The 72,089-nt window shown below is 42.8% G+C and overlaps 1 protein-coding gene across 1 annotated transcript; it reads left to right on the top strand.

Moving 5' to 3' along the window:
* The first annotated feature begins 23,735 nt into the window (after nucleotides 1–23,735).
* Nucleotides 23,736–33,729, top strand: VMA21 (vacuolar ATPase assembly factor VMA21). The gene is made up of 3 exons (XM_030209340.1): nucleotides 23,736–23,867; nucleotides 31,036–31,145; nucleotides 31,678–33,729. The coding sequence occupies exons 1-3, from the start codon at nucleotides 23,809–23,811 to the stop codon at nucleotides 31,818–31,820; spliced, it is 312 nt and encodes a 103-aa protein (XP_030065200.1). The 5' UTR covers nucleotides 23,736–23,808; the 3' UTR covers nucleotides 31,821–33,729.
* Nucleotides 33,730–72,089: the final 38,360 nt, after the last annotated feature.

Here is a 72,089-nt window from a genome sequence, read left to right as displayed (position 1 = left end):
CTCTCATCTCTCCCTACACTCCTCCCCGGGAACTCCGCTCACTGGGTAAATCTCTCTTATCTGCACCCTTCTCCTCCACCGCTAACTCCAGACTCCGTTCCTTTTATCTTGCTGCACCATATGCCTGGAATAGACTTCCTGAGCTGGTATGTCAAGCTCCATCTCTGGCCATCTTCAAATCTAAGCTAAAAGCCCACCTTTTTGATGCTGCTTTTAACTCCTAACCCTTATTCACTTGTTCAGAACCCTTACTTTATCATCCTCACTTTAATATTCCCTTATCTCTTGTTTGTCCTGTTTGTCCTAATTAGATTGTAAGCTCTGTCGAGCAGGGACTGTCTCTTCATGTTCAAGTGTACAGTGCTGCGTACATCAAGTAGTGCTATAGAAATGATAAGTAGTAGTAGTAGTAGTAGTCATTCCTAGGAATTACACTCCCTGCCTTCCCAAGCATTTGAAATCACTAAAAAGCCAGGCATGATTCCCCTCCCCCTCCTCAGTTCAGAAACCTCCTCTCAGAGGAGTACCCCACCGCCAAGCTCTCTCCATGACTTGAGATGCCCTATGTGGCCCTTCTAAATAATAGCAAGGTATCCCCAGTGCATTTTTCCGACCGCTTCTGATTGCAGACTCTGACCTCTGGTCTTTAGAACAGCTATTAAAGTGACTGCTTGCGGTAATTAGTAACTTGTAATCTGAACACTTTTCTAAGTAATAGCTCACAGCAGGGAACTGTTCTTGAGGAAAGTAATCATATTAATTTTAATGCCACAAGTAGTATGGGCTGCTGTTACTTATTCTTCCCTATTGTTCAGCATCATTTTGATGTAACTCAAAGGCACGTTGCTGGGTTCTCTACTTCCAATTGAATGTTAGGTATTAAAAGGAATGGAAAATAAAAACGAGGATGTTATAATGCCTTTGTATCGCTCCATGGTGCGATTGCACCTTGATTACTGTGTGCAATTCTGGTCACTGCATCTCAAAAAAGATATAGTGGAATTAGAAAAGGTGCAGAGAAGGGCGACAAAAATGATAAAGGGGATGGGACGACTTCCCTATGAGGAAAGATATGATAGGGGCATATAAAATACTGAGTGGAATGGAACGGGTAGACTTGAATTGCTTGTTTACTCTTTCCAAAAATACTAGGACTAGGGGACATGCAATGAAGCTACAAAGAAGTAAATTTAAGTGAATCAGAGAAAATATTTCTTCACTCAAAGTGTAATTAAACTCTGGAATTCGCTGACAGAGAATGTGGTAAAAGCAGTTAGCTTAGCGGGATTTAAAAATGGTTTGGATCGCTTCCTAAAAGAAAAGTCCATCAGCCATTATTAAAATGGGGAAACTCCACTGGTAATTTCTAGGATAAGCAGCATAAAATGTATTGTACTGTTTGGGATCTTGCCAGGTACTTGTGACCTGGATTGGCCACTGTTGGAAACAGGATACTGGATTTGATGGACCTTCAGTCTGTCCCAGTATGGCAATTTGTTTAAACAGCAAAAATCTGAGATGGTTTTCTGTTTCCTTCAGGAAGTTTTAACACTCTTTGAGGCAGATGCAGCAACCAAACGTAAAAAAATCTAAATCGTTAAAGTCCCTAACGATTTTAAAATAACGAAAAATGCACCAAAAAAAAAAGTCACACATGCTGGAATCGGTATTGAAACGTAGAATGTCATTGTTATTTTTAAAAGTATGTCTCTGTTGATCACCCTCCCCTCACCTGTCCACACCCACCCTGTTAGAATACCAAAGATATACTTTGATGTCCCCATGCATACTTCCTACCCACCCCCATCCTCCCACCCTGTCAGACTGTCATAGCAATGCTTGAATGTTTTTCACTTATATACACTGTCAGCTAGCACATTTGCTTATTTCCGATCTGACGAAGAAGGGCAACCTTCGAAAGCTAATCAAGAAATGTATTAAGTTATGTCCAATAAAAAAGGTATCATCTTATTTTCTTTTCCATGTTTTATTTTGTTTGATTTCTATTGATAACCTTAAAAGCAGTCAGAATCAGACTTCATGCTAAAATTCCTATTAATAACCATAATGAGAGAAACAAAACCACGGGGCGATCCAGGGGTGGCAGGAAACACAGCAAAATGTGTATGTTTAAAAAAATTCAACTGTAGCCACCCAGAAAGGAGAAAGAAGAAAATGTTAAGTGATTGGCCATATCATTCTATATTTTATTGGACGCTACGCCTTTGGCTTCTAGCTGTCTGCAGATATTTCAGGAGTGATCGTTAATAAACTTCAGTCTCCCATCGGTCACATCGCCGCAGTTGTAGTTTTGCTCCTAACACCTGACAGGAACTGTTCTCGCCCAGACATCACCCAAAAGCTGCGTTTGAATAACCACAAGGTGGCGAGGTTGGACTGCATTTGTTTCCCGGCCTGGCCTCGGCTTGTCCCGTACCAGCTAGCCCTATGCAGCGCAGTAGATGTGGAGCCATCTAGAGGACGCTGGGAGTATTGACGCTCGTTAGTTGTAGGATTTGCAGGTAATACATAGAAATAAATCAAAACAGAGAAAAGAAAATAAGATTGAAGAAGGGTTTCCTTCGAAAGCTATTCAAAAATTAATTGTTAGACCAATAAAAAAGGTATCATCTTATTTGCTTTTCTATGTTTTGATTTATTTCTATGTATTACCTTTAAAAGTGGACTAACACGGCTACCACACCACTTTACTTAGGATTTGCAGGGAATTTTCTCCGAAATAGGACACTGGTATAAAAAGGAGCAGTAATTTTTCAAAGGTCGAAAGGGAACAGAAGAGCTTAACTCCAGTACTGAAAGGCACAACTGGACTTTCAAACAGGCTAAAGTTGATATTTGCATCAGACCAGCTGTCACACACCGACCACCTTCCTCTTCACCCAGGAAATCCAGGGACTCGAATTTGCTCTGTAATTGCCCTGTGCTTGGGCTGCAAGGTATTTCCAATCCGCTAAGGGATACTGCCAAAACTGATGGAACCGCACTAGCAGGGGAAACCCACATAACCAGGGGAACGGAACCGAGCTGCCCCCGTCCAGTCACCCACAGCTCTCCGTCTTCCTGACCCGCTGAACCGTGATCGGTTCCGGAAAGGAGCAATCTTGACGGCGAGAACCGGACTGGAGCCTTTCACCGCCTGCAGAGCTTCCAAGTTGACGGGGATTTTTACAATCGCTCTCTGCTGCCGGTTCCGATCAGCTTCTCTCTGCTCGGGTGAGGGGGTGGGGGAGAGAGCAAAGAACAGGAGACAGCAATACTGGAGGATGGGTGAAATTGGGGGGGGGGGGGGGGGGGGGGGGGAGGGGATGGATAAGGGAGGGAGCAGCGGCAGGAACGGGACAACGATTCAGGGTTGTGCCCTGCGGGAGAGCTTGGGTTCTGCAGATCGGCAGCCTGGGCAGCGCTATGCAGGGCAAGAGCAAATATCCTCACCTGGAATCACCAGTGTATTGGCACAGTTATGCTTATCTTCACCATCGTGGTAGATACTCTGGGAAACCTGCTGGTGATCCTCTCTGTGCTCAGGAACAAGAAGCTTCAAAACCCTGGTGGTGAGTGCCAAACTCTCCAGGTGAAAAGTGAAACTGTAACAGTCGCCAAAGTGTATAGAAGAAGAAAGGTGAAAACTTAGTGAAAGAGTAACAGCGGCCAAAATGTATAGGAAAAAGGTGAAAACATGGAGGTGAAAGCGTGCAGAACCAAGAGAAACACAATGCATGCAGAGGAAATGTGAAAACTTTAACAGTGGTGAAAGTGTGAATCAGTCACATCAATGAAAGTATGCAGAGGAAAGTGAAGCAGTCGCAGTGGTGAACGTGAGTGGAGAGAAGGTGAAGACAGTGGTGGATGTGCTCAGAGAAGAGTGAAATAGTCACAGCACGGAAAGGTGAAAACATTGATGCACGTGTGCAGATGAAAGGTGAAAATGCAGGTAAATGTGTTCAGATGAAAGTGAAACAGTCACAACAGAGAAAGTATGGCAAGGACAGGTGAAAACATGGATGAATGTGTGAAAAATTAATAGTAGTGAGTATGTGCAGAAGAAAGTGAAACATTCACAGGAGCCAAAGTATGAAGAGGGAAGATGAAGACGGTGATGAATGAATATAGAGGAAAGGTGATGGCCCAGTAGTCAAAGACTTTACGCTCCTAACTTTGGGGGCCCTGGCGTGGTAGGGTTACCACACTGGTAATGCTTGTGAAACTGGTACTACCACTGGGGTAGCGCAGGAGCCTGGCAGTCGTTCAGAAGCTGGCGTGCGCAGTCTCCTGGGCTGGGAAATAATTTTCTATTTTCTACCATGGGGGTAATCAGTAGCGCAGCCACGTTGCCGTGTGCTGCCCGATTACTGTGGGGTTAGTGCGTGAGCCCTTACCGTCAAGTCAATAGGCGGTAAGGGCTGACACGGTAAACGGCCAGGCGCTAATTTTGAACTTAGTGCCTGGCTGTTATTGCTGAAAATAGAAATTTGGCTTTTTGGCAGACGTGCTAAGAGGTGGCCTAAGTGTGCGGGGAAAATCACCCGCTAAAAGTAGCACAGGCCACTTTTTTTTTAACATGCCTTTGTAAAAGGGCCCCTATGATTTTCCTGAATTGGCCTCTTTGAAAATAGTAGGGCTGAGTGCCTACATGTAGACTCAAAATTTCACTGAACTCCTAAATTAAAGGGCATAAAAAGCTGCTGGTGATGGGGACAGATTTATTTATTTTTTTGTTACATTTGTACCCCACACTTTCCCACTCATGGCAGGCTCAATGCAGCTATGGAGGGTTAAGTGACTTGCCCAGAGTCACAAGGAGCTGCCTGTGCCTGAAGTGGGAATCGAACTCGGTTCCTCAGGAACAACATCCACCACCCTAACCACTAGGCCACTCCTCCACTGTTGCTACTATTCCACTAGCAACATTCCATGTAGAGGTCGGCCCTTGCAGATCACCAATGTGGCCGCGCAGGCTTCTGCTTCTGTGAGTCTGACGTCCTGCACGTATGTGCAGGACGTCAGACTCACAGAAACAGAAGCCTGCGCAGCCTTCTACATGGAATGTTGCTAGTGGAATAGCAACATTCCATGTAGAATCTCCAATAGTAGCAACATTCCATGTAGAATCTCCAATAGTATCTATTTTATTTTTGTTACATTTGTAACCTGCACGTTCCCACTCATGGCAGGCTCAATGCAGCTTACATGGGGCAATGGAGGGTTAAGTGACTTGCCCAGAGTCACAAGGAGCTGCCTGTGCCTGAAGTGGGAATTGAACTCAGTTCCTCAGGACCAATGTCCACCACCCTAACCACTAGGCCACTCCAGGTGGTAGGAAGTAACTTAGATGCTTAGTACTTATTTTCAGCCCCAAATTCTGGACTAACCTTCCTCCTCACATTTGTTCTGAAATCTCCTTTACTATGGGGGCCTTTTACTTATCGGGGGCTGTTTTCCCCAGGCACTAGGGCCCTTTTTACTGTAGTGGGTAAAAGGTCCCTTAAAAAAATGACCGTGCGGTAAGATGGTCATGCAGCAGGGAGCACTTAATGGCTCCTGCGGTAACCTGGCAGTAACCGGGCAGTGCGCGGTGATGCTCGATTACATTTCAGGTTAGCACCGTGGTATTAAAAGAATTTTTTTAATGGTGCACCACTTGAAGCGGAACTAATACCTGCGGCTGCGTTGGGCTGGTGGTAGTTCCGAATTAGCATGCGGTAAACCTGCATTGAGCTTACTGACGCTTTGTAAAAGGGCCACTCAATAATGTTCTTATGTTCTAAATTTAAAGTCTTGCTAAAAACCCATTTTTTTTTCAACATGCTTTCGGTACGTTATTAGGTACTCAATAGAAATAGAATAAAATAAAACAGAGAAAACAAAATAAGATGATACCTTTTTTATTGGACTAACGTAATACATTTTTTTGATTAGCTTTCGAAGGTGGCCCTTCTTCGTCAGATCAGAAATAATCAAAGACGAAGAAGGGCCACCTTCGAAAGCTAATCAAAAAATGTATGCCAGTTTTTGCTATGCTCAGCACGTGGTAGCAGTTACTGCAGCTTAGTAAAAGGACCCCAAAGTTTTAAAAAGGTAATGCATAACACACATATCCTTCTCTGGCCACTAGATGTCGGTAGCAATACTGAGAAAGAAAGAGACAGATAGAAGAAAGGAAGGAATAAGGGAATGGGATTTGATATATTGCCTTTCTGTAATTACAATCAAAGTGGTTTACATATTATATACAGGTACTTATTTTTTTTCCTGGGGCCAGTGGCGACCCTACCATTAGGCCAACTGAGGTGGGGGCCTCAGGCAGCACTCTTGATGGAGAAGCATCTTCAAAAAAAGGGGCGTGTCAAAATGGCGGTCGGTACTCGATACTAGACCGGACAGCTAAGTTGCTTTTGCTTCAAAATATATTTCCACGATGCCTCATACAAAGAGGAAAGGCTTGGTGAGAGTACAACTGCCGAAAACTCTCACCTCTACGCCTGTGCAACTTACCCTGGACCGGTTTGTTATGAGTCGAACACAAGAATCAGGTGTAGTGGACCCAGTGAAGGACGCTGGCGGAGGAGCGCTGACGCCCTCAGGGTTGGAAACATCTCTTTCCTCGCCTGAGCTCTATCCACCACCTTGTCCAGCTCTCGTGAGAAGTCAGCCAGAGGACCCGAAAGCATCGGAAGGCGGTGCTACAGGTTCCTCACTCGGCGGTGGCGTATCTCAGTTAGCTGAGAGCTCCAACATGGAACAAGCGGTTCCCGAGGTGGTGACATTAAATCTGATTTGGCAAGCTATCAAAGAGCTGACCAAGGTAACAGAGAAAACGGCTCAAGAATCAACTGCCATAGTAAGTAAGCTTGAATTTTTAAGCTTAGCTTTTGATAAACTGAAAAATGAATCGTCGAACCAAATGACTCAAGTACAAACAGACATTTCGAATTTAAAGGCTACATCGGTTGCATTGGTCAAAGATAGCTTAATAACTGCTCAGAAAATTGAACTGATGCAGAATTATAACAGGAGGCTGAATTTACGAGTTCTAAACTTCCCAGTAGTTACAGCAATCTCACCTATGGAATTATTTAAGAAATACTTGATCGAAGTTCTTCATTACTCACCCACTTTGATTCCTCCTATAAATAAAATTTACTATTTACCGATTGCCTCAAAAAAACAGGATGTAATAGAAGGAGTTGGAACTCAAATACAACCACAAGTGGATGATAATGTAACTCTGGATGTTTCTGCACTCCTGGATCAATCTTTTAGTGATATAAAAACTCGAGCTACATTACTAGTGTCATTTATATTTGAGCAAGATGTTAATTCTTTAATGAAAATGTATTTTAAGAATACTTTGACTCTTTTTTTGTGGGGCCAGGATTTGGATATATCTGGATGTTGCTAAAACTACCCAAGAAAGAAGAAAACTATTCCTGGCCCTAAGAGAGGACACTAAATCTATCGGAGCTAAGTTTCTTCTTCAATATCCATGCAAATGTATAATTTACTATCTTAATAACAAGTATGTTTTCTTTGACCCTGCGCAGCTCAAAACTTTTTTGGAACAAAAGACAATGAGGCTCATTTTCAAAGCACTTAGCCTCCCAAAGTTCCATAGAAACCTATGGAACTTAGCCTCCCAAAGTGCTTTGAAAATATGCCTCTTCAGCTCCCTAAATTAGATTAATGTATATGAGTAATGTGATAATTTGTGTTCATTAGACCAGGCCATAATGCCTCTTTAATTCTTTTTCTGCTTTATTATCTCCTATACTTTGTTCGCCCCCCTTAGCTCTTTTGTGGTCTGAGGTAGAGGGCCTATTTCTATAAGAGTTTAAATGCTTGGGAAATAATTCTATGTTAATTTTCTTATTATTATTAGTGATTATATATAAGCCTAAGCATAAAAGGTTTTGAAGATATCTTAGCTCTATATTTCTGTATACAAGATGGAAATGCTTGTAAAATTAATAATTTTCGAGAAGCATCTTCTCCTTTCCACCCTCTACACCGACCACGGTCTGGCTTCTCCCCCCCTTCCTTTCTCAACCCCCTTCCCCGAGTGTACCTTTTTCTTTGGTTTTCCAAACGTTTGTGGCGGTGGTGTTGATTTCCCGTACGCTGCCCTGGCACTGGCTTTTTTCTCTGTATTGTGGCCTGTCTCTGAAGAAAAAGGAAGTTATGTCAGTGAGGCAGTCTGCAGTACAAAATCTGATACTGGCAGCAGGGCAGCATATGGGAATCGCTGTTGATGCTGCATTTTGGAAAACCAAAAAAGGAAGGTACACTCAGGGAAGGGGGTTGAGAAAGGAAGGGGGGAGATGCCAGACTACAGCCGGGAGAGGGGGAGGGAGTTGGGGGGGGGAGAGAGAGAGTGTGTGTGAAGGGAGAGATGTTGGGCGGGGGGGGGGGGGGGAGGGCTGCGGTTCTGGGAGTTCCATCTGATCATTGCCTCAGGTGGCAGATTGCTTTGAGTCGCCCCTACCTGGGACATTGGTGGGTTAAGTGACAGGCCCAGAGTCTCAAGGAAAATTAGGACAGCTGTTTTGCTCTAGTGTTCAACTACAATATATGATGGTTAAGGAAAGCAAATACAAAAAAAAAAACAGAAGAAACCAGTCTTCGCAGAAAACAGACAAAGAACAAAACAGCGAAGACGACTAAAATTACAAATAAAAAGGACGACCTTACAGAAATTAATTAAAAATGTTTATTGATTATAAAAATAAAAAGGGAAAGGTGATCGGGACTTTTTAGTTTCTCAGACGTGAGACGCTGACTGGAGCTCAATTCATTGACACAGCTTTCGCTGTACTTAGAACGGGATATGTTTTTATGAGAGATCCAAAGAATAGACCGAGCAGAAGCTTCGGCCCGAGTTTGTCAATACAACTATTCGTGAAAACAAGACTTTCTGTATGGTGAAGAGACTCCTGATGCAGGCCTGATAGGCCGAAACAGCTGTGTCGAGTCCCGATCACCTTTCCCTTTTTATAATCATAGTAACATAGTAACATAGTAGATGACGGCAGAAAAAGACCTGCATGGTCCATCCAGTCTGCCCAACAAGATAAACTCATATGTGTATACCTTACCTTGATTTGTACCTGCCTTTTTCAGGGCACAGACCGTACAAGTCTGCCCAGCAGTATTTCCCACCTCCCAACCACCAGTCCCGCCTCCCATCTCCGGCTCTGGCACAGACCGTATAATTCTGCCCTCCACTATCCTTGCCTCCCAACTACCAACCTCTCTTCCCCCACCTGCTCCACCACCCAATTTTGGCTAAGCTTCTGTACGGTCGTCCTTTTTATTTTTAATTTTAGTCGTCTTCGCTGTTTTGTTTTGTTCTCTTTCTCTTTAAGGAAAGCAAAACCATTCTGAGGCCCCGATGCTCAGAACTCCCGCGGTAAGCCAACAGCACAGAACCTATACCTACAGAACAGCACAGAAAATTAGTTCATCAACGCTCAAAGGAAATGGTATGCAAATCATATGCATGTGATTAGAGCAAAAGCAAAGAGAGAGGATGTGCTTGGCGTATGCACAGAGTTTTGCGGTAAGCCCAGTTCCTGTGTGCAGGTGCCAGGCAAACCCAAATGTGAAGCTCACATTGGTGTCTGTTTTCTGCACCTTTAAATATAAGAGTCTCAATTTTTTATTTTTTGACTTGGAAGGCTTATATTTAAATGCAGGAAACAGACACCAATGTGTGCTTTCATTCTTGGGTTTGCTCGGACTCGTGCACGTTAGGGGCTTGCACGGGCTTCCTCCTGTTTGAAAATTAAAGAAAAAAACAGCACATTTTAAAGAGAGAATCGTGAGAAACCCTCTCTTCATACACCTTAATGCCTGCTCACCCAACGCATAATTAAACTCTGGAATTCGTTGCTGGAGAACATGGTGAAGGCGATTAGCTTGGCAGAGTTTAAAAAGGGGTTAGACGGTTTCCTAAAGGACAAGTCCATAAACCACTACTAAATGGACTTGGGAAAAATCCACAATTCCAGGAATCACATGTATAGAATGTTCGTACGTTTGGGAAGCTCGCCAGGTGCCCTTGGCCTGGATTGGCCGCTGTCGTGGACAGGATGCTGGGCTCGATGGACCCTTGGTCTTTTCCCAGTGTGGCATTACTTATGTATTTAGATTGTAAGCTCTTTTGAGCAGGGACTGTCTTTTCTTCATGTTAAATTGTGAAGAGCTGCGTATGACTGGTAGCGCTATAGAAATGATTTATAGTAGTAGTAGTAGTACTTATGCTCTGAGCTGGCATTATTTTTTCAGCGGTAAGGGTGGCTTTGTTTTGTGCGCTGTTCTCTGGACATTGGGAGAGAATAGGAAATGATCTCATTAACATTCATTTTACTACATTAGCATTCTATTTGTGCCAACCTTTGTTGTGCTCGTTTCGCGCGCTAAAGACTCTGAGCATTCTGCGCTCACTAATGTGGGCGCTACTGGCGCTTATGGCCTCTAGCGCCCGCATTTCCTTCTGAGCATCAGGGCATGAGAGTAGAAGGGATGAATGCATGTGAATAATTATTGTGAGCACCAGGGTGTCTCTAACACAATCAGCAGAGTCATCTCATTTGTAGCAAGAAATAATGAGATAATGGCTCACAACTATAGTTAGCTGAAAGAGGTTATTAAAGGCAGGTTAAGGGCAATTAAAGTGTTTTGAAATCTATAAAGCAAGGAAATTAGCACTATTTCAGGTTCATAACGAAATGATATTCTGCCTTTGCTGATAAATGTTTTGCAGGAGAGAAAATGTGCTCTGCAGTGAAATTCTGAGTGGCCTAGGGGTGGGCCCAGAATGCACAGGGAAATGTCACATTGTCCTAACAACAAATGACTAGGCCTGAGAACAACAGTGTCTGGGCAAGACGGAGGACTGACATTATCTTGTTTTGTGTTTGGATAATGATCTATTTATCCTCATTATATACATATTATTTATATATATTCTGTTGATTTTGACTTCACTGATAACCATCATATTTCAGACTTAGGTTAGTCTATGAAAGTTCCCATTGATTGTGATGAATACAGTGTGATAGACACAGGGCCGGCTCTGAATTAAGAAGTGTTTTGTGCAAAAGCTTATTGGTAGGAAGGGTTAGGAGGAGGATAATGTAGGGATGATCCCAGAAATGGGAGTAGATCACAGAAGAGGCCGTGATACTGCACCCTTCACCATTCTACTTCAGCCTTGCACTTCTCCCTACCCAGCAACCACTTTCCTCCCTCACCCATCAACATTTTCTACCCTTGTCACTTCCTCATCCAGTATTCTCCTCTTTCTTTTTTTTTTTTTTAAATCATTTATTTATAATTTTTCATTTTACAGGGGTCACTTGCAAACAGTAATACAGAGATGACTGCACATTAATACAAGATAAGAAGAAAACAATCCCAACTAGATGTAAGGATTATATACAATCTTTCTCTTTCTTAGACCACAAAGTGAAGAAAAATAGGGAGAGTGAAATAAGACGAGATCAATTAAAGAGAAAAAAGAAAACATGGTATTAACCTGATTATCCCCAGATATTACTCATCTAATTCATTATTCCACATTGGTCATCTGATTGGCTTCTTCAAGACCAAATACGGTGTATAGTCAATTCATTTCATTGAGAACATACTTATTGTCCAGATTTTAGTTAGAAATAATACATCTGATTACATTCTCTCTCTTTTAAAAACCAGAAATTATTTAACAATACAGTGGGGGAAATAAGTATTTGATCCCTTGCTGATTTTGTAAGTTTGCCCACTGACAAAGACATGAGCAGCCCATAATTGAAGGGTAGGTTATTGGTAACAGTGAGAGATAGCACATCACAAATTAAATCCGGAAAATCACATTGTGGAAAGTATATGAATTTATTTGCATTCTGCAGAGGGAAATAAGTATTTGATCCCTCTGGCAAACAAGACCTAATACTTGGTGGCAAAACCCTTGTTGGCAAGCACAGCGGTCAGACGTCTTCTGTAGTTGATGATGAGGTTTGCACACATGTCAGGAGGAATTTTGGTCCACTCCTCTTTGCAGATCATTTCTAAATCATTAAGAGTTCTGGGCTGTCGCTTGGCAACTCGCAGCTTCAGCTCCCTCCATAAGTTTTCAATGGGATTAAGGTCTGGTGACTGGCTAGGCCACTCCATGACCCTAATGTGCTTCTTCCTGAGCCACTCCTTTGTTGCCTTGGCTGTATGTTTTGGGTCATTGTCGTGCTGGAAGACCCAGCCACGACCCATTTTTAAGGCCCTGGCGGAGGGAAGGAGGTTGTCACTCAGAATTGTACAGTACATGGCCCCATCCATTCTCCCATTGATGCGGTGAAGTAGTCCTGTGCCCTTAGCAGAGAAACACCCCCAAAACATAACATTTCCACCTCCATGCTTGACAGTGGGGACGGTGTTCTTTGGGTCATAGGCAGCATTTCTCTTCCTCCAAACACGGCGAGTTGAGTTCATGCCAAAGAGCTCAATTTTTGTCTCATCTGACCACAGCACCTTCTCCCAATCACTCTCGGCATCATCCAGGTGTTCACTGGCAAACTTCAGACGGGCCGTCACATGTGCCTTCCGGAGCAGGGGGACCTTGCGGGCACTGCAGGATTGCAATCCATTATGTCGTAATGTGTTACCAATGGTTTCGTGGTGACAGTGGTCCCAGCTGCCTTGAGATCATTGACAAGTTCCCCCCTTGTAGTTGTAGGCTGATTTCTAACCTTCCTCATGATCAAGGATACCCCACGAGGTGAGATTTTGCGTGGAGCCCCAGATCTTTGTCGATTGACAGTCATTTTGTACTTCTTCCATTTTCTTACTATGGCACCAACAGTTGTCTCCTTCTCGCCCAGCGTCTTACTGATGGTTTTGTAGCCCATTCCAGCCTTGTGCAGGTGTATGATCTTGTCCCTGACATCCTTAGACAGCTCCTTGCTCTTGGCCATTTTGTAGAGGTTAGAGTCTGACTGATTCACTGAGTCTGTGGACAGGTGTCTTTCATACAGGTGACCATTGCCGACAGCTGTCTGTCATGCAGGTAACAAGTTGATTTGGAGCATCTACCTGGTCTGTAGGGGCCAGATCTCTTACTGGTTGGTGGGGGATCAAATACTTATTTCCCTCTGCAGAATGCAAATAAATTCATATACTTTCCACAATGTGATTTTCCGGATTTAATTTGTGATGTGCTATCTCTCACTGTTACCAATAACCTACCCTTCAATTATGGGCTGCTCATGTCTTTGTCAGTGGGCAAACTTACAAAATCAGCAAGGGATCAAATACTTATTTCCCCCACTGTACATATACTTAAGTCTCTAATTCAAATCCCACTGATTAAAGCAATCCCAGTTTTCACAGGCTTCACTCCTTTCGAAGTAATAATTAAGGGAATATTTCTGAGGAAAACTTTAGGAGTCATACCTGGAACTCTGGGAAAAACAATAATCTCGACATTAATCATCCACAATAACATTCACCTTATCATTCAAAGTTTCTGGTCCATTATCATTTTCAGGATCATAACCACTTCTAATTTGTGTAGAACTTCATTTATTATATCAATTTTTCACTCTCAAAGGGTTCAGTCAAATTGTCCATGTAACTCTCCAATAAGATTATATCTGAAACAAAGTTATCTACTACCGCCGTAAGGTCCCGAAGCGCCTTCCACATGGCATTCAATGTAACCTCCACGGAAGCCAAAAACTCCAAGTTGATTTCTCATAGGTGTTTAGGAGTGGTTCCGCCGATTCGGGTTCTGCTGTAAACGTCCTCCGTTTCAGCATATGCCTCTAACTCCTCCACTCCTTTGAACATGGTGGTTGAATAATTTGGGAGCGATGGAGTTGTTTTTCCAGGTCCAAGAGTGTCGACGCTCCTTCGCCGGCGCTAATCAAAGGACTCGCCAACCCTTTCATCTGTGGGCAGTTCTACGCGCAGCGGTCCCGCCCTTGCTGCTCAGGGGACAAAACGCTGGCCATCAGCGGCTGACCGCCGGTTGTTCCCTTCCTCTCAGTTAAGGAAAGTGCAATTGCAGAGAGGGAATTTACATAAAGAAGACAATACTTCAGAGGGCAGCTGGGCCGCTGGGCATACGAACTTCAGGTCACCATCTTACCACTCTCCCAGTTTGGGACACTCTTTGTCTGGTTTCTCCTCAGAGGCCTGTCTGATACGAGTAACCCTTCCGCATAGCCCTCTGAGTCATTGAAACACAGAAGCCCCTCCACCACTACAAGGTGGTGTCCCTTTGGAGGGGTATTCTCCTCTTTCTATTTACGCCCCCATCTCACCAATAATATCTATCACTCTCTCCCTCTCCAACCTCCTAATGGCAGCAGCTCCAGCTCCAACAAAGTCATCACTTCTCATCCCTCCTTTCTCAGCACCTCAGGGACTCCTGAAGAACTCCGGCTCCTGCACCCTGCAGCTGATGGAACCAGTGGCAAAAGCAATAATCAGTTAGAGCCTGGTGTATTGCTTTTCTCTCTCCCCCCCTCCAACCTCTGCCCAGCATCAGCATCCCTCTTCTTTCCATCCTGACAGATTACAAAGGCCACTGCCTTGCATTTCTTCCCCCTCTCTCTGCAACTTAACTGCCAGCCACCCAGCATCCTCTTCTCTCTGTCCCCCTTCTCAACATGAGCCCCATCTCTCCCCACCCTCTGCCCAACACCAGCAACCCATATTTCCCGTACCTTCTTGCCAATCTACAGATACCCAATATACCTGAATGTAACTCACCTTGAGCTACTAATGAAAAAAGTGTGAGCAAAATCCAACCCCTCCCCCCAAATAAAAAATACTAACCTCCAGTGCTCGGCATTCCTCCTATCTTAACCCCCTGGCCACCCAGAATCTTCCTCTCTTGCCCTCCCTTTCCCAATTCAGTACCAGCATCTCCTCATCTCTGCCTACCATCCCAGAATTCCCGGCATCCATTCTACTGACTCCAGGTCACTCAGCATGTAGGGGGCGAAACTTGCACTGAACTTGCAAGACTTGCACTGTTTACTTTATTTGGACTTTTGTGGACTTTTGCACTAGCAGGATTTTCTATTTGGACTTTGCATTCACACTTGCACCTTTGCTTTGTACCAAAACCTCAGCTTTTCTATGATGAGCCTAACCTAAAACCTAAAACTGTGCAGTTTGGACTTTTACTAGTAACATCTATTTGTTAACCAGCAGCTAGATAACAAGTTGTAGTAGTCAGCAATTTAGGATTGTAAGGGAGACAGCTGGCTCTGCCTGTGCAGTCTCGTGATCCATGTATAGAGGCTGTATTATGTGAATGTGCTGAAACACTGCAATAAGTTACATTTCTTGCAAAGTAATTTCTATGAAAGCTATGAAACTGATGTATCTTTTCTCTGTGAGAACTACAGAACTACTAATGTATTGCGCATGTGCTTGTACTGCGCATGTCCTTGTGTGACGTATGGCATGTGTTATGCGCATGATCACTAATGATGTATAAGAACGGGTGTCAGATGACGCTCGGGGCGCAGCATCCTGAGTCTGAACTTAGTACTGTGTCAGCTAGCTAATAAAAGTTGCCTTGCTTTGGAAGTCAGTGTCTCGGCCTCCTGATTTACTTGCTGATCAGTCCGGTTACAAGCATCCTCATCTGTCTGCCTGTCTCTCCCTCTCTCTCTCTCTCAATCATTATTGCCCAGCAGTGTCTTGCTTTCTCTCTCTCTCTCTCCTCAGCATCAGCATCTTCTCTTTCCACCTGCCTTCCCATGGTGCTTTTAAGAAACGGGTTGGTTAAAACAAATTCATGATGTCCCCCCCCCCCCCAGGTTTAACAGTCACATATAGATGAGTGATATATAGACAAACACAGGGGTCCTTTTCCAAAGGCATGCTAGCGTTTTTAGCACATACTAAAAATAAGTGTATGCTAAAAATTAGAGATGCCCAGGGCTTTTTTTGAGGGGGTACTTGGGGGTACTGAGTACCGGCACCTTTTCCACTGTGCTAAAATTAACCCATGGACTCCCAAGTTTTAATGAAAGAGCTAAGGCTCTACACACCAATTCTGCCTTGTCACAGTTTCTGTGACTGGTTGCAGGGGGCCTGGCTATTGTGGGGTGGATCCCTCAGTGATCACCTCACCCCTGAAAGATGGACTAGCATTTGAGTACCGGCACCTATTTTGCTAGAAAAAACGCATTGAAGATGCCCATATATTCCTATGGGTGTCTCTAATGTTTATTTATTTATTTGTAGCATTTGTATCCCACATTTTCCCACCAATTTGCAGGCTCAATGTGGCTTACATTTGCCATAATGGCGGTTGCCATTTCCAGGTAGCAGAGTTACAAATGGTATTGCGTTAAGGTGCATACATACATAGCATATTTGGAACAAATCATGGTATATATATATATATATATATATATATATATATATATATATATATATATATATATATATACCATGTGCATACATACATGGTAAAGAAGAATAAATTATGGTATTGCATGAAGGTTCCTGAGTAATAAATTGAATAGTAACATATATTAGGTCAACAACTATAGAGAGACCCTATTCAACATAAGGTTAAAGTGGTAGTGCTTGATCATTAATATCAAAGAGGTTAATCAGTCATGTGGTAGGAGTTCGGTTCTGTATAGATCGTGTATAGTGTTATTATTTAGTATTTAAGATGGATGTTTATGATATGTCTTCTTGAACAGATCTGTTTTCAGTAGTCTTCGGAAGATGGTTAGGTCTTGCGTTGTTTTTATGGCCTTCGGTAGTGCGTTCCATAGCTGTGTGCAGATGTATGAGAAACTGGTCGCGTATGTGGATTTATATTTTAGCCCTTTACAGTTAGGATAATGGAAATTGAGGAATGTGTGTGATGATCTTTTTGCATTGCTAATAGGCAGGTCTGTAAGGTCTGACATATAGGTTGGGACTTCCCCATGAACGATTTTGTGGACCAGGGTGCAGACTTTGAACGCAATTCGGCGCTTTCGTATTTCGCTTTCCCAAATATGAGTCTGGCTGCTGTGTTTTGAGCTGTCTGAAGCTTCTTAATGATTTGTTCTTTGCATCCGGCATAGATGGCATTGCAGTAGTCTAGATGACTTAGCACCATTTGCACATGCTAAAAACGCTAGCGCGCCTTTGTAAAAGCCCCCCACAGAGAAGTTGTGCCCAATTGCAAATAAAAACATAAAATACAAACAGCATAAGACAAAAATACTGTATTAAACAGTCATCAAATAAAAGAAACAGTAAAAAGAAACATAAAAGTATACTTTAATAAACACATAAATGATGTTTGATAGAGCGGTACAGAAGTTTTTAAATAAATAAATAAGCAATCCAACAAAAAGCAGGCTTGTTTGCAGGATTTCTACAATTATCATTATTCTGGTGTATTTATGAGATACCTGTGCATCTATTTGATCCAAAAGCCATGAGAACCTGGCATTATTTGAGTGTGCTCTTTGCAGCTCTCATGCTCCAGAATTTGGTATTCCTGTCTTTTTCCAAAACCTTTCTGATTATCACCTATGAATTGTTAATATTTTTCATTACTCTGACAAATAACAGTTCACAGCAAGAACAACTGTTTCAGTTGAAACAAACATTAAATTATATTTCTATACTGCCTTCCTTAGGGGGTTGTTTACTAAAGCTTAGCTCGAGTTATCTGCAGCAGGGCCCAGAGGAATAACATTGGCCCTGCTGCAGATAACTCGAGCTAAGCTTTAGTAAACAGGATTCAGTCCAACACAAAGCGCGTTAAAAATACAATAAAAAACAAACAAAAAACCCCACAGGGGTCCTTTTACTAAGCTATGGTAATAAGGGTCCTGCGGGGGTCATTTTTACCGCACCCTAGGGCCCTTTTTACCACAGCGGGTAAAAAAGGCTGAAAATAGCCACGGCCATGTGGTAAGATTGCTCTTACCGCATGGCCATACGAGGGGAAGCACTTACCATTGAGGGGGCGATAAGGGATCCTGCGCTAACCCAGCGGTAATCAGGTAGCATGCAGCACTGCCCAATTACCACTGGGTAACCATCACGCAAAAGAAATTGAGCCCTATTTTCCCCAGTGAAGGAAATGGCACATGCTGGGGCTGGATCTACCTCCAGTGCCCGCGTTGGGTTGGCGGTAGCTCCAAATTGGCGTGCGGTAAGCCCACGTTGGACTTACTGCCACTTTGTAAAAGGGCCCCACATTGAATAGCAATACACATACCTGCTGAATCTGGTGACTGAGGTAACCCTGAGCTACCCTAGGTTACTGATCATGGGAGACTTGAAATTCCAGACACCACCATTGCTGCCTTCCTTGATACGATGGCAGCTCTAGGATTCATTCAGGTGATCAAATCTCCAACCCATGAAAAGGGCCATATTATTCTTCAGTTGGTCAAATAGCATTGTTAAAACTTTAGACCAAGTTGCATCTTTACCCACTACATACGTTTATAGACCTGACTCTAATCCTTGATTTTCCAAGAAGCTAAAGGTAATGAAGAGAAAATGTTGCCAACGTGAGAGGGTCTGGCGTAGAACTGGTGGTCTAGTGTTAAAAGACCAATGGAGTAAATTACACTTGCAATATAATTACGACATTAATTACCTCTTTGACTAAGCCACACTAGCGATTCCTGGTGTGGCAAATGAGAGGAGGCCCATTCAATTCCTATTGGCTTCCTCTCATTTGCCGCGCAGAAATTGCTAGCGCAGCTTAGTAAAAGAAGCCTTAATTGGCTAAGAGAACTTATTATTCTAAATTAATTGGTAAGGAGAAACCTGACAGAATTTTTTAAGCTTATAAAGCAATTGACTACTTTTACAGCAATAAACACTTTGATTCAGCCTTCGGCAGATGGTTTAGCCCAGTACTTCTCTAGGAAGATTGACTTAATCTAGTCCTCTATTTTGAATAGTCCTAGTATGCATTCTTGGTAGGATACTAATTCCACCTCAATTGGTATTTCTTTAGATAGACTCTGGCTGTCCTTTAGACCTGTCACAAATAAGGAAATATTGTCTGTGATAAAATGTTTCTCAGTAAACTATTGCCGTTTAGATAAATGCTCTTCCTATTTATTTCTAGATGCCCCTACAGAAATTATAGATTGATTAGCTTATTTTATTAATGTTACTTTAAACTTGGGCTGGTTTTCACCTTTAACTCCTATTCCCAAAGTGGAAGGTTTAGATTTAACAAAAACTGCCAACTTTAGGCCTATTGCCAACATTCTAGTCAAGTTTCTAGTCATGGTAAGGGGAGTTCATTTGGTGATGCTTTGTTGTAATTGTTGTGTATTTTGCTATGCTTTTTGTGTCTTTTATTGTATACTAGTAAACGAGGCCCGTTTCTGAGCAAATGAAACCCCTCCCCTCCCTGGCCAACCCCTTCGTTGTTCTGCCATTGCTCTGCCCTCAACGTCATGACATTTGACGCGAGGGCGGGGCCCGGAGCGATTTCGCAACCCCCCGCCTCCCTCCCTGTGAACCCCTTCGTTGTTCTGCCATCAAGGTTTTCGTCGTCAACACCCCCCCTGCCTCCTTCCTTCCCTGCCTGCCAACCCCTTCGTTGTTCTGGCATTGCTCCGCCCTCAACGTCATGACGTTTGACGCAAGGGCGGGGCCCAGAGCGATTTCACACCCCCCGCCTCCCTGCCTCCCTCCCTGCCAACCCCTTCGTTGTTCTGCCATTGCTCTGCCCTCGAGGGCGGGGCCCGGAGAGATTTTGGTGGCTTCACCACCACGAACCTTTGAACCTTTTTGAAGGAAGTCAGGGCTTGGCTTCACTGACGTCACTGTCTTCAGAACGTTGAGGGTGAGTTTTATATATATAGATGTTCCTGATGTACCCTGCCTAATACTAATGGATAGTGTGGTTTAAAAATGTTTCAAATAAATACATAAGCAATCCTTTCTTGGCCAAGTTATTTGAAGTTTTAGTTGACACTCAACTGTCAGTATATTGATCACCATAATTTACTATTGAATTCACAATATGGTTTCAGATGCTTTCACAGCACAGAAACCTTGCTAATGTCAACATCAACGGTCAGGAATATGTTGTGTGTGGGTGTGTGTGTGTGTGGGGGGGGCGGGGGGGAATAAAATGATTCTACTCCAGTTCTGCAGCATTTGATACACTAGACCACAACCTCCTGTTGGCCAGGCTGGTCTTGTTCTTGACTGGGTCATAGGTTTTTTTGAAGACCAGGCAATATCAGATACTTAAAGAAGGCTCAGCCTCCAAATTTTAGAGCTCCCTCCTTGTGGTGTCCCTCGGGGGGGGGGGGGGGGGGGTCACCTATTTTGCCACTGTTAAGTAATCTTTTTATGACCTCTCTGTCTAATGTTCTTCTGGATTTCAAGGAAGTACTATATTCATATGCCAATGATATTTTTCTGTTAGTACCAATTGATTTGACACTAGCTTGTCCTTATACTCCAATAATTCATGGAATTAATAAGATCAAGAAGTGGGTATTGACACAACATCTAAAGCTGAATACTGACAAAACCAAACAGCTATGGTTTGGTTTAAAGCAAGACCTGATGCCTAACTCCTTGTTTTTTTGATGATCATCTTTCTTTAAAGGTAGATAGGATTTCTAGGATACTAGGAATAATTCTAGATCCTTCACTGAGTATGGAACCTCATATTAAAATGTTAATTAAGATTGTTTTTAAAACTCAAGCAGCTACGTTTGGTCTGCCCTTGTTTTCATACAGACCACTTTAGAGTTTTGGTTCAGTTATTGACCCTTTCCCATCTGGATTACTGCAACTCCTTATATTTGGGCATTTCTTCTAAACGGACTTTGAAGTAGCAATTGATCTAGAACACTGCTGCTAAATTAATCTTTGGTAAGGCTAAGTTTGATCACGTGACACCTTTATTGCTCCAGTTATATTGACTGCCTGACAATGCTAGAATTGCTTTTAAAGTTTGCTGTTTGGTTTACAACATTTCAGCAGGAATCTTTCCAGAGTCCCGCTCTAATTTAGTTCAATTGATTGGTGCAACCAGGTATGGTCATAATAAAGACCGTTTAATTTTGGCCTTCTCATCTGTGAAAGATATTCTACTAAAGTCATTGTTTGATAAATCATTTTATTTTCTTTTGGGAAAATCTTGGAATTCTTTGCCATATTTGGCACATTTAAATGATGATTATGTTTTTGGAAAATTATTAAAGCTTATTGTTTTGCTGAACTTTTAAACTTGTGACTGTTATTTTAATTGTAATTTCTTGAAACTATGTTTTGGTTTTTGATTTGTTACCCGCATTGAACCTTTGTAGGGATTAGGCAGGATATAAGTGCATATATAGCATAGCATAACATAACATATACTAGACTTGGTGTTCTACAAAGTGGTCGACATCTTTGAATGCAAGGAGAGACAGACAGTCGGGAAAATGATCATGAACTCAAGATAACACCCCCATCATGGACAGATCATTTGCTAGTCACATTTTCTATAAAGGTCTACCTAAAGCAGATGGGCCCAACCAAAGTTTGGAAGGAAATCCAAAACATGAGAAATCTGACTGCTGATAACTTCCTAGAAGCCTTGTCCTACCCCTATATGGATGGAAAGATGACAACAGTGTCAAAAGAGGTTGATATCTGGAATGTATGCTTAGCGATTGCATTAGAAAAAACAGCCCTTCTAAAGAAGGCCTATGCTCAATGCACAAACATTCCTCATGGTTCTCTCCAGAGCTATGGATCCTTAAGCGTCAAGGATATCAACTTGAAAGAAAATGGGCAAACTTTCACCTAGATGAAGACAGGCTGAACTGTAAGAAACGCATGGCAATGTACCACCAAGCCTTAACAACAGCCAAAAAAGAATATTTCTCTCAACACATTGAACAAGCTGCAAATTCAAAAAGCACCTATTTAAACTGCAAACCCCACCACAGAACTAGCCTTTCCAATCACAACTAACCAGCATGCCACATACCTTCCCACAAAATTAAAGATATCCATCAGGACCTAAAATCCCTTTGAAGCTCTCACCAGCTAATGAGGAGAACACTCCCTCTCCCCCACCATGCATAGCCATCTGGGATTCAGTCAACCATGTCACAGAGGAAGCTCTTGAAAAAATCCTGAAAGGTCTATGGATGACAACCTGCCCTCTTGACCACTGCCCAACAAAGATAGTACAGCGAGTGAGCATAGGCCTCATTGAAAGGGTCAATAAAATTGTTAACTCCTCCCTTGTGGATTGGCAGCTGCCAACAACATTAAAAAGAGCTGTGGTGTGCCCCCTACTGAAAAAGCACTCCCTGGACCAATACAACCCCAAAAACTACTGACCAGTATCTAACCTTCCTTTCCTGGCAAACTTATAGAATAGACACTTTGCATTCAACTCTCAACAATTGGCTCAGTGGCGTTCCTAGGGGGGCTGACACCCAGGGCGGATTGCCGATGCGCCCCGCCCCTGGGTGCAGCGCGGACCCCCCCCCCCCCCCGGCGAAAGGACACCCCCAGCGAAGGAACCCCCCCGGTCAGAGAAGAAGCATGGAACAAACGGAGGACAGGCACGTGGCACCCCCCCAGCGGCGTGCACCCGGGGCGGACCGCACCCACCGCCCTCCCCCTAGGAACGCCACTGAATTGGCTAAATGAAAGTAACTTGCTAGTTCCATGTCCTCCACATTTAAGGCACTGCCTATCCAACTGGAACAGCTTTAGACTTGTTACAGATGGACCAGTGTGAGAAAGGTATAAATATATTGCTTTCCATTTACATAACTGGTAGAAAGGAACTCTTTAGGGATGAAAGTATAACTATACTTCTGTAGGCCCTCTCTAACAGAAATCACCATATTATAGCTTTGTAAAATCATTAACAAAAGGAACTCTGTTAGTTTAAAGCAATGTGTGCAAAGTGATAAAAGTGCTGAGACAGGAAGAGAGAGAGAAGAAAGGGGGATAAGAAGACCAAAGAGCTGAAATAACAATGTATCTAAGCATGAGATCATGAAGCTGTAAAACTATGGACAAAGGGGGAGGTGAAACATGCCATGGGCTAAACTATGCAAAGCTCTCACATAAAGATTTGAAGAAACAAAAATGCAAACCAAGCAGAACTAACAATGGATAGAGGCTCAGCTGTTTGGCAGATGGAAAATTTTCAGAGGACTGTCATATGATAATTAGCAATGATGTATGATGAGGGTTGGTAAATGTGATCAATATCCAATGAGAAACTTAGGGGCAGATACTTAATGTAACCAAAAACAAAGGGTATATAACCTGTAAACATTAAGGAAGGGTGTGCCTGTTGCTTCTAGAGGCACCCATTCTCTTGCAAGTGTGTATTTTGAAATAATAAATTAATTAAGACTTGTTTCACCAAATCTGGTTTCATAAGTTCTTTTTGTATAAGTTCTCAGGTTAGCTGGGGGCTATTTATAACACCTGGCATAGGCAGTACTGTACCAGTTATGTTTAATAATCTTTTACTGTTGTTTTCAATATCGTTTGCTTGCTATTGTTTTGGGTGTACTAAAACGGCGTCAAGCTCCGCCTACCGGCTTCAGCTCATACAATGGACCAGATAGGAACACCCCGTCTCCAGTTTTCTTCAACCTCCTTGATTATTTACACCCGCAATGTAATCCAGATCGAGGCTCGGAACGCATGGGGGGGCTGATTACGCTCTGCGAAATCGTTTGAGGCGGTCACATGACCAGCGACAGCAGCTGAGCTGAGCCTGAGAGGGGAAAGGAAAGGTATCCTGTCATGGAGGGACTGGGCAAAGAGACCCTAAACGCTGCTTTACCGGCACAGGACTTCCGAGCGTAAGAGTTTCTGTCCTACGATGCATCCCCTCCCCCGGATATTTCTGTCCTTGCACCCATTGAACGGCTGATCCTTCTCCCCTTTGCTCTCTCTGTCATTCTCGACCTCTTTACTTGAAGTCGAGGCCTGCAGAGTCTGGAAGGATCCGTGATTTTGGGGGTTGTCTTGTAGCCCATCAGCCCGCGTCATGGTGCTCGCAGAGCAGCAGAACGGTGTTTGTTGCTAGTTGTGGGGCATGAAAGGTGCGAGGGACGGCTGGGAAGGTCAAAGAGAGCTTACCCTTAGGAGGTTAACAGTGTGGGTGGGCTGAAACCATGTGTTCTGGCTCTCTGCAGTGTAGTTATTAAATTGAATAAATAATAAAGCCTGTTTCTGCTTGACTGTCTGCATTTATCGCCCCCCCCCCTCAAAAATACATTTTAATTTTGTTTTGCTATGGTTGAGTTGGGTGCCAAAGCGACTCAGGGTCAATGTGAATAATTCTCGGGCCTAGAAATTCAGATAATGAAATATAGTCGATTGTGACTGGGTTAATGCAATAGTGGGCGTCGTTTTAAAGAGCCTGCAAGTTCAGAATACTCAAATAAGTCAGGAGACAATTCTGTTCTGTAAGGCCTTCTTGGACTTCACAAACTGAAGTGCTTTTATGCTGTCTGGGGTTGGATGCACAAGATGAAGCTCTTTGGATAATTTTTCATAAACAAATGAATTGTAATACCAAGTGATTAAACATCTTGATTAAGATTAGATCATAGTTAAACATGTATTCCCCCCCTCCCCCCGGTCCCCTTAAATTCTGTGTAGTTTCACGTCATCACAGTAAACCTGACAAAAAGCTTCTTAGGATAAAATTGCTATTCTGCAGTGCCCTGTTTGGCATAAGTCTTAGGTGTGGAGCAGTACTTTTCATAAGACTGTTTTTGTTCACAGGTCACATACAGGGTTTACCGCTAGTAGCTTTATAAATAGTGATTCTTTGTGCTAAAGGCTGTTGGATTCAGTTACTGACTTGGATGAATTACAGCATACTGAATTCTCACTTGTATTTTTTGTGGACTCCAAGTCATTAAATAACGGTACCAGCCTGGGGTCAGCTAGGCTTTCATAATACGTGGCTTCTGCGTATTAAGTATTAATTAAATCAGCATTCTAAAATCCAGATGCTTATGCTTTCATAAGTTCAGAATTATTAATAACTAAAATCTTTTTCCATGAGTGATTTAGAATATACATTGGGGGTGCAGTGTTCTCGTTGTATTTTAGTTCTTTTTAAGATGGGGTGACCAGAACTGCACACACAACAATAAAAATCAGTTTTGTTTTCCACCCCTTTTCAAGTAATCCCTAACATTCTATTTGCTTTTTTTTAGCAGCCACAGCACATTGGGCTAAACATTTCAAGGTATTATCCACAGTGACTGCAAGATCTTTCTTGGGTGATGATTCCTAACTCAGAACTGAGCATCGTTTAAACTGTAGTTGGAATTATTTTTCCCTGTGTGTATTTGCTTTGCATTTGACCACATTCAATGTAATTTGCTATTTAGTATTTAGATGCCCAGTCTTAGTCTCCCAGGATACTTCTGCAAATTCTCCTAGTCCTCCGTACAGGTCCCTCTGTACAGACCCTTGGGCTGTCCACTTAGAGTACCTCTTTTCATTTGAATAACTGATCATTGATGTGGATATAGAAGAGCTCAGGGACGAAATCAGCCTTTTGAGAGGGTAAATAACCATTTCCTAACTACCCATTCCTTTCCATGAATTTTATAGGTATCCATCTTATCTCCTCTCAGCTGCTTTAGGCATAAGAACCTATCCTGCTTAGCCTGTCCTTACTGGAGAACCATTCCACACCCTTCATCATATTGGTCACCCTTCTTTGAACCTTTTCTATTTCCACTATACCTTTTTGAATAGTTAAGTTTGATTTGATGCTCATTTGCTTGCATGTGAAGCCTTTGCTTTGACATTAATTTGAGTCGTATGGTTAATAGGTTTGTATGGGCTTCCTCTGCTATCAGTCTAGGTAACTAAGAGGCTGATACAGAAAGCCACACTGTAGACTAGCCATGCACCAGTGGACCAGTGGTTGAGTGCGTGGCGTCTACTGTTAGAGTAAAGACAAAAAATTTAGATTTTGAGCCCACCAGGGACAGAAAGGACTTGTGTGTAATATATAAATTGCTATATCAAATTCATGATCCCCCCCCCCCCCCCCCCAGAGTAAAGAGAGAATATTCTGTGTCAATTGAGTAAACATGTACTAATCAGGGAAAGCCTGGTGGACACATGCACAAAGGTTCTGCAGTAAGGGTGCCTCTATTGTGGATGGTTCGAGGACGTTATAATGCCTTTATATCGCTCCATAGTGCGACTGCACCTCAAATATTGTGTTCAATTCTGTTCGCTGCATCTCAAAAAAGATATAGTAGAATTAGAAAAGGTACAGGGAAGGGCGACTTCCCTGTGAGGAAAGGCTGAAGCAGCTAGGTCTTTTCAGCTTGGAGAAAAGATGGCTGAGGGGCAGATATGATAGAGGTCTATAAAATGAGTGGAGTGGAACACGTGTACATGAATCGTTTGTTTACTATTTCCAAAAATACTAGGACTAGGGGGCGAGTTATAAAGCTACAAAGTAGTAAATTTAAAACAAATCAGAGAAAATGTTTCTTCACTCAACAAGTAATTAAACTCTGGAATTCGTTGCCAGGGAATGTGGTAAAGGTGGTTAGCTTAGCAGGGTTTAAAAAAGGTTTGGCCGGCTTCCTAAAGGAAAAGTCCATAGACCGTTATTAAAATGGACTTGGAGGAAATCCACTGCTTATTTCTTGGATAAGCAACATAAAATGTATTGAGCTTTTTTGGGATCGTGCCAGGTATTTGTGACCTGGATTGGCCACTGTTGGAAACAGGTTGCTGAGCTTGATGGACCTTTGGTCTGTCCTAGTGTGGCAATACTTATGTACTTATCCCAAATTGATGATTAGCATATGAAGAACACGTGTATGACATTTAACTTTGTTTAAAACAGCGTTATGTAGGTGTTTAATTTTTTTTATTTTCCCAATATGTGCATGGGAGAAATGTGCAGTTTTCCTGTGGTTTACTATATACTGTAGATACATTGGCTGTGAAAGGAGTAATAGTTTCAGACATGGCATGAGAAGAGAGCTTCTGCATCAATTCAGATTTATGTGGGTCTAAATTATTTTGCAACAAAATCGTAACATGTAGAGGCAAAATAGTTTAAAAGCACTTTTATTAGAACTCCCTTATTGGTTTCATTTCTATCCTTTCAGTTGTCTTCCAATATGAGGTCCTTATTCTGTTCACAGAAGGTGGAAATGGGAGTATTACAGGATGTAGAAGAGCCAGTAGGTTTTGTAGTAAGGTTACATCTTGCAGGCAGCACATCCTTGACCCCTCACTGCATTGGGAGTTTTGCTTCGCCACACCTCCCTAAATATTGTTGCAACCAGCTTCTTAGCCTAAAAAATAGAAATCCCAGTAGAATACAGATTGTATTTATTTATGGCCCTTCCATAATTTATATTGATTTCTTCACTAAATAGTCAAATCAGTTTACAAAATAAAAACAGTAGACAGAGTCTTGATGCCTTGCTTGGTTATTTGCACAAGCTGCTTAACGAGAACTATTTCTGCCAGATGTTGAAGATTTATTATTTCTTAATGTTATCAATAGAAATCAAACCAAATAAAACATGGAAAAGAAAATAAGATGATCCCTTTTTTATTGGACATAACTTAATACATTTCTTGATTAGCTTTCGAAGGTCGCCCTTCTTCCTCAGATCGGAAATAAGCAAATGTGCTAGCTGACAGTGTATATAAGTGAAAACATTCAAGCATTACTATGACAGTAAAATAGATACTATTGGAGATTCTACATGGAATGTTGCTACTATTGGAGATTCTACATGGAATGTTGCTATTCCACTATCAACATTCCATGTAGAAGGCTGCGCAGGCTTCTGTTTCTGTGAGTCTGACGTCCTGCACGTACGTGCAGGACGTCAGACTCACAGAAGCAGAAGCCTGCGCGGCCACATTGGTGATCTACAGGGGCCGACTTCTACATGGAATGTTGCTAGTGGAATAGCAACATTCCATGTAGAATCTATAGAAATCAAACCAAATAAAATATGGAAAAGAAAATAAGATGATACCTTTTTTATTGGACATAACTTAATACATTTCTTGATTAGCTTTCGAAGGTTGCCCTTCTTCGTCAGATCGGAAATAAGCAAATGTGCTAGCTGACAGTGTATATAAGTGAAAACATTCAAGCATTACTATGACAGTCTGACAGGGTGGGAGGATGGGGGTGGGTAGGAGGTATGCATGGGGACATCAAAGCATATCATTGATATTCTAACAGGATGGGTGTGGATAGGTGAGGGGAGGGTGATCAACAGAGACATACAGCTTTATGGTTTATAATGGGCTAGGAACCCCAGATCCTTGTTAAGTCCTTTCTGTTGGGTGTTAAAATATTCAATCATTCTGACTTCAAAGGTCTTACGTTTTTGTATGGTTTTAAAGTTACCTTTCAGTATTCTCACTTTAAAACCATACAAGAACGTAAGACCTTTGAAGTCAGAATGATTGAATATTTTAACACCCAACAGAAAGTACTTAACAAGGATCTGGGGTTCCTAGCCCATTATAAACCATAAAAGCTGTATTTCTCTGTTGATCACCCCACCCCTCACCTATCCACACCCATCCTGTTAGAATATCAATGATATGCTTTGATGTCCCCAGGCATACTGTACCTCCTACCCACCCCCATCCTCCCACCCTATCAGACTGTCATAGTAATGCTTGAATGTTTTCACTTATATACACTGTCAGCTAGCACATTTGCTTATTTCCGATCTGAGGAAGAAGGGCGACCTTCGAAAGCTAATCAAGAAATGTATTAAGTTGTGTCTAATAAAAAAGGTATCATCTTATTTTCTTTTCCATGTTTTATTTTGTTTGATTTCTATTGATAACCTTAAGAGTGGACTAACACGGCTACCACACTCCTTTTATTGCTTAATAAAATGTGTCATTCTGCATTATCCCCTTTCTGACAAGATTAGAAAACTCCATGGAGTACAGTTTCCAGAGGTATTCTTTCAGTGTTCATTTACTACTTTTCCAGTAAGTCTCTGTTCTGTCCCCTTCTGTGAGAGCTGGACAGGGTTTTGGTAAAACGAAATGATCATGACTGACATTTTGTCTTTTCAAAGTCAAATGGGCTGTGTCTTACCTGTTCAGTGGCTCTGATTTGGAGTAAATAAAGCCAGCAGGAATTCCTTGTGTAATAGGTAGAACCAGCTCTTGCTGGTATTAAATATCACAATACATGTTTTTTCTTTTGTTAGTTCATCATTTATTTATATAGATATATTTAGATATTTAGATTTGTAATACTGCTTTTACTGATACTCTTCATATCAAATTGATTTACAGACTAAAATAGAGTGAAAGGAAAGCCAATGATATGAGAGAAAAGGAATAAAGGGAGTCAAAAAGGTCATTACAGACAGTTTAAAGCCCGAGCATACACAGGTTGTCAAGACAAGATAAAATTAGCAGTAAAGGAAACACAAATGCTTTTTTCCTAAGTTGACAGAGGTATGATTTTAAAAACTTAACAAGGTCATTTCCTTATATGGCTATCTGCGTGGCACGTTCTCCCTTTATATCTGAGAATGATCTCTAGTCATTTTATTTTTTTGTAGAGAGCTGAAAACATATTTTATTCAAACATATTTGAGTGTTAGAAGATATAATCTTACTAATTAATAGTAAAAATACTTCCCAGTTATGTCTCCTCTCTTTATTGTAACTGTCTTGATCCATGATTAAATGGGAGTTGGCAGGGTATAAAACTCCAAGATGATAAATGCTGACTTCAGCTCCTAGTGGCAGGCGTGTTTCTCCCCTAGTTCTGCAAAGGCCTTGATGAAAAGATGGGTTTTTAGTGTGACCGTAAATTTTCCAAAGACCACTCAGAGGAGTAGAGATTTGCAGTGAGCATGTGTAATTTTAGTCATTCTGGAACTGGAAGCAGCGGTTCACAGCTGGTGCCTTAACCCTGTACGTTATTAAAGTAATGGAGAAGATACTGTCCTTTTAAAATGCAATTTAAATTTTTTTCACCCTAACCGCAATGTCTGAGATCCTGTAAGGAATAGGCAGGGCTTTTTTTTTTTGAGGGGGTACTTGGGGGTACTGAGTGCCGGCTCCTTTTCCATTGTCTTCTAAAATTGACCCATGGACCCCAAGTTTTAATGAAAGAGCTCAGGCTCTACACACCAATTCTGCCTTGTCATAGATTCTGTGACTGGTTGCAGGGTCCTGGCTATTGTGAGGTGGGTCCCTCAGTGATCACCCCACCCCTGAAAGATGGCCTGTTTGAGTACCGGCATCTTTTTTGGTAGAAAAAACACACTGGGAATAGGTAATAAATAAGGTGTTGCCTTATTTTCCATTTTCTATGGGCTAAATAGACTTGATTTTTTTTTTTTTGGAGGCTAAACCACCTTGCTAAGGACAGTATGTACAAAGGACAAAATATATAAGTAAAACCATAAAAGCATTCCAGAGACTCTTCTCAAGGGGAAAGGGGGGGGGGGGGGCAGGAATGGATGGAAAACAGAGGAAGAGATGAATTGCTAATCATTAAATTCTGCTGCTTTGTCACCACCTGATTTTTGTGTGATAGTAAATGCAGATCTTTTGAAGGCCTTCCTCATTAGTTGCAAAGTATCTTTAATTGAGTGTATGAGTTTCTGAATTTAAAATATCACCTTTATTTTCCATTTTTTTTAATGTGTGCACTAACACTGCTACCACATTTACTTTATTCAGAAGAATAGTGCGGATAGTTGGTCTCTAGAGTTCCAGCCTTTCTCGTGGCTGTGTTTGCCAATTATTTGCATGAGGTGATAGGCACTGAGGTTCATTGTTTCTAGGATTATGAGAAGAAGGGCTAAAGAGCAACTGAGGTGGGCGTTTGCTGGCTTAATTTGTAGTCATCTTATGCTAGTGAGACACATACCCTTTAAATGCTTTAGACCGTCACTGAATGTGTTTCAGGTCACAGTTGCTTTGAGCCCTGTTTTTAATGTGGTTGTCTTTTTGTTCTAGGTCCGACGGCTCGCTAGTATCCATTCTAAAGACGCTTCTCTTCTTCACAGCGCTAATGATCACGTTGCCCATCGGACTGTATTTTACAACAAAGGCTTACGTGTTTGAAGGTAATTCATCGCTAATGTAAGGGAATAGGGTCCAGCCACCAGTCCCGTTGCAGTCCTTCCTCTACCAGCACTCTCTCCTAGTTCTAAGGCCATATTAGTCATATGTTGCAGAATATAAACTGTTTGAAACTACGTTTATAGATGATATAGGGGTATTCAACTCCAAATGCACTGGCTTTATAATGCTCTCTCATTTTGGCCTTGTCTCATGCTGTCTTTCTCCTGCTGAGCTACTTAAGTAGTTCCAGGTTTCATAGATGCCCTGTAAGCTCAGCATGATGCATAGTTTCTCCGTTTTTATTCCATCATCGTTAAATATAAAGACCGTTTCCTCACGATGAGCATTTGACAGCTGCAGGTAGTACGTTATTTTAATTGGAAGTGGTCAGACCATGTTCTGTGTGGTTGGAAAATAGTTACATTAAGAGAGCAAACCAGTGCATGTAGTTGCAAGATTATGGAAAACATAGAATTGGTGCAGCTCCAGACTGTAGTCTATCAAAAGATGAATATGCAACAACTTATTTTGCAGGTACCTTTGGAATGTCCAACAGAGACAGCTATTTCTACGCTGCTATAGTGGCAGTGGTTGCAGTGCACGTGGTGTTGGCCATGTTTGTCTATGTAGCGTGGAATGAAGGATCTCGGCAGTGGCGTGAAGGCAAACAGGATTAACTTGGATATCTGGATTCAGATTTTACACAGGTGGCAATGTAGCTCGTGAAGGTTATCTACTGCTCCTATGGAAGAAACTGCATATTTCACCAGGAAGGGTAATTTTTTGAACTGGGCAGTACTGTGTCAGTTTTGATCTTTGCAGCTCAAGTCTGTTAGCGTGCGTAGTAAAACATCGTTTTGTCATGAGATTTGTTTCCAGTTGCACCTTCACTTGTGAGTTACCTACTTTAAGCTGCAGAGAAACTAAGATTTGTTTTTTTTTATGGTCAGTTTTTCTGATAATTCATAATGATTTTGAAAAAGAAATATTTTTTTTTTCCTGGAACGCTTGTTATGCTTTAAAGCCTTACTAAAGAAGACCTGAAATTACAGTAATTGACACTCAAGCAAAGGCAAGAAACTGTGCAAACACACACACATCCATGCGGAAACTGGCCAGAAGATCTTTGAAGTGATCAACATCCTGGTCCAAGAGGAATCACTCCTAAGATTCTAGTAGAGGGTCTCAAGGTTCAGATCCAGTAGAACAAATGTTTATACTGAGATGCTGTAAATCTGAACTGTGCAGTTAGCAGGCCTTCAGTTACCTTCATTCAAGAACTCTACCAGAATTTAGTTGCCATGCAGGATCAATACTTCTCTTCCCTGTCCAGTACACAACATCCCCAGCAGTCCTCAATCCCTCCTCTATTTTCCCTCTTGCTCCTCGGTCCTTTAGCAGTCTTATCTCCTGCATTTCTGTTATTTTCTCACCCTCCTGCCTCACTTGATATTTATGCAGCTCTTGCTTCCTCCTTGTGATCTTTCATTTGCCCTCAGAGCTTTATCAGGGCTAAAACTGTTCCCCTGGACCCTCAATCAGGCTGAAGATGCAGCTATCATCTCACAAGCTCTGTCCAACCCCACTCTCCGGAGTAAAACTTAATTTGTTTTGGGTAAAAAAAAACAAATGGTTATATCCTCGGTGCCCTCTAGTGGACAGATGTAGGGCTCATGATTGCACAGTTAAAGAACCCCTGTTGCAGTTCCCAGTCAGAGAATGTTGCTGCAGTGGCTGAATTAAAGTAAAATGGATGAGAGTATAACATAAGGAGTTAAAAAGTATATCCTTGAGAAATTGTGATGCTGGATCCAGACCCCAGTTCTGATTGAGCTTGAAGTATAAAAGGAGCAGGAGAAAAGTTCTGGACCCCAAAACATGGAGAAGTAAATACAATTATATGCATATGTAATTGATTTATTTTCCTATAAATATGTGCACTTAAGGTCACTAGTGTTAAACTTGTGTTTTTTTTTACCATTCCAATAAACCAGCCTTGCCCTGGAGTTCTAACACTATTTGTATATATTTGTAAATACTGAGTACCCTTTTCAATGTTTCTTTTCCTGTTTGATCATGCATTAGAAGAGCTGCCAGGTGGACTTTACTCAAAGAAATAACGCTCCCAAGTGCATTTGTGCTAATTTTAGTGACTTTTCCCTGAGCCCCCCCCCTAAAAAAAACAAACAAACAAACCCCAAAATAAATGAAGTCAATTTTTTTTCATAGTTCACGAAGGGACTCAGCAGAGCTGAAATGTTCTTAAATGTGATGACCTTGTTCAGTGGGGAGAACTTCTGTTCAGGTGTGTCATAGGAAGAAATAAAATGAGAAGGCATTTGGGATGATCAAAGTCCCTCCTGTGCGTTTGAGTTGGTCGCTAAGAGGAAGGTATGATAATAGTCCTTTACATATAGATTGCAGCTGTAAACAATCTTTTGTAAATTATTATAATTTAAAAACAGTTTGGGCTTTTTTGGCTGTTTATTTACCTCCTTGTTTTCAGTCTTTTATGCATTTTTTTTGTACCTCATCCATAAGATATAAACGTAATCATGTCTGATTAAACAAGTCTGTGTTAGATTATTGGACAGGTGTAGTGTATACTTTAGACACAGAAAGGCATCTGGCCCTAGTAGGCTACTAAATGAAATTCTCACAGAAAGATACAGAACCAAGAAGCATTAGTGCAATATTAAGCTGATTGTATTTGGGCCATTTCTTTAAGAAAACAAAAAGGTCAGTAATTACACAGTCTGCAAACACAGGGATATCAGTAACTCAAACAATTATAGAGGGGTAACTCTTAAAATGACCAATGCAATGTGTCTGCACAGAAGTGAAAGTGGATTCCTCCCGTGGTACCTAAACCATTGGCTGCTCAGTTTTGTCAGAAACTGTAAACAAAACTGTTCCCTCCCCCATACGTGACCAACAAAGCTCCCATCCTGAACCCACCCAGCGGCAACCCCCTCCCATCACTCCCCCACCCCATATCCTGCCAATGCTTTCTGCAGCAGTCTCAGAATCTGATGCATCAGGGGTTTGTTCCTACTACTACTACTAATAGCATTTGTATAGCGCTACCAGACGCACGCAGCGCTGAACACTTGACATGGAGAGACTGTCCCTGCTCAAAGAGCTTACAATCTAGGTAGAACAGATAGACAAGACATAGAACGGGCAAGGGAATTAATGGGTAAAGAGGAGGAGGGCAAATGAGTAGTGGTTAGGAGCCAAAGGCAGTAGTGAAAAGGTGGGCTTTCAGCATAGATTTTAAAAACAGGAAGAGATGGGTTCGGGAAGACGGTTCCAGGCATAAGGTGCTGCGAGACAAAAGGAACAAAGTCTGGAGTTAGCGGTGGAGGAGAAGGGGGTCGACAAGAGAGATTTGTTCAGAGAGCGGAGTTCACGGGGAGGAATGTGGGGAGGACACTCAACCATCAGAGCTTCTAGGGGAGGGCCTAAAGATGGTCGGATGGGTTTGGGGGGGAGTAGGTTTTTGGTTTCAGACATAATGGGCTGAAACCAAAGTTTGGTCTGCTTTTATTCTTTGGCATTCTGACTTCTGCTTTAAATTACTGCAAAGTGGATTTGAGGGGAAAGTTTATGCTTTAATTAAGAGAGAGAAGTTATCAATATGGTTTACTGTTAAGATGTGCTATTTTACTGTTAACCTAGTTAACAGTAACTAGGTCTCATTGCTCGAGTTAGTGGTAACGTATAACAGTTCTTAAACAGCAGCCAAAGTTGAACTACACATCTTCATCTGTGTTTGAACATGCAGACATCTTCAGCTGCTATCAGGTAGTGAAAGAGAGGTAATCTGAGCCCTGCTCTCTTCAGTGTCTACATCTATGATCATAGGAGCCAACGTTTCAAAATTATTGGGGGTACAAAGCCCAATGGAAATAACCCCTCCCTGTACACATACAAAAATCTCCTCAATATTGGGGGTGCTCAAGCACCCTCAGAGCCAGCTCATATGTCTATGATCACTATACACTACTGGAGAAATCCTCAGCCTTATTGTATTAATTACTACTACTACTATTTAGCATTTCTATAGCGCTACAAAGCGTACGCAGCGCTGCACAAACATAGAAGAAAGACAGTCCCTGCTCAAAGAGCTTACAATCTAGTAGACAAAAAATAAAGCAAACAAATCAATGTGTAGAGGAAAGAGGAGAGGAGGGTAGGTGGAGGCGAGTGGATACAAGTGGTTACGAGTCAAAAGCAATGTTAAAGAGATGGGCTTTCAAAGATGGTCAAGGATAGGGCAAGACGTAGGGGCTCAGGAAGTCTATTCCAGGCATAGGGAGCAGCAAGACAGAAGGAGCGAAGTCTGGAGTTGGCAGTAGCGGAGAAGGGAACAGATAAGAAGGATTTATCCAGGGAACGGAGTGCACGGGAAGGATGAGTGTGGAGAGATACTGGGGAGCAGCAGAGTGAGTACATTTATAGGTTAGTAGAAGAAGTTTGAACAGGATGCAAAAACGGATAGGGAGCCAGTGAAGCGACTTGAGGAGAGGGGTAGTATGAGTAAAGCGACCCTGGCGGAAGACGAGATGGGCAGCAGAGTTTTGAACCGACTGGAGAGGGGAGAGGTGACTAAGTGGGAAGCCAGCAAGAAGCAGATTGCAGTAGTCCAAACGAGAGGTGACAAGGGTATGGATGAGGGTTTTGGTAGAGTGCTCAGAAAGAAAGGGGCGGGTTTTACGGATGTTGTAAAGAAAGAAACGACAGGTCTTGGCGATCTGCTGGATATGAGCAGAGAAGGAGAGAGAAGAGTCAAAGACAACCCCAAGGTTCCGAGCTGAATTAATGCATGTTGTTACTCTCTATTGCATGTGAGTAGTAAAATAATTTTATTCACTGTAGTGGGGCCTGTAGTAAAGAACACACTTCAAAGCTGTAAGTTAGTAAGTCTAGACCTAAGTGACTTGGAAATCAAATGCCTCCACTCTGCAGATTATCAGCTTGTTCCACCCCTTATCACAGATGTGATCGAAATATGTTAGAAACCTACTGCAGTTCCTGGGCCCTCCAAGTAAAGCTGGAGCAGACTAAAAAAATCTTCAACCCAATTTCAAATTCTTTTCAAATAAACAAGATATAGAGCATACTTCAGAAACCATGGATCTTGGCCAGTATGCTTTGGAGACTTAAATTTGGCTGTAAAGGCACTGCACAAAAAAAAGCTGTAAGAACCCTGAAGCACGTGGCCCAATATAACCCCTCGGTAAAATGATTTAGATGATTTGATAGTTTAATCAATATTTGATATGTTGCCCATTCAAAAGTTTTTACTGAGCAGTTTACAATAACAGACTAATTCAAGCAACCCTATAGTGTGAAAATGAAAAGGTGTGTGTGTGTGTGTGTGTGTGGGGGGGGGGGGTCTGTTTTTAACCTAAAGCAGTGGTTCTCAAACCTGGTCCTGGAGACACCCCAGCCAGTCAGGTTTTAAGGATACCCACAATGAATATTCATGAGAGAGATTTGCATACACTGCCTCCATGGCACGCAAATCTATCTTATGAATATTCATTGTGGATACAGTGAAAACCTGAGTGGCTGAGATGCCTCCAGGACTGGGTTTGGGAACTACAGCTCTAAAGCATATAGAATGTGAAAGAACCCTAGCAGAAATCCTACATCTCTTGTTCTGCAAACAGGTCCTGTGTGTCTACAGAAACACATTTAATAATGGGGATAGAGGAGAATTAAGACACTCCCTTATTACTCACCCTACAGACAAGAATGTTTAGCGTTTCTCTCCAGCAGCACTAATTTCTACTACTACCACATAGTCTTTGATTTAACACAAGGGAGCAAAGGGCTCATGGAATTCTTTCTGAAGCCCCCCCATCCACCCCCACACGTGCATGTGTGCGCACACGCATGCCTGTGTATTTGTGTTTTTTGGTGTTGGTCTCGGAGTGTTTGTGTGGGTCTAAGCTGGAGGAGAAAGGAGTGAACTTGTGTCAAAATGTTCTTTTGCTTTGTAAAGGACAATAAATCAAAATACAAGTATGATTACTATATTTAACTGTCAGATTTTAAAGGATGAATTTTACACAGGTTACCACTGTCCTATAGGTATTTCTGTTCTTCATTAGCCCTAAGTGGCAATATACATAGCAGCTGTTTTGAAAGCTATGTGGTCAGGTCATTTGCTGTCACCATTTAGCAACCATTACAAAAGTTGTATAGTTCAGTTAGTAGGTTTCCTGGTAGAACTTACAACAGTGAAAATGAAAAAAAAAATCTGACTTATTAGTGCAGCAGGAATGGGGTGTGGCAGTCGGGCAGAATGTGGTAAGGAATGCATGTAGAGAGCAGAAGAAGGAAAACAAATCTTCCACACAAGTAGCAGCAAGCAAAAACAAGAGTGGAAGTCGCCAAAGAACACAAGTTCCTAAGACAACCAATAAAAGAGTCCAATGGTGTTTATTCTTCAAATGCAACAGTCAAAAACAAATCCTTCAAATCTGTATGCGCACTTGAAGGATATGGGTTTGTTTTTTTTTAATCTGTTGCATGTGAAGAATATAAGAGGGAGGAAGTGGGAGAAGGACCATGGACTGCAGAGACCAGAAGGACAATCGTATGTTTAAGTAGATTTATTGATCAAAGACTCGACACAACGCCCAAAGACCTGCTTCTGGAGTCTAAAAGCAAATATATTCAGTGATTAAATAAACAATAGACTAATACAATAATATGACTACAAGAAGATAATTAAAAACAAGGTACAAAAATAAATATAAAAATCAATTAAATTTATGAAAAGATAAATGAATACATCAATGAAAACTGATAAATACTAGGGCTTAAAAAATTATTATATACATATATTTATTTATAGCATTTATATCCAACATTTTCCCACCCAAGGGCAGGCCCAATGTGCCTTATATAGGTTGGCGGTGGTATAATTAATTGGAAAACAAGATATAGAGACATACTGAACTTATGAATAATATGTCTGCTTGTGAAATACATAAAAATTAAAAAGTGTGTCTATGGGTTACACCTGTGGGTTGTATAATCAGTTGGAAAACAGGACAAAGATACGTACTGACCTTATAAATGATTAGATCTCAAAGATCTTCAGAAGTGAAGCACTTCATAATAAATCGGGTAACATGATCTATAAGATACCCATGATAACGATCTCAATGCATTTGCAACAAAAGACCAAGCAAATGAACAAGCAAGGGCATATGTTGTGCATATATCTATCTATCTATCTATCTATCTATCTATCTATCTATCTATCTATCTATCTAAAACAACAGGTGTACATAGAATGAATTCCATTAATAGGAAAAAAAAGTTTTGTATGCAGATGAATGTACTTACATTGGAAGAGATGATATAACTCAGAAAAGTGACTAAAAAAAGAAATTAACTATAAAATGCCAAGAAAATATTACTCAAAAGAAAATGTATAGTACCTCTAATATATTGATCTCAAAAAATCTTTTGATGTATAGAACTAGATGGTAAATAATAAAACAGTCAATAAAAAAACAGTAAAAAAAAACTAACAAAAATCTAACAATAAAAACTAACACAAAACCTTATCCTGTAAGCGTATTTGTATATCAAGTACACAAGTGTGTGCTGGTACTGAAAACATCAAGACGTGACGTACTGAAAAAATACTAGGAATCCCATTTACTAAGGCATGTTAGCGTTTTTAACGTGTCTACAATTAGTGCGCACTAACCGTGTAGGTGCCTATAAGGATATTGTAGGTACGTACATGGTTGACACTCGTTAAAGATGCTAACGCACCTATAACGCGGCTTAGTAACCAGGGCCCTAAAGAAAAAAAAAGGAGAGAAAAGAAATAATAATCGACACTTGCTCCATGTTGAAGTGTTATTTAAAATATCTACCAACAAGGGCGAGGAGAAAAAGAAAAAAAGTGAACGCCATAATCGTATCGATCAATTATGAATGAACTAAATGGCGTGTACCTCCAAAGTCTCTTGTGTATACATCATCGTTAGGAACTATGCAAGCAGTGCTAGTTATACCATGTCAAAGTTTAAAAATACTGAATAACATGTTAAAAAAATGCTAAAAACGGTCAAAAAAATATATGTACTGAAACCGTGCCAACAAAAGCGCTCCAAAAAACAATAACAATGTACTCATAGTTCTAACGCTGTCACCTTCTGCAGCGACTAGCACACATTTTATACACGTTATTAAGTGGCCTTTTTACTAAGCCACGTAAGCATCTACGTGCGCCAAAATGGAGTTACCGCATGGCTCGTGCGGTGATTTCATTTTTGGTGTGCGCCCCCCCAAAATTTATTTTTGGACGTGTGCCAAGTGGCATTTGACGCACGTAGGTCATTACCGCCCGGTTACCACGTGAACCTTTACTGGTAGGTCAATGGGCATGTGGCAATCTTGGTTTTGCCGCACGTCCATTTTTGGCAAAAATAAAAAAGGCATTTTTTGCAGGCGCGCTGAAAAATGGATCGGTGTGCACCCAAAACTCGCACCTACACTAGCGCAAGCCATTTTCAGCGCACTTTAGTAAAAGGACCCCTCAGTATTTTTAACCCTGAGTTCCCTAGTTCTTAGCCATTAGCTCCAACCATTAGGTTACTCCTCCCAATCAGGTGTTACTTGGGGATTAAGGTGCTCAGAGATCTAAAGACCTTAAAATGCTTAAATGGGCTCCACATTATGCAGAAAATTGCAGATTTGTTGGTGAAATGGCACCCTTTCCATCTGGTTGGGTGGGGACAGGTGGAAACTATCAACACTGCCCCCGAATAAATTATATCCTAAGTATGTTGCCATTAATTATGGAGAAAAGATTCTATCAGCAGGTTGATAATTTGCTATGAAAGTTTCTGTGGGGGAGGAAAATGCTTAGAATTGTGCTACATACCATTAAGAATTTGTAATGAGGATGGAGAGGTATACTCCCCAATTTTTACCACTCCCACTTAGCCTTTAGATGAAGTAGGGAGCAGCATGGGTATTGGAGAGGTTGCTAGAGGGAATACAGCTGACCTAGCTTATCTTGCTTGTTAAGGTCCCTTCCCATGTACAGCATCGTAGGAATGAGCCTGCATTGTTGCCTGTGGTCACTTTTGCATACTGAGGTGACCTAAAAGGCACTGCGATACTTAGATTTACTGCAACAGATTAAGAAGGCTGATAGTGAACCCCCTATCTGGTACTACCCAAATATCCACAATAAAATCATGGTTATATATGTAACTTGGGTTTCACTCGTGCGCTGGCTCTGGTGCCAGGCCACAAACAAAACCGTACATGCAGTTCCTTTCTCTCAAGCCACTCTTACCATACTCATCAGTTCCAGTTCATTTGCAGTCGAGCTTGGCAATGGGTCAGTGGTCCAGTATAGTGGATTGGGAGAGAATCTTACGCTGTTCCTAGCTTCTACTCAGCTCTGCAGTCCAGAAACCACAAAGTACTCTGAGAACTGTATAGAAATTTTAATTTTATTGGAGGAGTATGGTAGCCGTGTTAGTCCACTCTTAAGGTTATCAATAGAAATCAAACCAAATAAAACATGGAAAAGAAAATAAGATGATACCTTTTTTATTGGACATAACTTAATACATTTCTTGATTAGCTTTCGAAGGTTGCCCTTCTTCATCAGATCGGAAATAAGCAAATGTGGTAGCTGACAGTGTATATAAGTGAAAACATTCAAGCATTACTATGACAGGGTGGGAGGAGGGGGTGGGTAGGAAGTATGCATGGAGAAAAATACTGCAACAGGCAGCACCTGCAGATCTAAATTAAACCAAAAATGCCTAATTCAATTTCTTGCTCTGAGCGCTCCCATACCACTCGGGTTATTTACAGGGCACTCTTGAGCTTGGGGCTATGTACATATATAGAAGGCTCCTGTCCATGCCTATCCTGTAAAGAGATTTTATTTCCAAAGGCTGCACTCCTCCTCACAGTATAATTTCTCTACATTGGGCTCAGACCCCCTTAGTCTGACCCTCCTCCAGCGGCGACCCTGCTCTGGATCCACCCTGGTCCTGGAACGAGCGCACTCTAGCTCCAGTCCCCTGCTCCCGGGCTGGGCCTTCCTCTACCCACCCGTAGCACACACTCCACTCCTGGTTGCCACTTTCCACAACCGGCCTCTTATAGCCAAAGGATCTCTCTGCTTTCCAGGACTCCTCTCCTTCAGGTCTATGGCAGGGGATGTGCAGGGAACAAAAACCTGTAGGCAACCAAAGACCCTCTCTCCTTCCTCCTTATCTCCTTCCAATCTCCTCCCCTGTTGCTCTTCAGCCCCAGGACACTAATTCTCTGCATTTTATTTCAAAATGACTCCCCTTGGGCTGGGCTTCCTCCCACCCAGGGACCTCCCAGTGACTCTCTCCAGGGAACTTACTCTGCTTATAATCCCCAACCTAACAGGGGATTACATATAGTTTCTACTATTTTGTGCATTCGCCCCTGGAATCCTTTGTAAAAATTGGCATTACTAACACCACCCTTCAATCTTTAGGATTATCTGAGATAAACTGCAGTACTTCACTTCAGATCACCCAAGATTCCTGGTGGTGCAAATGGGCCTCCAGGCCATCCACCCTCCTTCCTTGACCCACCCCAACCAACACTAAAATTGGTTGGCAGAACAGAAGCCTATTTACTCCTGTCTCCTGTAGGGGGTCAAGTACCACCATTTTGGAAGATGCTGATGTGAAGAGAGGGACACCGCTGGATTCCTCACTGGACAAGGTAAGTATAATTGATCCCGGGCCAATCCTCACTCAACACACTGGCAGGAAGACATTCTACTTGTGATGAGTAGAGAGGTGTGGTAGCTGTGTTAGTCCACTCTTGAAGGTTATCAATAGAAATCAAACAAAATAAAACATGGAAAAGAAAATAAGATGATACCTTTTTATTGGACATAACTTAATACATTGCTTGATTAGCTTTTGAAGGTTGCCCTTCTTCGTCAGATCGGAAATAAGCAAATGTGGTAGCAGATAGTATATATAAGAAAAACATCAAAGCATTACTTTGACAGTCTGACAGAGTGGGAGGATGGGGGCAAATCACTGCATATTATTACAGTTGTATGTGCTGGTTTTTCTGAAAGCTCACAGTTTTTACCACCAGTGTCATTCATATGCCATCAGTTTACCGAAATGGAAGAAAAAGGATTTTTTAGTGCATGAAAATTTAGCAGAGCAATCTCATTCTAAGGCCCAACTTACTGCATCAAGTCCCAAATGCAGACAGTGTACAGGGGTGTGAAGATTTTCGCAAGGCACTGTATCTAAGCTTTTGCCTTTCTAGGAACTGATAAGTTTTTAAAAGTATTTTCTGTTAGGATTGTGTGTGTGTGTGTGTGTGGGAGGGGGGGGGGGGGCAGTTAGGCTTAGTCAATCTAGCCCCTAAACAGAAACTGATAGCTAATTGTGCCATCTGCTCTGATTGGCATGAGAAACCTTTGGTGTTTTATAATGTAAATTTATAGAAAAGTTAGTGAAAGGTGCTGGATTGGCTGGAAATTAAAAAGCTATACTGGGAAATTGTCCATTTATCCCAATATAGCACTTCAGGTTTCCCTACTGTGGTGTCCTTTCAAAGTACTTTTAACTCTGATCTGGAGAACTCGCAACAGGACTGACTGTAATTTATTCTCCATGCCATCACCTGTATAATTGGTGCCAGTTGAGTCAGTGACAAAGCATAAGGGTGGTATATTTTTTTAAGTCCAGTTCTCCATATTACTGTCTTTCACCATCAATGCATAGAGGCCCCTTAAACAGGCTTCAGATGACAGATAGTGAATTTGGTCACTACCTCAGTGAGATTTGACCCAGTAACGCTGAGATAAAAGTCTGGATAAACATGATCCAATCTTCTGTTCCATCTAGTATGCCCACAGGGTTTGCCACTTTTGTCAAACATAATGAAATATATGTTTTGCACTGTTGAGTGCCTTTCATATATCTGTCATTCTCCACAGTAGTGTCCTAATTAAAAAGCCCACAATCCTGTTTAAGGCTGGATTTATCAAAGGCTTTTCTCTAGGCAGAACAAGAGAGACTGATAAATGACCTCAGATCTACTAATTAGAAGTCAAAACAGGTTCAGAAAACTTTTAATCAAATCAAAGTAACAACAAAAAGAAGGCACCCGATCTTACCTGTAATTTTTAATTACTCAAAAAAGATTCAAACCAATGAGCACAGTACCTACAACACCATATGCCCTCAATCTCTATAATAAAATACCATAATTCACTGGATCAAAGGCAACTGGAAGAGTGATAAAGACCTTGTCTGAAAAAATCCAAAGTAGAAATCAATCGGAATTCCATACTTTGAACTCTACAAGAGTCCATACTGATAAGGATCCAAACATTTTGCTGTCTCAATATAACTTTCCAACTGTTTTAGAACCACTTTCTCCAAATTTTGTACCATCATAGGCAAAGAAGACAGGTCTAAAATTATTCAAAATAGATGAATCCAAAAAAACTTTCTTCAAAAGAGGCCTAACAGTCACGTTCCCTGTATTCAAATACACGTTTAATACAGTTGAGATAACTCTTCCCAAACTTCCAACTGTGGCCTTAAGCACCAGCAGAGAACATTTATCCCCTGAGGAATTAGTTGGTCTAAGATTTTTAACAATAGACCAAACTTCAGATTCTGTAGATGTTTCAAAACTGGACCAACTACAGTCCTCTGAGGTTAAACAACATTCCTCAGCTAAATCAGAATTAAATGTTATGGCTAACTTCTCAACTTTCCCCAGAAAAAAAACTCACAAAACAATCTGGAGTAATAGAACCACCACCAACATTCACATTTGCTTCTCACGTTAATGATCTAACAACACTAAGGAGAAGGGCGACGAAAATGATAAAGGGGATGGGACTACTTCCCTATGAGGAAAGGCTGAAGCATCTAGGGCTCTTCAGCTTGGAGAAAAGACAGCTGAGGGAAGATATGATAGAGGTCTATAAAATAATGAGTGGAGTGGAACAGGTAGATGTAAATCATTTGTTTATTTTTTCCAAAAATACTAGGACTAGGGGGCATGTGATGAAGTTCCAAAGTAGTAAATTTAATACGAATCAGAGAAATTTTTCTTCACTCAACGTGTAATTAAACTCTGGAATTCGTTGCCAGAGAATGTGGTAAAGGCGATTAACATAGCGGGGTTTAAAAAGGGTATGGACAGCTTCCTAAAGGAAAAGTCCATAGACCATTATTAAATTGACTTGAGGAAAATCCACTGCTTATTTCTGGGATAAGCAACATAAAATGTATTGAACTTTTTTGGGATCTTGCCAGGTATTTGTGACCTGGTTTGGCCACTGTTGGAAACAGGATGATGGGCTTGATGGACCTTTGGTCTGTCCCAGTGTGGCAATACTTATGTACTTAAATAGTTCTTTAGATCTATTAAGTTCCCCTCTAATTTTCTCCTGCAAATAAATGTGTCTAGCTTGGGTCATGGGCTGTCTATATTCCTCCAATTTCACTTGCAACAGCTGTTTAATATCCTCACTTCTAGACTTTCTCCATTTTCTTTCCACCCATTTAATCTCTCTTCTCATATTCCTATGTATTTCACTTCTCCAACCATCCAGCTTATCTGTCAAGGTCTTGACGACATCACTGAATCATCATTAAGATGCACAGGGCTTCTCTTTCTCTTTTCAGGCGTCGCTTTCAGATGAATGGCAGCAAGGTTTGGACCTGGGACCATGTTTTATGACCTGAGACTTTGCTTTCTCTGCAAAGGCACTGTTTGACATGTTTTGACATGACTACTGCAACCTACTCCTCACTGGCTTCCCACTTAGCCATTTATCCCCCCTTCAGTCCGTTCAGAACTCGGCTGCACGTCTTATCTTCCACCTGGACCGATATACTCGTATCACCCCTCTCCTCAAGTCACTTCACTGGCTTTCAATCAGGTACTTCATACAGTTCAAGCTTCTCCTACTAACCTACAAATGCACTCATCTGCAGCCCCTCCTTACCTATCTACCCTCATCTCCCCTTACGTTCCTACCCGTAACCTCCGCTCTCAAGAAAAATCCCTCCTTTCAGTACCCTTCTCCACCACCGCCAACTCCAGGCTCCGCCCTTTCTGCCTCACCTCACCCCATGCTTGGAATAAACTCCCTGAGCCCATACGCCAGGCCCCCTCCCTGCCCATCTTCAAATCCTTGCTCAAAGCCCACCTCTTCAGTGTCGCCTTCGGCACCTAACCACCATACCTCTATTCAGGAAATCTAGACTGCCCCAACTTGACATTTCGTCCTTTAGATTGTAAGCTCCTTCGAGCAGGGACTGGCCTTCTTTGTTAAACTGTACAGCGCTGCATAACCCTAGTAGCGCTCTAGAAATGTTAAGTAGTAGTAGTAGTAGTATGAGACCCTGCTTTCTCTGGGATTTTCCCATTATCTGACTTTTTAGTTATCTGACAATAGGTCAGTTCTATTTAGATTGGATAATCAAGACTCTACTCTGTTGTTTAACTGGTAGTGGTCAGTAGGATGCTCTACCTTCTATGGTTGCTTTTACTCATGAGATCAGATTAAGCTTCATCTGTATTCCTCCCAACCAATAAATGTGAATTGCATAATTTAAAAAAAAGAAATCGTAATTGCTTGATTCAGAAGCCCTATGTGTGTGGATAACAAAAAGACTGCAAAATTCATACCTAAATACAATGGAGCTTGTCTATTGTTAGACATGTTACAAAAGGTGGCCAACAGTGACATGGGGGTCCCTAGTTTGATTCCCAGAATAGATCTTTATCACCATCCCCACTGTTTATCAGCGGAATGTGCTGCAAAAGCAATCTTCATAGTCCCCGAGGGGAGGGAGTAATTACCTGATTTATAAGGTTTGTGGAAAGGCCCTGCTGCATGACTCCCAGCTGATGTTGCTGCTCTGACTAGACTAGGAATAGTGGGAATGAATACAGCTGGAGTCTATTAAAACAGAGCAGAAAACCCCCAGGTACTTGTCAATGAAGGTTCAAGGCACCAGGGTCCCACACTGGCTCTGGCTGAGCTGAAAGAAAAATGGAGGAAGTGCCTGGCTATAGAAAGACAATTGAAAGAGCTTGGTTTTATGTTGTGTTTGTAATACCAAGCACAGCCCGACACTGCCGTGTACTGTTCAAACAGGGGCTAGGTAGACTGTAGACCTCACAAGGTTAAAGCATGGATGGACACAACACCAGTGGTGTTCCAACGCTGGCTGACACCCGGGGTGGATCACCGATGCACCCCCCCCCCCCCCCGGCGAAATAACACCTCCCCCCCACCGCGGCACGCACCTGTCGCCCTGTCAGCTCCGAGTTCGCATGTGTTCACTGCTCCCTCTGCCCCGGAACAGGAAGTAACCTGTTCCGGGGCAGAGGGAGCAGTGAACACATGCAAACTCGGAGACAGGCGCGGACCACCCCCACCGCCCCCCCCCCCCCCTTGGTACGCCACTGCACAACACTAAGGAAAGCACAGAGAAAATGACTTTACATACCTTAGGAACTGATAATCGGCCCTGAGCAAAGGTCTGTACAGTAGTGAGCCGAGGCTTCAAGCATGGAGCAGTAGCTCTAGAGCATCTGGTTGCAGAGAACTGCTTATAGACTCAAGGGGCAATGTCTTCAAATGGATTCATTTTGCACATATGACAGCAACAAGGTTGATAAGGAGCTTATTTTCAAGCATATGGACATCTCAAAATGCCCAAATGGATGTCCATGTGCTTGAAACGTCCAAATCCTGATTCTGCAAAGGCAAAGGGATGTCCAACACTGCAGTATCCAAACTGCAAGGGGGCGTGTTGTGGGTGGAACTAGGGAGGGCCCCAAATCAAGACCTCCAACAGCAATTACCAAACGGGAAGAAACATCCAAGACTAAAAAGAAGGATGAACTAAGTTAGACTTGTTTCAGTTATGTCCAGGGTACAAAAAGGTGTTCTGATTAGCAGCTGACCACTGGAGGGATTAAGACATGACAGCTTGTTAATCGCCCGGTGGTTGCTGTCCCCCTCCCTTTTCCCTGCAAGTGAAACCGGAGGGGGAGGGGGGGGGGTACCAGGTGCTATGACAGTTCCAGGTATTATGGACATTCTTAAAGCAAGAAGCAAGTCTGAGGAGTAGCTTAGTGGTTAATGTAGGGGTCTTTAAAGCAAAGGGCCAGGGTTCGCATCTGACTTTGACTCTCTTATTTATTTATTTATTTTTCTTTATTGTGAGCTCTCCAGAAACAGAAAAGCACCTACTGTACCTAAATATAGAAGCCACCTGCAAGCCTAAAGGCTATTGAATTGGTGTACTTTCAGATACAGTAGGTATTTTACTATTCCTGGAGTGTTCACAATTACAAAATTTTAAAAAAAAAAGTGTTGGGGGAGAGAAGAAGGAGGAGGAGGAATTCCCTCAGAGCTCCAGTATACATACCCTACAAAAAGCAAACACTTTCCAGCCCAATATTGAAAACCTTCACAGTAACAGCGCATACTCTGGGACCCTGGCTTCCTGTTCTTCCTCCAGCAGTGCCCAATAGGGTTACACTTACAATTAAATTAGCTTTCTGCATGGTGTGGTTTTAAGCTCACAAGAGAAGCTGCACACGCTCAGCCATCTGTTAGAGCTCTACACATGGCTTTCTGCATTGACCCTGGAAACAGCTTTCTATTCAGACCCAGTAGGTACAAAATTAAATTGTGAGCCCCCCTCCCCCAGAGATAGGGACACACATTCAGTAACTCACCTTGAGCTACTACTAAAAGAACCTGTGAGCAAAATCCAAATATATAAAATAAAAAAAAATAGGGGCATTAGTGCTGCCACCTGCTGGTGAAGATACAGACTTGTGTGATCTCATTGCTGCTGTTCCACTGATTCTGAGAGATATGCATTGCACTTGTGAAAATCATTGCTGCTATTTCTTAATCCTATAAATGTTTTTCTGTTTATTACATTTTCCCTTTTGTCCTTTATTTTATAAATGCATTTTAAGTGGAGTATTTTTTTTCTTATTCTCCATTTGACAGTACGCCTCGACAGCACAGGGAGCCCTTACTAGCAAAGAGAACTAGATGGGTATCTGCTTGGACCATCCCTCTGAGTTTGCTCCTTTATAGCACCTGCTGTACTTCCCTTTCTCCCAGGCTCAAGTGCATCATGTCTGTAGTGTGCTCAAACAGCAAAGCCCCCAGTCTCTTGTGCTTCTGTGGTTTCAGAATGAGTCACAGAATCCAGCCCTTTTCATGGAATTGTCATGGGAGACTGAGGGCTAGAGTGTCTCAGGGGATTTTAGACACACTATTTTACTAGCAAGGGGATAGAGCAGCACTTCCCCTTGCTAGTAAAACAGGTTCCCAAGACTGCCAATGGCAGCTCCTAAGAACCTGATTTAAAAAAATGGGATAAAAAACAATGCTGTACAGAGCAGCAGCTTCACTTTGCTCTCAAAATGTCTAAAATCCCCTGATGTAGCCTGTTTGGCGAAACATGGCCATGTCGGGTCTATTTCAATAAAGATCTTTCTGGACTGCAGGTCTGCTCTGGATTGTGTTCCTTGTTTGTTTTCTGCAGACCTGAAGAGCCTCTCTTTGGTGCTGTCTACCAATGGCTGTTGCATCTCTCCCTACTCAGGGGCTGATGCACCCAAGTCCCGGTAAGTATCGATTGCTATTTCCACCTCAGAGGTGGAACATAGTAACATAGTAGATGACGGCAGAAAAAGACCTGCACAGTCCATCCAGTCTGCCCAACAAGATAAACTCATATGTGTATCCTTACCTTTAGCTTTCCAAGTTGTTGATACACACTCTCTTCCGTGAACGGTGCTATATCCATTCCATTCTCAGGTGTACTTTTGCCAGTCCCTCGCGGTCCTTCTCCAGGATTTTCTTCAGTGAAAACAGGACAAAAGTATCTATTTAGCAAATTGGCTTTTTCTTCATCATTATCTACATAGTGGTTCGCAGGAAATAGCGAGGGATGCACAAAAAAAAAATGGATGTAAATGAGTTGCTTGCAAAAACAGCGAGCAAGCTCGGTAGAGGAGAAGCCAATTGGTCAGCTGAGCATGCTCAGAACAGCCAGTAGCTAAGCTGCATGTACGAAAGCTGGAGCTAAACAGAAGGGAGGTTGTTCAGGACTCTGCAAGATTATGAACTGCACAAGCAGAGGCATTGTAGTTTGAAAGTTATCAATAGAAATCAAACAAAATAAAACATGGAAAAGAAAATAAGATGATTCCTTTTTTATTGGACATTTCTTGATTAGCTTTCGAAGGTTGCCCTTCTTCGTCAGATCGGAAAACCTTCGAAAGCTAATCAAGAAATGTATTAAGTTATGTCCAATAAAAAAAGTATCATCTTATTTTCTTTTCCATGTTTTATTTTGTTTGATTTCTATTGATAACCTTAAGAGTGGACTAACACGGCTACCACACTCCTCTAGTTTGAAAGTAAAAGCCCCCGTGGGGGGGGGTTTCTTAATGGAAAATACAGAATGTCATTGCAAAGTTTGCAGGAGCAGGCTCTGCCGTGAATACTGACAGGAGGAGAGACAAGTCCAAAGAGGAGGGAGAACTGGCTGCTGTATCTCCTTGACCCTTCACTGTTGATCCCACTGCTGCAAAGGTCCTGCTACAACACCTCCTGACCCCCCCCATAAAATTTCTCCTGCTAAAGGGAGGTGGTCCTTAACATAGGCAACCGAGACCCCTCGGGCCTAAAGGTTTTCAGATATTTACAATAATCACACAATAATAGCACGACACATGGTATTTTCTTAACATGGCACAATTTGGCCGCAGCTTTATTTAGATACAAAACAGCCTCGCTCACACCCCGCTGGTACCGGTGCACATGCCCATCGGGGCACGGCGCCATGTTATAGGCGGCTCCGTGCACCCGTTGGGGCACTGCGCCTAGCTTTTCTCTACATGGCTCACAAACGGCTGTGCATCTCTTGGAATGCACATTTACATTGTAATCAGCTATTTTAAGTAACTTTGCCTACATGCTGCCATGAATGATAAAAACCTTGCAGAGCCCCCTTTGTGCATTCCTTGCTAAAGACCATGATTGCTGAACTAGCTGGAACCGGTGAAACATGCATTCTGCTGGCCTGGTAACTCTTGTGCATCGGGACCTCAGTGTAATCCTGGTTGCTTTAAACCTCATCTTCCTTTTACTGCTTCCAGCACAGCATGTAAAAGAATGCTGCCAAGCCCTAGAGTGTGATGGATATGTGGCAGAGCATTTTCGATACGATGTTTAAGTCGGACTTTGGACGTTCTTCGCTAAACGTCCAAAATAGGACTGGCAAATACATCCATTTTTGAAAAAAACAAAACGTTATCTTTTTTTTGACAATACTATTTGTAACAAGCTTTTGTGCTCTGTGCGGTTATCTTTTTAGGCCATTAAAAAAATAAAAAAACATACAAGTGAAAAATGTAGAAAATCAAGCCATTGGGATGTAGAAGGGGCCAGCATTTCTAGTAGACTGGTCTCCCAGACATCCCAGGAGAGCAATGGGACACCCTAGAGGGCACTGCTGTGAACATCATGTAAATGTTCCCAGATACACATCTCACCTTTGCACCTTTATCTTGTCTGCTGAGTCCTCCAAAACTCACCCCAAACCCACTACCCCCAAATGTACACCACTACAATAGCCCATATGGGTGATGGGGGCACCTATATGTGGGTACAGTAGATATCGGGTGAGTTTTGGGGGACTCAGTTTCCACCACAAGTGTAACAGGTAGGGGGAGGTATGGGCCTGGGTCCGCCTGTCTATAGTGCACTGCACCCACTATTATACTACTCCAGGGACCTGGATATAACATCTGAAGCTGGCAAGTAATATTTTTATTCACATGTTTCGGGAGTGGGAGGGGGAGTCAGTGACCACTGGAGGAGAAAGGGAGGGTAATCCCTGATTCCTTCCAGTGGTCATTTAGGCAGGGCCGGTCTTAGGCAGCGGCGACAGGTGCGTTCGCACAGGGCCCCGCGCTCCAAGGGGCCCCACATCTCAGGAATGTCTGTCCTTCGGTCTCGGATCACATCCCTGCTCCTTACTTTAATGTGCATCCAGATCCTCCTCGCTTCTGCGTCCCACTCCCTTTTGATGTTACTTCCTGCTTCCTCAAGGGCAGGATGCAGCAGCGAGGAGACTCTGCTCGGCAGCTGAAGGGATATGAAAATTGCTGCCACTGTCTGCCGCTCTCTACTGAAACATGGTGGATGCACATCAAGGTATGCGGTAAGGTGGGGTTCCGAGAGCTTTAGACCTTATTTTGCACTCTGATAAATTATGTTTTGGTGGCGGGCAGGGGCGGGGTGGGGGCTCACTGAACTGGTTTGCACAGGGCCCCACTATTGCTAAGACCGGCCCTGCATTTAGGGCACATTTGTGTGTCTTATTCATTATAAAAACAGGTCTAGACCAAACTGTTTAGATTTTCGCCCTGGATATTTTTGTTTTGTTACCTTATGGCAATCAAGTGTTAGGTATGCCCTAAACCCGCCCTAATCACGCCTTCAAAATGCCCCTGACACGCCCCCTTGTGATTTGGATGAATTGCATAGATGGAGATTTGCAAAACAGATTTTGAAAATACCAATTAGGACATTTTGAGAAGAAAAGTGCTTTATGACACTTTTTAAATGTTTTTCTCTTTTGGAAATGAGCCCCACAATGTTCATGTATATTTGAGATAGTTTTTACTTAATATAGACCTTTATTGTTCATTCTAATTGTTGTTTCACCTCTGTTTGTTATTCACCCTATGCTTGGAACAACCTTCCTGAGCCCTTACGCCAAGCCCCCTCCCTGCCCGTCTTCAAGTCTTTGCTTAAAGCCCACCTCTTCAATGCTGCGTTCGGCACCTAACCCTTACCGTTCAGTGAATCCAGACTGCCCCAATTTGACTGCTCCTATCGGACCGACCGTTCACTTGTCTATTAGATTGTAAACTCTTTGAGCAGGGACTGTCTCTCTTTGTTAAATTGTACAGTGCTGCGTAACCCTAGTAGCGCTCTAGAAATGTTAAGTAGTAGTAGTAGTAGTAGTGTCCTTTTGGGGGCTGCCACTGCCTTTTGTTGGTTGTGCGATGGGCTAAAACTACACTAAAATAAATCTCTATCTAGGACAGAAATGAATGTCTCACAAGCCCAAAAATCTTTATTGCAGCATGAGAAAAAGAAAAGAAAATGTCAGAAGTTGGATAGCTCCAGATATTTATGTCTTTTGACCGTTCAGATATTTCACAGAACAGAGTCATAGATCACTACAGCTTGATGAGATTACTTAATGTCACTCTGAATTTGAAACTATCTAATGCAAGCCACCTTTCAAGGTAGGGTCTCTAATTAAAGGTCGAATGGAACTTTCCACCTCCAGTTTGTGTGCATGGTCACTCGTTAAAACTACAATGAAATCTAGGCCAAGCCAGTATCAAGAGACTAAGGAACTCTGCCTGGCACCCTGCGGTACCATGCGCTCCCATAGCAACAATAACTGTGAACTCTATCCTGAGACCTTTGAACTCTCTTTGAAGATGTCAACTTGTTGCATATTGTTATCAAAAAAGATTTTGTCCTTCAGGGTTCAGTGGCTAGCGATGTAAAAGCATCTGTGAGGGATGGCAGCTGAAATGATTTTTGAGATTACATGCCTGTGGTGCGCACACAATTCCCTATTACAGAAATGATGTCGCTTATATAACTACCTTTGTGAGTAATGAGGTAAAAAATCTGTCATAACTCTTCCCATGTGAATTCTCTAAAGGTTGAGTTTCAGCTGCTTCCGGGGTGAGTGGTTTCTGTGACTAAGGTACTTGTGCTTTTGTCTGAGAGCAATAAATAGAAATGAAACAAAACAAAAACAAGATAAGATGATACTTTTTTTTAAGGCAACACCTTTCTTAGTTCAGAAATTTTTGACTTTGCAGAAGGTATTTATTTATTTATTGCATTTGTATCCCACATTTTCCCACCTTTTTGCGGGTTCAGTGTGGCTTACAATATGATATAAGTGAAGGAAATACAATTTGTTACAACTTGGTTATGGATTACATTGTGTAGAGTTAAGCGAGACAATCGAAGTAACGTTAAGGAATATAACAATGGAACACAGACATTGAAACATTGGAAGGGGACAATGGGAGGCTTAAAGGGCAATATTAAGGCATGAAGACATATGGTATACATATTTCTCTGATTGGAGGTATGAATGATGTGAGATTACGGGGATGAGATTGCAGAGTTGGATGTATGATGCATTAGTGAACAGTGAGTATGGACTTTATGTGTTTTGGCTCTTTCCGTATATTTTTTCAAAAAGATGGGTCTTCAATAATTTGCGGAAGGAAGCTTGTTCGTATTGCCTTGGAAAGCTAGTCAAAATATGTATTGTTAGTCCAATAAAAAAAGTATTTTATCTTGCTTGTGTTTTATTTGTATTTATTACCTTTAAAGTGGACTAACATGGCTACCGCGCCATTTTATCCAGTTTGTCTGAGAGGACACTTACAGTCAATAAAGCTAGATGATTCCGAACTGGTTGTCTGGAACTCATGAATTCATAAAATTCTTTGCAAAATGTTTTCATAAGCTGCCATTTCCCAGTGGTTAGCAAGTTTTGTCAACAGGTTTTAGAAGCATAGAAGGTGTCAATCTGTTGCATGGTTTCAGCGATTGCAGTGATGTAGAAACGACATTAAAATAGTTGAGAGCTACTGATGGAAACTCGGTCCAGTAGAGAGCCCTGATGCTGTGAAATGTTGGCCACTGTTGAGAGGCCCGAGCAACTGTCACGACTCCATTATGCTTTGGGATTCTGCCAGGTACTTGTGATCTTGATTGGCCACTGTTGGAAGCAGGATACTGGGCTAGATGGACCATTAGTCTGACTCAGTATGGCTGTTCTTATGTTCTGATGATTTTGTTAAGATAAGTCTCCTTTGCAACTATAAAGCTTTACAGGCATTTTGCAAATGTGTGAGGCTAATGCTCTGAGAAAGTCATTTTGAATCTTTATAAAGTATGCAGATAAATATTATACTATGAAAGGTCTTTTTTTTTTAGCCAATGATTGATCAAGTTTGAGCATGGCGTAATGCCATTGTGAGTTCTGAGGTTTTTCCTTCCATTTCTTCATAGCCTATGAGATGCTATTTAGCGGAGGCTTTGGAATATATATTACACCACTGGACCACCAGGGATTGTAAGGTAGTCCTGGGGCGGGATCAATAGTTCATAAGGTAAATAGGCTGCTCCAGATAAAGTCCTAAAGAGCTTAGGAATGAACTTCTCTGTGGAGTTATGACATCAGCTGTCATTTTGAGAGTGGCACGAAGTCAGCCACTGAAAAAGCACCATGGCATTTAGTTTAGAGCCCAATTGAACCTAGGATCTTTGGTTTCTGCCAAAACTGAATGTGACCGAAAATGGCCACTCAGTTTTGGCAGAAACCAAAACCACTCTCCTACGCCCATCCTCACATCTAACAACAAAAACAGCCCCCTTTTCAAGCTTACTTCCGGTGGCAGTGGCAGCCCCTTCACTCTCCATCACCCATCCCACTCAACCAACTGTAGGCTCTCCCTGGGCCTACCTTAGAAATCCCTGATGGTTTAGTGGCCTCTTTGGAGGCAGGAATGAACCTTACTCGTTCCTGTCCTGTTCTGCTGCTCCTTTGCAATGGCTGCCAAGGCTGTCATGGGAGGTCCTGGCAGCCATTTTGTGATTGGAACCAGCCTGGGCAAGAGACTTGCTGATTCCAATCAAAAAATAGTTGCTGGGACCTTCTGTGAATTCCTAAGGTAGGCCCCAGGAAGGGCCTACGGATGGTCAAATGGGACGGGAGGTGGTGGAGAGTGATCATGGGGGTAGGGAGAGAGTGATGGGGGGGGGGGGGGGGGGGGGAGGAAGAGACTTTTGGTTTTAGCTGAAAATGCACAGGCATTTTCTTCCAAAACCTGAACCCAGAATTTTGGGCCAGTTTCAGTGCCGAATCCAAAGTTGAAGCTGAAATTTGGTCAACCTCTAATTTAGTTTCAGTTTTTATTAGCTGCAGTCTGTGTATGTGGAGTCTATTTTGCTTGGAGGTAAAATATGGTCTTTCATTATTTAAATTATGTGAGGGCTGCTGGGGGGTTTCAGAGCTTGCAGACTGTACACCCTCTGCTAAACCCAAAGTATCCAAGTCAGAACATAATTTAAATAAGTGCACACTAAGCTTTTGTAAAAGAGCCCCTTAGGTTGTAAGTCCTCCAGGACAGGGAAATACCCAGCGTACCTGAACATAATGCACTTTGAGGTACAACTGAAAAAAGCATCAGCTAATCCCAAAATTCCTTCCCCTTCCCTTTACCACTATATCTGCATCAAGCTTCTTCTATCACTTGCTGTCAAGGAATAGTCCTTCTCTCTGTCAGGATGGCTGCATGTCGGGATTGATGAAACCAGCTTCTGACTTCTGAGAACTCCCCCCTCCCTTAGGAATCACTAAGGATGGCAAATGGACCAAATGCTGCCCAGCAGCCTGATAGCCCTTTTGTTTCTCAATTACCCCTGATTAACATACCTTTTGTCCTATCTGGGCGCAGGGCTTGAGAACAGCCAAAGCCAGACAGGCTCCAGAACTAGGGACTTCAAAGAGGAAAATCTGTGAAAATGGTCACATTCCTTGCCTCAAGAAGGTACACTGGAGTCTTGCAAAGGAAAGAGCTGAAATCAAAGGCTGGGAAGAAAAGAAGTTATTTGATATATATAAAGCAGAGCACAGGGCTGGGCTCTCACTTCTCTCTCTTTCTTTCTCTCTGCACACACACATCTCAAGTCACCAGAGCGCCTGGCTCTGGCCCCCCTTTCTCCTTCAGCCCTACCCCAAAGCTTTCTCTCCCAGAGCACATGGTTCTGTTTTCTTAGGCTCTTCTTTCTTTCTTTCTCTGCACAACCCCATCCTCAACTTTCTCTCATTGATTCCCATCTAAACACACACACCGATACAGCATTGTAATACCTGTACTAAGTGCTGTGATCCTATATATGCAAATGCAATATACTTTCTATATATATCCAAACCTGTGTGGATTGTGTATTCTTTGGGAACCCACTGCCTCTGTGAGCTGGTTCCGGGACCATCCCTAGACAACGATTGCTGACACTCTCCATTGTCTGTCATTCTGCCAGAGTTGGGATCTCACTGTTTCCCTTGCACTGTCATGTCATAGTGAATACACAAGCTCCAATGGGCTTTGTGATATCAGTCATAAGATGGGAAAATCATCTTTGCCGTACTAGCACCCGCATTTACCTGCGCAGAATGTTCAGAGGGGTCTAGCGCGGGAAACAACGAGCACACCAGGCACTTGCACAGATAGCATGCAAATGTAGTCAAGCTCTTGAAAATGTCATTTTGTATTCCTCCCCAATGCTCAAAAAAGAGCGCCCGAAACAAAACTGCTTTGCCGCTGCAAAATATAACGCCAGGTGGGAGCAGGCGTTAGGGTGTTGGAAGAGAGGATTTCTACTACTACTTCTACTTGTCATTTCTATAGCGCTACAAGACGTACACAGTGTTGTACATTTGAACTTGAAGAGACCTTCCTTGCTCGAAAGAGCTTACAATCTAATTAGGATAAACATTAGGACAAATAAGAGATAAGGGAATTACTAAGGTGGGAATGATAATATATGGGTACTGAACAAGTGAGTAAGGGTTAGGAGTTAAAAGCAGCATCAAAAAGGTGGGCTTTTAGCTTAGATTTGGAGACGGACGGAGATTGAGCTTGACGTACTGGCTCAGGGAGTCTATTCCAGGCATACGGTGCAGCAAGATAAAAGGAACGGAGTCTGGAGTTAGTGGTGGAGGAGAAGGGTGCATGATTCTCATGCTTATCTCATGCTTCTTTCTGCAAAATCTACCGGTTTTGATTGCTTTTGGAAGCAGAAGGAAGCCTGTGCAAGCTCTTAAGCGCTGGTCGTGAGAAACACCAGACCCAAGCGCAAGCACACGTTGGCGTCTGTTTCCTGCATCTAAATTTAAAGCATCCATGCTAAAAAAAAAAAAAAATTAAAAACGCCCAAAGGGAAGGCGCACATTGGTGTTTGTTTTCTGTGTCTAACTCTATGTATCCAAGCTCAAAAAAATTAAAAATGCTTACATTTAGGCCTCAGAAAACAGACGCCAATGTGTGCTTCACGTTCGGGTTTTACAGGCGTATGCGCAGATGAGCCAAGCTTGCTGCAGAACTCTTCTGCCCATGCGCCAAGCACAATCCTCCCGCTGAACTCCCTAACGAGCGCACCTATATTTGCATATCATTAGAGTTGAGCATTAGGGCGTTGCTCTCCTGCACTGTTCTGGTGATATTTTTATGGCACTATTCGGAATAGCGCCGGAGTTTTGAGCATTGGGGGGGGGGGGGGGGGCTTTGTGACCTGGCTGAGGCAAGCCATGTAACCTCTCTTATACTTTCAACTTATACTAATAACTTATAGCGGCAGCTTCAGAGAGCATTTTCCATCTCACAGATAGGCTGCAGAGAATACCTTCTCCTGCTTTAGACTTAGTCCCGCCCACCCCTAGAGTGACATGTCTTATATAACCTCCCTATCAACCCACTCATTACTTTTACCTCACCCATTTCTATTCTTCTATCACCTTCTCCCACTACTCCAACCAGAGTTACACCTAGTCACACTGACCACCCTTCAACATGTTCAGTCCTTCTGTGACTGTTCTCTTGTGCTTGACTGCTTAAATATTTTAAATTTAAATGCTTTACTTTTTGTCTATTAGACTGTAAGCTCTTTGAGCAGGGACTGTCTTTCTTCTGTGTTTGTACAGCGCTGCGTACACTTTGTAGCGCTCTAGAAATGTTAAATAGTAGTAGTACTTTCACTAACCTGTGGTAAAATCATGATCTTTGTGTTAATTGACTGTGGGATTTAGCAACCTGCTTTACCCCTGGAAGTGCTAAATTTCCAAGAATAACAACAGCTTGTGAAGTTTAACACAAACTACATTATTCCTTATGCAACTGAGCTGCTTAGCTTGTGATGCACCTCATTCTGGCCAACATTCAAACAATGTAAGCAGCATTTTGTAAACATCGGCCACAGCATTTAAATATCTTAGGCATGTAATAGTGCTGAATATACCTACAGCCCGATGCTCAAAAGCAAACATGGGCGCTAAAGGCTGTTTCCATGCGTGGGATGATCGGAGAGGCCTGGCACAAGCACGCCAGGGAATACCGCCAATCTCATTTAAATTATATATAAATGAGCTCGGAGGTATTCCGCCTGTATAATCAGAGCACTGCGCTCTGATCGTACGGGCAGAATAGCACCTTAACCCTATGCCACCTCGGAGATGGCATTGGGGTTAAGGCTCTCTTCCTCTCCCCCATCCATGCCAGGCAGTCCGGCCTGCCACCATCAGTCCAGGACCCCTCACCCCCCCCCCAGCACGTAACCCACCTCATCAACACAAGGCCTGAAAGTGTGTTGGACCTCCAGGCCCATCACCCCTCAAACACAAAGCGCCAGCCCCCATGAACACAAAGCGCCCCCTCCCAAAAAGCCTAAAATACCCTGGTGGTTTAGCAGTGGGGTCCCCCCTTTCCTCCCTGAACTTAACCCCCCTCCCCTCATACCTCAGAATAGAGGAGGGAGGGACTAATGCTCCTTCCCTCCCTCCCACCTCTGGGTGCCACCTCAAAATTGTGGTGCCCTGCCCGGTACATCCTGGGATGCACTGGGCGGGGCTTAGTCTCCATATAAGGAAGTTTCTCTCAAAATGGTTACTCGGATCCCCAGCAACAGTCTCGTGGCAGCCATTTTGAATGCAGAGCTGGTATGAGCAGAAGTGACTGGGGATCACTCCTGACCCAACTAGGTCACTAGGCCACCAGGACTTCTAAGGTAGGCCTGGGGAGGGCCTACAGGTGTTGGGAGAGAGGTGCTTGCAGTTGGGGAGGAGGCAGAGAGTGGCTGCACTTGCAGTCAGGGGAAGGGAATTTCAGTCTCAGCTGAAAATGCACAGATATTATTGTCTGAAACTGAAACATGGCTGAATCAAAATTTTGGGCTGCAACTGAAATTTGTTCGATCTGTAGAATAAATGCGTGCGTCTGTATGTGGCAGTTTAGCATAGAAAGGACACTATTCTATAACGTGTGCATGTAATTGTGGGAGATGCCCAAGGCCCACCCACATGAATTCCCCCTTGCATTTGCATTCTATGCATGTTGTGTTGGAAGATTATAGAATACCGCTTAGCTCCCAACTAGCACATATGTGAATCTGCAACATTCATGTGCGTTAAGTGGTAGTATTCCATAATCTTGAGTGCTTTTAGGTGTGCATCATTATAGAATGAGAGGACAAGTGTTTTCATAGTTCCAAACAGTGATTTAAGCACAAGTGTTACAGGTATCTACAGCCAGGAGAAGCTGAGAATCTCATCCAGAGTTACCCAATTTCAGATGGTAGATTTTCTGTCCTTTCCTGGCTTTCTGACAACCCCATCATGATACATTATGGGACCTGCAGCACTGATGTCAATGGGTAACATCGAAAACTGAAAATACCATACTGCTGTGGGCTTTAAATTAAAAACCAGCATTAACCCAAAATTCTCTGTCCTGGAATGTGATAACTTGGCAGCTCTGCCTTAATGTCAAACTGAATAAAAGGGCAACCTTGTGTCACTCAGCTTTCTAGGGTTAGACCACTCTAACAAGTTAAGTAAGACAACATGACATTGCAGTTTGAGCTGGGGCTGGTTTTGTACCCAGAAAGTAGGTTACTAGGTCAGGCCAGCAACAGGTTCAGACTGTACACCAGCCAGCATTTTCCTTCCCACTGTTTATACTGCTGTGACCTGCCGAGCTGAAATGAGTCAAAGACATGTGTGTGTTTGTGTGTGGGCAGGGAGTGCTTTCAAATGGTAAAGTGGATCTGACTGAGCCTGCCCTAGTGCACTAGTTGTCAGATTATTAACTGACAGCATGCCTGGTCTTTATTAAATGACATTTTAACGATGAAAAAGAAAGCAAACAGAAATCCAGTTTGCAAGAGTCAGTTGTTTTTTTTTTTTTTTAATACTAGTCTTAGAACAGTTTTCAAAGTATTATTATCACCAGGAAAGGGAGGTTTTTGGTTGTTTCTGAAGGTCATCTGTACCCTTCAGTGCTGAGAATGGAGGCGACTCTGGACAGTTCCGACTCCTGTTTCTCCTAAGGGCTAGAGAGCTGCTGCTGGGAGTGATTTTGAAAACAGAACTTGCAGAGACTGGTTTACCAAATTCTGCCCCTCCACCTCTCTGAGCTTTCACAGCTCACGCCTACAGTCTCTAGGAAAAGAACTGAGCCAAACTTTGCAGAATTACAATTTAGGCAAACACTTGCAACAAATTCGACGAACAGTCACAGGGCATGCGTATATTTGTGAAGGGGAAGTTTGCACTTTGCAGTCCGTCAGAAAACGAGGGCTGCAAGTACTTTTCTTGGTCATAGGGGAGGTCACTAATAAATCAGGCCTATAAATGGGAAGAAATATAATTATGAGAAAACAAGAAACTGCTCTTTTTTTCTGCTTCACAACTCCTCCTGAGAAACCAGATTCAAAAGGAAGGGTAGTATGGAAGCACAGCTGTGACATCTCTTTCCTGTTTACTTTCCTTATTGTAATTTTAGTGCAGCAGATTTCTCCTGCTCTTTTGGGATACTAGGTCAATTGGGACTGGCCTCTGTTGAGTTATGAAACCATAAGCCTTCATCTGCAGGGGTATTTACCCAACTCCCTACCCAGCCATTTGCAGTGACCCACTTAGCTGTGGGCGATTTGAAACCCACTACGTGCACATCCTAAGTCTATACAGTAGGCGTCAGTGTTGAGCAATGGATGAAACCCTTTCTTTGCCAGGGACTGTGAACAGGGAAGCCCAAAACATAGTAGGACATATATTGAAACAATGCAATGTATATCTTGTCCAGCAAGATCAGTAAATTAACTCAATCTATAAATCAACGATGATTACATTATATAAATATACAAGACTAAAGTAAAAAAAAAAAAAAAAACGACTGATCAAGCGTTAAAGACAACACAAAACATAAAATAAAAAACAAAAGGTGAAGGTAATAAAAAGAGAGGGCAAAACAAATGACTAATAAAGATTAATAAGAAATGTGGAAAATAAAAGGCTAGGAAAGCGTAATATTTGAGCTGACCTCTCGTCCTAATAGTGCGTTACAGGCCCTGAAGCAGCCTTGCGAAACGCTGGCCATCGTCGGCCCCGCACTGGTGGAGAGAGAAGAATTCAGCATTTTCACGCTATCCATTGTTATGAAGCACCCACCGTAAAGATAAGTGTGGTGTTTATTTAACATAGAGATTATTATAAGTTGAGCACAATTAATAAAAAATTAAGTAAAATTGACAATATTCAAATAGTGCAGCAGTAGCAGTTTTTCATGCCTATGATGAAAGCAGGGTCTTTTGACCCGATATAGCTACTTCAGGTCAATTCAAGACCTAGAAGCTTTTTGAGGCTTTTTCCGCTATTGTGTTATAACATTTGGCCATAAGTAGTCATTTTCTCTGACAGCAGATCTTATTGTTTTGTTGAAAATAAAAGACAATCACACAGTACTTGAGGGAGGTGTTTGTCTGGATGTTTTAAGCAATAGAATATATATACTGTTTCACTTTTATTTATTGGTGCTTTTTTAAAAGTTATTTTCACCTGGTTTGGTAATCTCCTTTTAGCATACTGTTTCTCATGCCAGCACCGACTTTCCGCTGTTAACACTTTGCATTAACCTATACATTATTTTGTCTTTGGATTTGCAGGATTTATGTGTTCATATACCTTCCTTTCAGTCTTGAATGTGGACACAACTTAGAGGTTTGTTCTGTTTTTTTTTGTTCTCTCTTTTTATTTTTTATTTTTTTTTTGGGGGGGGGTATTTTTTTTATTAGTTTTAAATAAACATCCATCCAAATTCATTACAAAATATAATGCAACTTCCATTCCACAAGAAGAATTATATGATAACAAACATAGAGCTAATAAAAATTAACTAATTCGAATAAAGTATACAGCAGGTATACAAAACTGGAAGTTGTATAAAAATAAATTTTTATTTATTTATTGCATTTGTATCCCACAGTCCCCCACCTATTTGCAGGCTCAATGTGGCTTACATAGATTTGATAACATTGTCATAACAGGATATCGGATACAATTAGTAATGTGTAGCGCTTAGGAAGGGGTGAGGGAAGAGGGACGAGAGTTGTTAGGGTAATTATAGGAAGTGTGCGCTCATAGTTGAGTGGACTTAGTGAGGTTATACGTTCTCATTGTAGGCCTTGTTGAAGAAGAATGTTTTCAGAGATAACACCTTGGAGGGAAAGACGAAGGACAGAGGGTAAAATTAAGAAAGGGAAGAAAGGGGAAAAAGAGATCATAATAGTGTGCTCAGATGGCTAACTAGTGGGGTTTGATTCCAAATATTTTAAAAAGCCTTTCTTTCAGTCACGTTGTTGCTGTCCCTCGCATTTTCTATTTATTTATTAGCTTTCAATTCTGTAGGTTTCCTTATATCTGTTTATGAGGCTTTTCAGTGGATTTTGAGACTTTAACATGCCCAATGACATCATTTGCGTCATTGGGAATGCAGATGCTATGGCCACTTGGAATGCATGAGTGCTTTAGTGTTTTTACTACTACTACTAATCATTTCTATAGCACTACTAGACATACGCAGCACTGTACGCATTACTCCTCACTGGCCTCCCACTTAACCATCTATCCCCCCTTCAATCCGTTCAGAACTCTGCTGCACGTCTTATATTCCGCCTGAACCGATATGCTCATATCACCCTTCTCCTCGAGTCACGTCTCTGGCTTCCGATCAGGTACCGCATACAGTTCAAGCTTCTCCTACTAACCTACAAATGCATTCGATCTGCAGCCCCTCGTTACCTCTCTACCCTCATCTCCCCTTACGTTCCCGCCCGAAACCTCCGCTCACAGGACAAATCCCTCCTCTCAGTACCCTTCTCCACCACCGCCAACTCCAGGCTCCGCCCATTCTGCCTCGCCTCACCCTATGCCTGGAATAAACTTCTTGAGCCCTTACGCCAAGCCCCCTCCCTACCCATCTTCAAATCCTTGCTCAAAGCCCACCTCTGCAATGTTGCTTTTGGCACCTAACCTTTATACCTTTTAGGAAATCTAGACTGCCCCAATTGGACTGCCCCCACTTGACTGACTGTACATTTGTCCATTAGATTGTAAGCTCTTTGAGCAGGGACTGTCCTTCTATGTTAAATTGTACAGCGCTGCCTAACCCTAGTAGCGCTTTAGAAATGTTAAATAGTAGTAGTAGTAGTAGAATATGCAGGTACTTTCTCTGTCCCTAGAGGACTCACAATCTAAGTTGGGTTTTTTTTTGGTACCTGAGGCAATGGATGGTTAAGTGACTTGCCCAAGGTCACAAGGAGTTGCAGTGGGAACTGAACCCAGGTTGCCAGTTTCAAAGACTGCTGCACTAACCATTAGGCCTCCTCCACTCACTTTCTAAGGTCAATCAGCAGCATTTTACAAAACCATGTGCTTTAGAGTTGGCTTAAGGATGTCTTAGGCCCCCTTTTACAAAGCCACACTAGCAGCTGTCGGCACGGTAATGCCAACACAGCCCGTTCACTTTGAATGGGCTGTGTCAGCATTGCCGGGTGGCAGCCGCTAGTGCAGCTTTGTAAAAGGGGGCCTTAATGATTTTGAATGGCAATTCTCAATATTTAAAATCGTGTTGGGAATCGATTTTTTTGAGGTGATTTTTATTGAATTGAATTAAGTCAAGTTCATTTTTATTATAACTTTGTAGTGTTTTGTTAGCCTTGAGGCACATTTGGGCTGTTTTTGAATGTCCTTTAAAGCTTTTATTCCTCTTCGACTTTTGACCCTTGACCTGTAGTTTAAGCTAGATATAAGGGTAGTTGAATCTTTCAAGGTAGATTGATTGCTGCTTTAAGCTGTGCTTCCGCTCTGCTGGAAGTTTTCTGCTGCTACGTAAGTAAACTGGCCTTTGTTTTCTTATCATCTTTTTTTTTTTTTTAATTACATTTTTTTTTGAAGCGTTGAATTATTTTTTTGTTTTTAGGCTTGGAATATTACGAACTAATAATGGATAAGCAGTGACTGATCTCTATTAGATACGTCTATGTTTGAAAGGACTTTTTGAGACTTCTGGCTGCACTGACTGCAGTGGCGTAGCCACAGGTGGGCCTGGGTGGGCCGGGGCCCATCCACTTAGGGCTCAGGCCCACCCAACAGCAGCACATATTTAGTGCTAGCTAGTGGGGATCCCAAGCTCTGCCAGCTGAAGACCTCCCCCTGATGGTGCTGAAAACACTGATCTCCACTTCAGCAGTCTAAGCTTCCTAAGCTGCTGATACTGGCCTCATTGCATGGGGGGGGGGGGGGGAGAACACTTGGTGCCCACCCACTTCTTGACTAGGCCCACCCAAAATCTGCTGTCTGGCTACGCCCCTGACTCACTGGTTTCCAGTAGCCATTTGCTGTTTGAACATGTAGCGCTTGTCTGTGAGACTCTGTTAAGCACAATGAGAATATTTTGAATCAGCTTTTTATACGAATAGTCTCTTGTCCAATGAATCATGGTGCACTGATCCTGTATTTTTATCCATCTATGAATGCATACCTTTGCATCTATGCAGTGTGTTTTGTCTAGCAAAAAAGGTGCCGGTACTCAAATGCTAGGTCACCCTTCAGGGGTGGGGTGATCACTGTGGGACCCACCCCACAATAGCCAGGTCTCCTGCAACCAGTCACAGAATCTATAACAAGGCAGAATTGGTGTGTAGAGCCTGAGCTCTTTCATTAAAATTTGGGGTCCCTGGGTCAATTTTAGCAGACAATGGAAAAGGTGCCGGTACTCAGTACCCCCTCAAAAAAAGCCCTGCATCTATGTATATTGAGTGTGACAAGTATGTGATTTTTCCCAGTTTATTTTTTCATGTATGTTTTAACAGTATATGGATTTTACATTTTTTTGGATGTATATGTTTTTGTAGTGTTTCCCCCTGATGAAGCCTTCGGGTGATAACGTGGGTACGTCGGGTCATTTTCCAATAGAGCTTTGCTGTGTTTTGAGCTCCATTGTTGTCCATTCTGTTCTTCTAACCACGTCCATCTATGGATACATATTGCCTATTTTTTTTTAACCAGTTATGTTATTATGTATTTATTCATGATAGTGTTTTATTGTTTGTTGTGTTTTAGATGTTAATAGACCCCTGACGCAGGCCTTAAAGCTGAAACACGGTCCTTGTCGGGTCGTTTTGGTTTTGAATAAAAGATCTTCTGCCACCCATTGTCTACTTCGCTGTTTCCGCTTGTGTCTGAGTGGCTTCCGGAGTGAGGCCTCCTTGGTCTTGCACAGGGATGTAGCAAGGGCATTTGCAGCAGAGGGTGGACATGGAGGAGCAGATTGACGGATGCTGGAGTACAAAGGGAAAGCAGAGTAGACAAATATTAGAAGAAGTGGTAGGTGGGCAGATGCTGGGGAAAGGAGTATAGGGAAATGGATGCTAGGGATGGGGGAGAGGCAGGGTTTGTGCACGCATGATAATTTGTGGATGCGCAGTGGGCCTCCTCTTTGCAAATAGTGTGCAGCAGGGGCATAGCCAGACTTCGGCAGGAGGGGGTCCAGAGCCCGAGGTGAGGGGGCACATTTTAGCCTCCCCCGGCGCCGACAACCCCCCCCCCGGCCATTGCCGACTTTGCCCCCCCTGCCGACAACCCTCTCGACCCCCCTCCCACCGCCAACCTGCCGTTGCCTACCTTTGCTGGCGGGGGACCCCAACCCCCGCCAGCCGAGGTCCTCTTCTTCTCGCAAAAGGCTTCCTTCTGTTTCTGACGTCCTGCACATTGTACGTGCAGGACGTCAGACTCACAGAATGAAGCCTTGCAGATCAGCTGATCATTCAATTACTCTCCCATTAACACAAAAATGTCTGTCTCGTGTAACTGCTTTTTTCACAATTTTCAGGCCTAACACAACCAGTTGCAAACCTGACTTGAACAAAGGGTTCTGGGTGACATGTAATTTTCCAGCTTTTTGCTCATGTATTCAGCTCAGGTTTCCATGATTACCTATCTGAATATAGCAGTTGTGCTGGTACCATGATCATTGCAGTGCACCTTGATCTGACCTCCCAAATAGGGAGTTTTGCTTCCAGCTGGAGTTGAGGATGGTGCAGAGTCAGTGTTCACAGCTCCCAGGGGAGTCCCAGTAATTGCACAATAGCAGCATCTAGTGGGGAGATGAGGGTCTGCGACTGAAGGGCTCTAATGTGTGGCCTGCAGCTGGAGACTGTCACTGCAGAGATGGGGCGGGGGTGGGTGGAGAATATAGAACAGGAGACAAAATCCCCAGGATATTTCAAATGGAGATTCATGGCTCCATTTCTGATTGAACTGGATGCCTAAGAAATAGAAGGAAACTGAAGGAGTCCTCCCTCTTCCCCCTTCTTTGATCATAGTCCTAGAACATCTGTCTCCTCCTTTCTTATAGTTTTATACTGCTTTGAATAAGAGGTGTGTACTTTACAACATGAGAGTGGAGAAGTAGCTTAATAGAGCAGCAGGCTGGGAACCAGGAGGCCCAGGTTCAAATCCTTGTGGCCTTAGGTGAGTCACTTAACCCTTCATTGCCTCAGGTTCTGGCAGCAGTGTCAGTCCAGGCATGCCCCCCCCCCCCCCCCCCCCCCCATACTGGGCATCAGCTACACAATGGTGCCTCCCACTGCACAGAATGCAATGGCAACCCACTCCTGTATCATTCCAAGAAAACCACAAGGACAGGGGATCTTCTTTGTGTGGTCAGGTCAGCAGGAGTCAGTTCAGCGCGTATGATCTGTAGGGCCCGGAGGGATGATCGAGCAACACCTTTATTGCATCATCTGCACTGGCTCCCGGTCGAAGCAAGAATAAAGTTTAAGGCTCTTGTCCTGACACACAAAGCCTTTCACACATTAAACCCTAGCTACTTGTCGAATTTAACAATCCCCTACACCGCTATGCGAACTCTCAGATCCCTAACAGATAACAGGTTAGTCATTCCCCCTCTTACTAAGGCTAGGTGGGAATCTACACGGAGATCGGCTTTTTTCTACCTGTCACCCTCCCTTTGGAATAGCCTTCCAAAGGAGATCAGATTAGAGAAATCTTATCTCCATTACCGAAAACTTCTGAAAACCTTTCTCTTTATAAGCTACGTAGAACAGAACTTAGCATAATGAGATAAGGTCAAAAAGACAAAGAAAAATGGGGTAGCTTAACTGGATATTAGATTTTTAACTTGTATTGATTTATTATGTAGTTTATCTTGATTGCTGTGCTTTCCTGTCATGAATGGAATTCCTATGTCTGTTTATTTGTATATACCAATTTTTATATATATGTAAACCGTTCTGTTTTGCAGATGCAATAAGATACGGTATATAAATTAACATAAATAAATAAAAAAATAAAGGGCATATCTGGGTCTGAACGCTCTTAAAAATCGCTGGGTCCTGTCTTCATCTATTCATACTGCATTTCTGTATTTTAAGTATTAGGGGAGAGCTTCCCAAATGGGATCAGGAAACCCATATGTAGGGTCACGTGTAGGGTGCTCCCTAGGACATCAACCTGCACCATGGAGGGGGGGGGAGGGGGTTGTATAGGCTTTCTGTGGCTGTGCAAATTGAGGTTGTGGGCACAGAAAGAGTTGTGTTAGGTTGACATCTCCATGTATTCTAGGCACACTGTACCAGCAGTGTCTAATCAGGAAATGCTATAAAAAGTCCTCCACAGGATTCAATAAGAAGCTCAATGGAAAAAGCAGAATCATAATGATTCAGTTTGTTTCTGTGTCAACTGGATTATATTAACACATTTTTATTATTCAGCAAAATCATAAGCAAGAGATGGTGACATTATCCGTGATAGATTGTTTGAAACATTGAAGAATGAATCTAACAGGAGATTTTTCTCTGTTTCATATTAGTAAGGCCATCATTAACAATAATAACAAAAACAAAGAAACGACCCCCCCTCCCCAAGAATCAGCGAGAACAAGGTATACAACATTTGAGTATTTGCTGAGATTTTATATTTTATTAAATTTGGGGATTGGATTTTGGAGATTCGTGGACCATTTTACAAATCAAGTAAAACTGAAGGTAAACTGACTCTTATAGAGTCATAGAAATTTGATTATGACACTGATGTTTAATAGACACCTTGAAGAGTCCATACAAGAGTTTGCTATGCCAAATTAAATGAATTCAAATGAAGACCTCCTAGTCTCTGAAGCAGGGGCTTAGCCAGACTTCGGCAGGAGGGGGGGTCCAGAGCCTGAGGTGAGGGGGCACATTTTAGCCCCCCCTGGCGCCGCCGACCCCCCCCCCCCCCATTGCCGACTCCCCCCACCACCACTGCCACCACCACCAACAACAACTTTGACCCCCCCCCACTGACAACCCTGCTGAGAGTCTTGACTCCCCTCCTGCCGCCAACCCTCCCCCGCCATCGCCTACCTTTGCTGGCGGGGGACCCCAGCCCCCGCCAGCCGAGGTCCTCTTCTTCGGGCACAAGGCTTCGTTTTGTTTCTGTGAGTTTGACGTCCTGTCTGACATCCTGCACATTGTACATGCAGGACGTCAGACTCACAGAAACAGAACGAAGCCTTGCGCCGGAAGAAGAGGACCTCGCTGGCTGATCTGCAAGGCTTTGTTCTGTTTCTGTGAGTCTGACATCCTGCATGTACAATGTGCAGGACGTCAGACAGGACGTCAGACTCACAGAAACAGAACGAAGCCTTGCGCTGGAAGAAGAGGACCTCGCTGGCTGATCTGCAAGGCTTTGTTCTGTTTCTGTGAGTCTGACATCCTGCATGTACAATGTGCAGGACGTCAGACAGGACGTCAGACTCACAGAAACAGAACGAAGCCTTGCGCTGGAAGAAGAGGACCTCAGCTGGCGGGGATTGGGGTCCCTTGCCAGCAAAGGTAGCCGACTGCGACGGCGGTGGAGGGGGGGAGGGTTGGCAGTGGGAGGGGGGTCGAGAGGGTTGTCGGCAGGGGGGGGTCCAGGGACAAATCTACGGGGTCCAGGCCCCTGTGGCCCCACGTAGCTACGCTACTGCTCTGAAGCCCTGATGCTCAAAACTCCGATGCTGTTCTGAATAGTGCCAGAAAAATACCACCTGAAAAGTGCAAAGAACAACGCCCTAATGCTCAGCGCTATTGAAATGCAAATATATACATGCTCATAGCATTGAGCATTAGGGAGTTCGGTGGGAGGATTGCATTAGGGAGTTCGGTGGGAGGATTGTGCTTGGCGCATATGCAGAAGAGTTCTGTGGTCAGCCAGGCTTCTGTGTGCATTCCCTAGTAAAGCCCAAAAGTGAGCGTTTTTATTTTAGTTTATTTTTTTTTTTAGCTTGGACACATATTTAGATGCAGGAAACAGGCACCAATGTGTGTTTTCACTTTGGGCGTTTTACATTTTTTTTTTAGCATGGATGCTTTAAATTTAGACGCAGGAAACAGACGCCAACATATGCTTTCGCATGGGTCTGCTGTTTCTCACGACCAGCGCTTAAAGTGCGGCATGGGCTTCCTTTTGCTTCCAAAAGTAATCAAAACCGGTAGATTTTGCAGAAAGAAGCTTGAGAGAAGCTTGAAAATCATGAGAAATCCTCTCTTCCATTACCCTGAAGCTTGCTCCGACCTGGCGCTATTTTTTGTAGCGGTAAGGCAGTTTTGTTTTGGGTACTTTTTTCTGATCTTTGGGGAGGAACAGAAAGTTGGAGTGGAGGAGTGGCTTAGTGGTTAGGGTGGTGGACTTTGGTCCTGAGGAACGGAGTTCAATTCCCACTTCAGGCACAGGCAGCTCCTTGTGACTCTGGGCAAGTCACTTAACCCTCCATTGCCCCATGTAAGCCACATTGAGCCTGCCATGAGTGGGAAAGCGCAGGGTACAAATGTAACAAAAAAAAAATTCTTCATCCTTCTCCTTCATCAGCTCACAATTATGGAATGCTTTGCCAAAAACTATAAAAACCATCTAAATTTCAGGAAATCTTTTAAGACCATCTTATTTGGAAAGGCCTACCCCAAGGACTCAGCCTGTGTCTCCACTGCTTGATACAGATCAATTTTATGACAATTTTGGGCACATCCACCCTTTCCTCCTCTCCCCTGGTTTCCCTGTTCCTTTCGTTCCTCCCCCATCCTCGCCATCATTTCTTATGCAGGTTTTATTTTGTATTAGCTTAATTTACTGGATTGGTGCTTGCCTTGCGGTATAATGAAAGCCATATTGAGCCTGACGCAGTTGGGAAAATGTGGGGTATAAATGTGATAATAAATAAATAAATAAAATGACCTCATTGACATGAGCTTGACTACATTAGAATGCTACTTGCATTGTTTATGCGCTCGTTTGATCCCACGCTCCAGGCCTCTGAATATTCTGCAGGGCCGCCAAGAGGGGGGGCAGGGGGGACAAAATTTCCTGGGCCCGGGCCTCCAAGGGGGGTCCGGCACCACAGTCCCACCCGCCCGCCCTCGGCTCCATCAACCGTCCGCCATCGGGCCGGGCCCCCTCCATTCACATCACAGCGCCTCACCACCTCGCTCCGTGTGAAAGCGCAGCAGCGGCAGTCTGCAGATCGCCTCATTTCGGCCCTTCCCTCCCTGTGTCCCACCCTCGTCTGACGTAACTTCTGCCAGGGCGGGACACAGGGAGGGAAGGCCCGAACGGAGGCGATCTGCAGACTGCCGCTGCTGCGCTTTCACACGGAGCGAGGTGGTGAGGCACTGTGATTTGAATTCAGGGGGCCTGGCCCGGTGGTGGATGGAGGGGGGCAGGTGGGGGGGGGCAGGGGCGACGACGAAATCGGGAGGTGGGGGCGGGTCCTTGGGGGCGGCTTTGCCCCGGGCCCGGCCTAGTCTCTCGACGGCCCTGATATTCTCCACAGCTTAAATGCGGGCGTTAGTACGTTGCTAATGGCCTCTAGCACCCGTGTTTACTTTTGATCATCGGGGCCTGAATGCCTCTTTTCTACATGTTAAGTAAATGAACAACATCGACAAAGCCTGTTTTCAGTGACATCCCCAGCCATATGCGAAGCTAAGGCAAAGGGGAGAATTAACAGCTACCTAGGTGGCATGACTCATTCAAAGTTCTGTTTTCGCTTCTCTTTGTAGTCTTATATAAAACACAGCAGTTTTCAAAAAAGCATGCCACACAAAGCCTTTATCTAAATGAAAATAGATGCTGCAAAAAAAATCAATTTGGAGAAAGAATGCCGTCAGTAAGGTTTTCATGATGGGAAGAAAAAAGCTGTATAATGTAATCCAAGACACAGCAGACAACAACAGCATACGACATGGTAAAAAGATTATTCTTTACCAAGAAGTAGGTACATGCAGACCGTAGGCCTCAGCTATGACTCCTACCTCCTACGATTTTTTGGTGTCACAAGCATAAGAAATCAACTGAGCTTTGGTGGTGATATCTGTATCTGTATTCCAGACTTTCTGCGAAGTTTGATCATGGTTATATGGCTGAAGTCCTGCTGGTGTATAATGAGTATTGATTGCCTAAAAATATCCATTGTTATGCTATACTTAATCTTGTATTCTGAACGTTTGCTTAAAGAATATCAATTCTAACCACACGATTGCAAACTGCTGTGCCTCATACAGCTTGTTAATTTTAGAGGTAAGGGACTTCAGATTTTATATAGGAATTAGCACTTACCTTGTACTGGGTGTTTTCTGGGCGAAACAGGAGCTCGCT

Source organism: Microcaecilia unicolor, chromosome 7, assembly GCF_901765095.1.
Source record: "Microcaecilia unicolor chromosome 7, aMicUni1.1, whole genome shotgun sequence".
Taxonomy (NCBI): Eukaryota; Metazoa; Chordata; class Amphibia; order Gymnophiona; family Siphonopidae; genus Microcaecilia; species Microcaecilia unicolor.
Note: the sequence above shows the minus strand (reverse complement) of the source record. Positions and strands in the feature narration are given on the sequence as shown.

Bases quoted from the DNA above. Each gene is read 5' to 3' on its own strand.
- VMA21 (XM_030209340.1), top strand. From the start codon at position 23,809: ATGGAGGGACTGGGCAAAGAGACCCTAAACGCTGCTTTACCGGCACAG. The intron at 23,868-31,035 runs GTAAGAGTTTCT...TTTTTGTTCTAG, and splicing joins CCGGCACAGGACTTCCGAGC to GTCCGACGGCTCGCTAGTAT. The intron at 31,146-31,677 runs GTAATTCATCGC...CTTATTTTGCAG, and splicing joins AAAGGCTTACGTGTTTGAAG to GTACCTTTGGAATGTCCAAC.